General features: G+C 35.8%; 3 protein-coding genes and 1 long non-coding RNA gene across 4 annotated transcripts; 3 read left to right on the top strand and 1 right to left on the bottom strand.

The window, feature by feature from the left end:
- Positions 1 to 39,841: 39,841 nt before the first annotated feature.
- Positions 39,842 to 42,772, top strand: LOC142230895 (uncharacterized). The gene has a single exon (XM_075301514.1). The coding sequence runs from the start codon at positions 39,842 to 39,844 to the stop codon at positions 42,770 to 42,772; it is 2,931 nt and encodes a 976-aa protein (XP_075157629.1).
- A 247-nt stretch (positions 42,773 to 43,019) lies between these two features.
- Positions 43,020 to 45,383, top strand: LOC142230894 (uncharacterized). The gene is made up of 3 exons (XM_075301513.1): positions 43,020 to 44,381; positions 44,631 to 45,153; positions 45,325 to 45,383. Exons 1-3 carry the CDS (start codon positions 43,020 to 43,022, stop codon positions 45,381 to 45,383), a joined length of 1,944 nt encoding a protein of 647 aa, XP_075157628.1.
- Positions 45,384 to 55,411: 10,028 nt separating this feature from the next.
- On the top strand, positions 55,412 to 57,630 carry LOC142229343 (uncharacterized). Its single transcript, XR_012720384.1, has 3 exons — positions 55,412 to 56,156; positions 56,222 to 56,647; positions 56,712 to 57,630. It is a non-coding gene; the product is annotated as an uncharacterized LOC142229343 (long non-coding RNA).
- An 11,883-nt stretch (positions 57,631 to 69,513) lies between these two features.
- Positions 69,514 to 70,512, bottom strand: LOC142230892 (uncharacterized). The gene has a single exon (XM_075301512.1). The coding sequence runs from the start codon at positions 70,510 to 70,512 to the stop codon at positions 69,514 to 69,516; it is 999 nt and encodes a 332-aa protein (XP_075157627.1).
- Between the last annotated feature and the right edge of the window lie 1,577 nt (positions 70,513 to 72,089).

Below are 72,089 nucleotides of genomic sequence, written 5' to 3'. Positions count from 1 at the left end.
AAGCCATATTTATGAAGAATTCCTAGAAATTTGTTCAATCTCGATAATCCCTCTGATACAGTCCTCCTCGGAATAATGACGTCATCGAGATATACTAGAATTGCCTCTCGGTTCATCTCGTTGGCAATCTTGTTCATGACCATTTGGAAACATGCGGGGGCATTTACGAGTCCAAAAGGCATACGGTTATATTCGTAGTGACCCTCTGTGGTCACAAACCTGTATATTGTTTCGATTGTTCGTCAATCTCTATTTGATGGTAACCCATCCGAAGGTCTAAGGTGGTAAAATAGACGTTTCCAGCCAGTTGGGCAAATTGTTCTTCCACTATCGGCAACGGGTACGGAGTCTTTACTGTAATCTGGTTCAGTTTTCTAAAATCAACGCATAAACGGTGTTCCCCATTTGCTTTTTCCACCAGCACGACGGGAGAAGCGTACGGGGATGTCGAAGGACGTATGATTTCGTTGTTGAGAAGGTCCTGAATGATATCCGCAATTAACGGATGTTTTGCAAATGGAACTCTATACGGTCTTAAATTAATGTGCTCGTCGGTAGTCAATTTAATACTCATCTTCGCCAAAGTACATCTACCCAATTCGGAAGCGTTCATTGCAAAACATCTGCGATTTTCGCCCACGATTTGCTTAAGTTCTCCCATCTCGTTGCGCCCAAGGGAATTATCGACATTCCAACTAGTACAGTCCTCTATCCAACAATCGTCACCCTCAAACACCAGACGATTTCCCGTTCGGCATAACACATCTCGACCCAACAAAATCTTCTCAGGAATATGGTTTACGTCTACCATATACAATTTTGTCAAAAATCTCAGTGGTCACACGTTTGGAGCAAAGGTATTTGCCGCCAGCAAAACCGGAAAGCAATACCGAACATTTTTCAGAGACGCCCAATGTCTCGCCAAATTCCTCCTCGATCAAACTATTGTGACGGCTACTCTATTACAGTTATGATGGGGGATGACTGAAACTTGAAGCAGTTTTTTTTGGTGATTTTGGATACATGTTTGGTTTTTTTTTTTGAGATATAGCAAAATGTATCTAATTGGAATTTTTTGTTTGCAATGCCTAAGGATTATTTTGTTTTAGCAAGATTTCTTTCATGAGTGATCTGCCAACGGTTATCATTTGGAATAATTCAGTGCGGTATTGGGAGACGAGACTACGGCGGACTTACATATTAGGTGACGAAGTGGAATTTATAGGCGGAACAAATGTTGATAGTTGCCATGTTCATTTGTATTGGAAAGGGTATTTGAATTCCCCAGTCATAACGTATGTCGAGAAACACGCCATCTATGGGTAATCAGAGGCAATTTGCGATTCAACCAACATTTGGACAAAAAAGGAGTAGATAGACCATGGTTGTTGAGGATACGGAGGCAGGATAGGGTTTGACCTTTCTCAAAGTCGTGAGATGAGGGCAACAACATGGTGGTGTATGAACCCCATGGTTAACTGCTATTGATCATTATTGATGTTGAAGTCGAAGTGATAAGATAGCTGTTTCACAGTTGTGTTGTAAACTTTGTTCTTTGTACTATATTTTAATTTGGTAACTAATCACGGTAACTATTACAAAGTTTGAAACCGCGTTATAAATGTTAATGTTAAACTTCAATTTCACTACGTTTTAATGTTTAGGTTGCCTATTCTTGATAGTACCAGAAACTGTGTTTCATATTGATACTGGTTTTTTGTGTTTTTTTGTTAATTTGAACCTCGGGTAAGAAGATAGAAGCATGATTTCTATCACATTATGAAACAATGAAATAATTCCTGGTTTTATTTTGTGGTATTTCGACAATAACCCGTTTAGGATCTTGTGTTGGCAACAAAGCGGCGTTTTGATAGAAGAATACTCAGGAGCATCTAGCAGTTACAATTAGATAGGCAGATCCACCTGTTGGCCACTGGCATCAATCACCCAAACGCTCAGGCAGCAAAGTATCCCGAGGAATTCAGGTTTGAACATAATAGCAAATGTTGAGTGAGTACATAAAATTAAGGAACATGTTGCAGAGAGTATAAGGTAACATAGTAGGCACAGTGGCAGAATAATCATCTGAATATAAAAAAACCTTCTTAAAGGTAGTAAAAATGTTAAAGAATCAAGAAGATTGAAGAAAGTAATATATATAATTTTCATGAAAAGACACGTGTCAGCCTGTTACGCAATCGTGAAATGCGTATGACTTCAATTTTTTTCTAGTATGAAATCTTCTGAGACTTCAAAAAGTAATCTCTCTAACAAATATTAAATAATAATGCAAGTCAAGACTAGCATAAAACTCACACTACAAGTAGAAGAAATATTAAAGAATCAATTTATGTAAAAGAAGAGAAATCAAAACAAAAGTATTTTTTTATTCAACTTTAAGTCGTTAAACAACAATTAAATAAAAATGTATGTAAAAAAACAACAAAACAAAATTAATAAGATGAACAAAAAATGTCATTATTAAAAAAAATTAAATGAAAAGGAAATTTTGATGTTATGTTGAAGTGAAAGAAAAAAAAACGATTCTCAAACAAAATGAATTAATGGTTTTGTAAAAAGGGAATAATAACCACATCCAAATCGTAAAAAAAATATTCAAGGTACCGGATCTGTAAAAAAAGGAAAGAGCAAATATTGAAATTTATGACATAACAAAGATTGGATTTTGTTATTATTTTCTTTGTAGTTTAAATTATTATTTATATTTATATGATATTATGCTACCTTTATTTATTACTAGAAATTTACTTACAAATTCATTTTTCAATATAGAATTTAAATCAATATATGTTGAAGTTTGAAAGAATATTTGATTCTATCATGTGTTGAGTTTTTGTCTGAGGGTCGAGGATGTAGCTGATGTGAAAGGAAATTTTGTGTAGCATATTTTTGGGAGTTTCTTTAAGAAGTTGCAAAAAGGGGCTAAAAAGGAAACTCAAGGATGATCAATCTAAGGATCATATTAAGGGGGGGTAGCCCATCGGACCACTTACACCTGGTTCGAGAAACAATCGAAATACATACATACATACTCTTGTTGGAACATTGGTTTAGTCAGCTGAAGGATGTCCGTCCGTCCGTTTCCTTTATATATTCAAATTCAAAAATGTAACTGTCCATTGTTATGTTCCAAATCAAATCATTTAAAAATCGTATAACACCAGGCACTTCAAATTCAAATGTATGGATTATAGCGGAAAGAACCCCCAGTTTCCGGCGAGCTATAGCCGCAACAAAAAGCCGAGAGTGCCACCGCTAATTCCACAAAACTAGTCCATCACACTATATTGACTACCGCAATCAACAAATGCTACGACATCCTTACCTTAGATTTAGACTTGTTTTAATACGTCACCATTCCGTTTACCATCTCCAATTTTGTTGACAATTGGTTCCGATTTATCCATTGACTTTTGTGGACAGTCTCCACTTTGGTGTGATGTTCGTTGACAGTAAGTGCATCGTGGTTGACATTGAGGTTCTGGGCACTTGATTGAATAATGGCCGATTTTATGACAATTGAAACATTTCACGTCGCGCGAATTTCGTTTATCGTCAGTCCTCGGTTGAACTGGTTGGTGGTTCGATGTACTAGGTACGTTAAATCTTTTACCAAAATTATCACCCGTTCGTTCATTACGTATGGTATTGTATTCACAGTACTTATTTATGTCGTGTAATAATTCATTACAATATTTGTAATCGCGCGATATTGTCTTCCGTAGATCCGAGTCATTTATGCCGTTTATGATATGATGTACAATATCCTCCTCAGCGAGACCAGCTTTCTCACCCATAGCAAGCATTTTATAATAATAATTCTGGGGAGTTTCGCTCAACTGTCGACGCGTATTTGTCATCTTGATATGCACATTGGCCCTATTCGCACTACATGGGAAATCTCGTAAGAATTTGTCCTTAAACTCCTGCCACGATACGAAAATCTTTTGGGAATCAATCCACAAACGCGCGGGACCTAATAGCTTCTGTTGCAAAACGAATAATAATGTATTATCACTCCAATTATAAGCGTTCTTCAACATTTCGATTCTTTTAATAAATTGTTGCGAATTCAAAGAATCATTTGATAATGGATTAAATTCGGGCAATATCGACACAATATCCCGAACACTTTCGGTACAACGAATACCAATAGCAGCCACATTCCCGTCCGCGTTTGCCTCTTGATTCGCAGAATTACTACCATACACGTTAACATGAGTTGAATTAATTGAAATATTTTCGTTTTGTTGTATCGTGTTTTCATCCGAATTAACCAAATCACATTTCCCATCGGTATTCATCCTATCCGTGTCACGGTGGCTAGCGGTTACCACGGTCATAATTTGTTCCATCATGGCCTTTAACGAGTCCAATTGGGACTGAAAGGATTCGGGATCGTTTATCGAATATTTTTCCACATCATCAACCATGATTTCGTCCGTACCGGTAAAGTCCATTAAACGAGCCACGAGTTCGACTTTCACTCCGAGTGTTGACAAACCTTTCTCACGTAAGAGTTGCTTAAGCGTTTCAACATTCAATGTCCTTATCTTCACAATCATTAAAATCTCGTATTACCGTGCCGTTTTTTCTTCAGCATTTGCCTATTTTTTTTTCCTTCTTTTTTTTACGATGGTCATTAACCCTTCGTTGCATGATTTAATTTGAGCAAGGATAAAAATTTTTTGGTATGTTAGAATTGTTGTATATGAAGTTATGATACCGTAAACCAATTTTCGTTCGCTTCTGATCACTGGAGCAAAAGTTACGTAACATTGCATATATGCAATTTCATGCAGATATTCAATTTCTTTAGTCCACGTTGTTATCTCTATATATTACAGGTAGAGGAGAAAAGCGGGGGCATTTACGAGTCCAAAAGGCATACGGTTATATTCGTAGTGACCCTCTGTGGTCACAAACCTGTATATTGTTTCGATTGTTCGTCAATCTCTATTTGATGGTAACCCATCCGAAGGTCTAAGGTGGTAAAATAGACGTTTCCAGCCAGTTGGGCAAATTGTTCTTCCACTATCGGCAACGGGTACGGAGTCTTTACTGTAATCTGGTTCAGTTTTCTAAAATCAACGCATAAACGGTGTTCCCCATTTGCTTTTTCCACCAGCACGACGTGAGAAGCGTACGGGGATGTCGAAGGACGTATGATTTCGTTGTTGAGAAGGTCCTGAATGATATCCGCAATTAACGGATGTTTTGCAAATGGAACTCTATACGGTCTTAAATTAATGTGCTCGTCGGTAGTCAATTTAATACTCATCTTCGCCAAAGTACATCTACCCAATTCGGAAGCGTTCATTGGAAAACATCTGCGATTTTCGCCCACGATTTGCTTAAGTTCTCCCATCTCGTTGCGCCCAAGGGAATTATCGACATTCCAACTAGTACAGTCCTCTATCCAACAATCGTCACCCTCAAACACCAGACGATTTCCCGTTCGGCATAACACATCTCGACCCAACAAAATCTTCTCAGGAATATGGTTTACGTCTACCATATACAATTTTGTCAAAAATCTCAGTGGTCACACGTTTGGAGCAAAGGTATTTGCCGCCAGCAAAACCGGAAAGCAATACCGAACATTTTTCAGAGACGCCCAATGTCTCGCCAAATTCCTCCTCGATCAAACTATTGTGACGGCTACTCTATTACAGTTATGATGGGGGATGACTGAAACTTGAAGCAGTTTTTTTTGATGATTTTGGATACATGTTTCGTTTTTTTTTTTGAGATATAGCAAAATGTATCTAATTGGAATTTTTTGTTTGCAATGCCTAAGGATTATTTTGTTTTAGCAAGATTTCTTTCATGAGTGATCTGCCAACGGTTATCATTTGGAATAATTCAGTGCGGTATTGGGAGACGAGACTACGGCGGACTTACATATTAGGTGACGAAGTGGAATTTATAGGCGGAACAAATGTTGATAGTTGCCATGTTCATTTGTATTGGAAAGGGTATTTGAATTCCCCAGTCATAACGTATGTCGAGAAACACGCCATCTATGGGTAATCAGAGGCAATTTGCGATTCAACCAACATTTGGACAAAAAAGGAGTAGATAGACCATGGTTGTTGAGGATACGGAGGCAGGATAGGGTTTGACCTTTCTCAAAGTCGTGAGATGAGGGCAACAACATGGTGGTGTATGAACCCCATGGTTAACTGCTATTGATCATTATTGATGTTGAAGTCGAAGTGATAAGATAGCTGTTTCACAGTTGTGTTGTAAACTTTGTTCTTTGTACTATATTTTAATTTGGTAACTAATCACGGTAACTATTACAAAGTTTGAAACCGCGTTATAAATGTTAATGTTAAACTTCAATTTCACTACGTTTTAATGTTTAGGTTGCCTATTCTTGATAGTACCAGAAACTGTGTTTCATATTGATACTGGTTTTTTGTGTTTTTTTGTTAATTTGAACCTCGGGTAAGAAGATAGAAGCATGATTTCTATCACATTATGAAACAATGAAATAATTCCTGGTTTTATTTTGTGGTATTTCGACAATAACCCGTTTAGGATCTTGTGTTGGCAACAAAGCGGCGTTTTGATAGAAGAATACTCAGGAGCATCTAGCAGTTACAATTAGATAGGCAGATCCACCTGTTGGCCACTGGCATCAATCACCCAAACGCTCAGGCAGCAAAGTATCCCGAGGAATTCAGGTTTGAACATAATAGCAAATGTTGAGTGAGTACATAAAATTAAGGAACATGTTGCAGAGAGTATAAGGTAACATAGTAGGCACAGTGGCAGAATAATCATCTGAATATAAAAAAACCTTCTTAAAGTTAGTAAAAATGTTAAAGAATCAAGAAGATTGAAGAAAGTAATATATATAATTTTCATGAAAAGACACGTGTCAGCCTGTTACGCAATCGTGAAATGCGTATGACTTCAATTTTTTTCTAGTATGAAATCTTCTGAGACTTCAAAAAGTAATCTCTCTAACAAATATTAAATAATAATGCAAGTCAAGACTAGCATAAAACTCACACTACAAGTAGAAGAAATATTAAAGAATCAATTTATGTAAAAGAAGAGAAATCAAAACAAAAGTATTTTTTTATTCAACTTTAAGTCGTTAAACAACAATTAAATAAAAATGTATGTAAAAAAACAACAAAACAAAATTAATAAGATGAACAAAAAATGTCATTATTAAAAAAAATTAAATGAAAAGGAAATTTTGATGTTATGTTGAAGTGAAAGAAAAAAAAAACGATTCTCAAACAAAATGAATTAATGGTTTTGTAAAAAGGGAATAATAACCACATCCAAATCGTAAAAAAAATATTCAAGGTACCGGATCTGTAAAAAAAGGAAAGAGCAAATATTGAAATTTATGACATAACAAAGATTGGATTTTGTTATTATTTTCTTTGTAGTTTAAATTATTATTTATATTTATATGATATTATGCTACCTTTATTTATTACTAGAAATTTACTTACAAATTCATTTTTCAATATAGAATTTAAATCAATATATGTTGAAGTTTGAAAGAATATTTGATTCTATCATGTGTTGAGTTTTTGTCTGAGGGTCGAGGATGTAGCTGATGTGAAAGGAAATTTTGTGTAGCATATTTTTGGGAGTTTCTTTAAGAAGTTGCAAAAAGGGGCTAAAAAGGAAACTCAAGGATGATCAATCTAAGGATCATATTAAGGGGGGGTAGCCCATCGGACCACTTACACCTGGTTCGAGAAACAATCGAAATACATACATACATACTCTTGTTGGAACATTGGTTTAGTCAGCTGAAGGATGTCCGTCCGTCCGTTTCCTTTATATATTCAAATTCAAAAATGTAACTGTCCATTGTTATGTTCCAAATCAAATCATTTAAAAATCGTATAACACCAGGCACTTCAAATTCAAATGTATGGATTATAGCGGAAAGAACCCCCAGTTTCCGGCGAGCTATAGCCGCAACAAAAAGCCGAGAGTGCCACCGCTAATTCCACAAAACTAGTCCATCACACTATATTGACTACCGCAATCAACAAATGCTACGACATCCTTACCTTAGATTTAGACTTGTTTTAATACGTCACCATTCCGTTTACCATCTCCAATTTTGTTGACAATTGGTTCCGATTTATCCATTGACTTTTGTGGACAGTCTCCACTTTGGTGTGATGTTCGTTGACAGTAAGTGCATCGTGGTTGACATTGAGGTTCTGGGCACTTGATTGAATAATGGCCGATTTTATGACAATTGAAACATTTCACGTCGCGCGAATTTCGTTTATCGTCAGTCCTCGGTTGAACTGGTTGGTGGTTCGATGTACTAGGTACGTTAAATCTTTTACCAAAATTATCACCCGTTCGTTCATTACGTATGGTATTGTATTCACAGTACTTATTTATGTCGTGTAATAATTCATTACAATATTTGTAATCGCGCGATATTGTCTTCCGTAGATCCGAGTCATTTATGCCGTTTATGATATGATGTACAATATCCTCCTCAGCGAGACCAGCTTTCTCACCCATAGCAAGCATTTTATAATAATAATTCTGGGGAGTTTCGCTCAACTGTCGACGCGTATTTGTCATCTTGATATGCACATTGGCCCTATTCGCACTACATGGGAAATCTCGTAAGAATTTGTCCTTAAACTCCTGCCACGATACGAAAATCTTTTGGGAATCAATCCACAAACGCGCGGGACCTAATAGCTTCTGTTGCAAAACGAATAATAATGTATTATCACTCCAATTATAAGCGTTCTTCAACATTTCGATTCTTTTAATAAATTGTTGCGAATTCAAAGAATCATTTGATAATGGATTAAATTCGGGCAATATCGACACAATATCCCGAACACTTTCGGTACAACGAATACCAATAGCAGCCACATTCCCGTCCGCGTTTGCCTCTTGATTCGCAGAATTACTACCATACACGTTAACATGAGTTGAATTAATTGAAATATTTTCGTTTTGTTGTATCGTGTTTTCATCCGAATTAACCAAATCACATTTCCCATCGGTATTCATCCTATCCGTGTCACGGTGGCTAGCGGTTACCACGGTCATAATTTGTTCCATCATGGCCTTTAACGAGTCCAATTGGGACTGAAAGGATTCGGGATCGTTTATCGAATATTTTTCCACATCATCAACCATGATTTCGTCCGTACCGGTAAAGTCCATTAAACGAGCCACGAGTTCGACTTTCACTCCGAGTGTTGACAAACCTTTCTCACGTAAGAGTTGCTTAAGCGTTTCAACATTCAATGTCCTTATCTTCACAATCATTAAAATCTCGTATTACCGTGCCGTTTTTTCTTCAGCATTTGCCTATTTTTTTTTCCTTCTTTTTTTTACGATGGTCATTAACCCTTCGTTGCATGATTTAATTTGAGCAAGGATAAAAATTTTTTGGTATGTTAGAATTGTTGTATATGAAGTTATGATACCGTAAACCAATTTTCGTTCGCTTCTGATCACTGGAGCAAAAGTTACGTAACATTGCATATATGCAATTTCATGCAGATATTCAATTTCTTTAGTCCACGTTGTTATCTCTATATATTACAGGTAGAGGAGAAAAGCGGGGGCATTTACGAGTCCAAAAGGCATACGGTTATATTCGTAGTGACCCTCTGTGGTCACAAACCTGTATATTGTTTCGATTGTTCGTCAATCTCTATTTGATGGTAACCCATCCGAAGGTCTAAGGTGGTAAAATAGACGTTTCCAGCCAGTTGGGCAAATTGTTCTTCCACTATCGGCAACGGGTACGGAGTCTTTACTGTAATCTGGTTCAGTTTTCTAAAATCAACGCATAAACGGTGTTCCCCATTTGCTTTTTCCACCAGCACGACGGGAGATGCGTACGGGGATGTCGAAGGACGTATGATTTCGTTGTTGAGAAGGTCCTGAATGATATCCGCAATTAACGGATGTTTTGCAAATGGAACTCTATACGGTCTTAAATTAATGTGCTCGTCGGTAGTCAATTTAATACTCATCTTCGCCAAAGTACATCTACCCAATTCGGAAGCGTTCATTGCAAAACATCTGCGATTTTCGCCCACGATTTGCTTAAGTTCTCCCATCTCGTTACGCCCAAGGGAATTATCGACATTCCAACTAGTACAGTCCTCTATCCAACAATCGTCACCCTCAAACACCAGACGATTTCCCGTTCGGCATAACACATCTCGACCCAACAAAATCTTCTCAGGAATATGGTTTACGTCTACCATATACAATTTTGTCAAAAATCTCAGTGGTCACACGTTTGGAGCAAAGGTATTTGCCGCCAGCAAAACCGGAAAGCAATACCGAACATTTTTCAGAGACGCCCAATGTCTCGCCAAATTCCTCCTCGATCAAACTATTGTGACGGCTACTCTATTACAGTTATGATGGGGGATGACTGAAACTTGAAGCAGTTTTTTTTTGATGATTTTGGATACATGTTTCGTTTTTTTTTTTTTTGAGATATAGCAAAATGTATCTAATTGGAATTTTTTGTTTGCAATGCCTAAGGATTATTTTGTTTTAGCAAGATTTCTTTCATGAGTGATCTGCCAACGGTTATCATTTGGAATAATTCAGTGCGGTATTGGGAGACGAGACTACGGCGGACTTACATATTAGGTGACGAAGTGGAATTTATAGGCGGAACAAATGTTGATAGTTGCCATGTTCATTTGTATTGGAAAGGGTATTTGAATTCCCCAGTCATAACGTATGTCGAGAAACACGCCATCTATGGGTAATCAGAGGCAATTTGCGATTCAACCAACATTTGGACAAAAAAGGAGTAGATAGACCATGGTTGTTGAGGATACGGAGGCAGGATAGGGTTTGACCTTTCTCAAAGTCGTGAGATGAGGGCAACAACATGGTGGTGTATGAACCCCATGGTTAACTGCTATTGATCATTATTGATGTTGAAGTCGAAGTGATAAGATAGCTGTTTCACAGTTGTGTTGTAAACTTTGTTCTTTGTACTATATTTTAATTTGGTAACTAATCACGGTAACTATTACAAAGTTTGAAACCGCGTTATAAATGTTAATGTTAAACTTCAATTTCACTACGTTTTAATGTTTAGGTTGCCTATTCTTGATAGTACCAGAAACTGTGTTTCATATTGATACTGGTTTTTTGTGTTTTTTTGTTAATTTGAACCTCGGGTAAGAAGATAGAAGCATGATTTCTATCACATTATGAAACAATGAAATAATTCCTGGTTTTATTTTGTGGTATTTCGACAATAACCCGTTTAGGATCTTGTGTTGGCAACAAAGCGGCGTTTTGATAGAAGAATACTCAGGAGCATCTAGCAGTTACAATTAGATAGGCAGATCCACCTGTTGGCCACTGGCATCAATCACCCAAACGCTCAGGCAGCAAAGTATCCCGAGGAATTCAGGTTTGAACATAATAGCAAATGTTGAGTGAGTACATAAAATTAAGGAACATGTTGCAGAGAGTATAAGGTAACATAGTAGGCACAGTGGCAGAATAATCATCTGAATATAAAAAAACCTTCTTAAAGGTAGTAAAAATGTTAAAGAATCAAGAAGATTGAAGAAAGTAATATATATAATTTTCATGAAAAGACACGTGTCAGCCTGTTACGCAATCGTGAAATGCGTATGACTTCAATTTTTTTCTAGTATGAAATCTTCTGAGACTTCAAAAAGTAATCTCTCTAACAAATATTAAATAATAATGCAAGTCAAGACTAGCATAAAACTCACACTACAAGTAGAAGAAATATTAAAGAATCAATTTATGTAAAAGAAGAGAAATCAAAACAAAAGCATTTTTTTATTCAACTTTAAGTCGTTAAACAACAATTAAATAAAAATGTATGTAAAAAAACAACAAAACAAAATTAATAAGATGAACAAAAAATGTCATTATTAAAAAAAATTAAATGAAAAGGAAATTTTGATGTTATGTTGAAGTGAAAGAAAAAAAAAACGATTCTCAAACAAAATGAATTAATGGTTTTGTAAAAAGGGAATAATAACCACATCCAAATCGTAAAAAAATATTCAAGGTACCGGATCTGTAAAAAAAGGAAAGAGCAAATATTGAAATTTATGACATAACAAAGATTGGATTTTGTTATTATTTTCTTTGTAGTTTAAATTATTATTTATATTTATATGATATTATGCTACCTTTATTTATTACTAGAAATTTACTTACAAATTCATTTTTCAATATAGAATTTAAATCAATATATGTTGAAGTTTGAAAGAATATTTGATTCTATCATGTGTTGAGTTTTTGTCTGAGGGTCGAGGATGTAGCTGATGTGAAAGGAAATTTTGTGTAGCATATTTTTGGGAGTTTCTTTAAGAAGTTGCAAAAAGGAGCTAAAAAGGAAACTCAAGGATGATCAATCTAAGGATCATATTAAGGGGGGGTAGCCCATCGGACCACTTACACCTGGTTCGAGAAACAATCGAAATACATACATACATACTCTTGTTGGAACATTGGTTTAGTCAGCTGAAGGATGTCCGTCCGTCCGTTTCCTTTATATATTCAAATTCAAAAATGTAACTGTCCATTGTTATGTTCCAAATCAAATCATTTAAAAATCGTATAACACCAGGCACTTCAAACTCAAATGTATGGATTATAGCGGAAAGAACCCCCAGTTTCCGGCGAGCTATAGCCGCAACAAAAAGCCGAGAGTGCCACCGCTAATTCCACAAAACTAGTCCATCACACTATATTGACTACCGCAATCAACAAATGCTACGACATCCTTACCTTAGATTTAGACTTGTTTTAATACGTCACCATTCCGTTTACCATCTCCAATTTTGTTGACAATTGGTTCCGATTTATCCATTGACTTTTGTGGACAGTCTCCACTTTGGTGTGATGTTCGTTGACAGTAAGTGCATCGTTGTTGACATTGAGGTTCTGGGCACTTGATTGAATAATGGCCGATTTTATGACAATTGAAACATTTCACGTCGCGCGAATTTCGTTTATCGTCAGTCCTCGGTTGAACTGGTTGGTGGTTCGATGTACTAGGTACGTTAAATCTTTTACCAAAATTATCACCCGTTCGTTCATTACGTATGGTATTGTATTCACAGTACTTATTTATGTCGTGTAATAATTCATTACAATATTTGTAATCGCGCGATATTGTCTTCCGTAGATCCGAGTCATTTATGCCGTTTATGATATGATGTACAATATCCTCCTCAGCGAGACCAGCTTTCTCACCCATAGCAAGCATTTTATAATAATAATTCTGGGGAGTTTCGCTCAACTGTCGACGCGTATTTGTCATCTTGATATGCACATTGGCCCTATTCGCACTACATGGGAAATCTCGTAAGAATTTGTCCTTAAACTCCTGCCACGATACGAAAATCTTTTGGGAATCAATCCACAAACGCGCGGGACCTAATAGCTTCTGTTGCAAAACGAATAATAATGTATTATCACTCCAATTATAAGCGTTCTTCAACATTTCGATTCTTTTAATAAATTGTTGCGAATTCAAAGAATCATTTGATAATGGATTAAATTCGGGCAATATCGACACAATATCCCGAACACTTTCGGTACAACGAATACCAATAGCAGCCACATTCCCGTCCGCGTTTGCCTCTTGATTCGCAGAATTACTACCATACACGTTAACATGAGTTGAATTAATTGAAATATTTTCGTTTTGTTGTATCGTGTTTTCATCCGAATTAACCAAATCACATTTCCCATCGGTATTCATCCTATCCGTGTCACGGTGGCTAGCGGTTACCACGGTCATAATTTGTTCCATCATGGCCTTTAACGAGTCCAATTGGGACTGAAAGGATTCGGGATCGTTTATCGAATATTTTTCCACATCATCAACCATGATTTCGTCCGTACCGGTAAAGTCCATTAAACGAGCCACGAGTTCGACTTTCACTCCGAGTGTTGACAAACCTTTCTCACGTAAGAGTTGCTTAAGCGTTTCAACATTCAATGTCCTTATCTTCACAATCATTAAAATCTCGTATTACCGTGCCGTTTTTTCTTCAGCATTTGCCTATTTTTTTTTTCCTTCTTTTTTTTACGATGGTCATTAACCCTTCGTTGCATGATTTAATTTGAGCAAGGATAAAAATTTTTTGGTATGTTAGAATTGTTGTATATGAAGTTATGATACCGTAAACCAATTTTCGTTCGCTTCTGATCACTGGAGCAAAAGTTACGTAACATTGCATATATGCAATTTCATGCAGATATTCAATTTCTTTAGTCCACGTTGTTATCTCTATATATTACAGGTAGAGGAGAAAAGTGAACAGATAACAAATTTTTTAAGTGAAAAATTTTATTGCTGGATGGGGAAAATGGAACATTTTTACTAAACAAAAATTGTTTTCTCGCCAAACATAAAATGTTTACCAAAATCAGATACCATGGTTGCGTCAAACATGTTACATGTTCCCCATCGAAAACTACCATTTTACTTCTGAAACATGTTTGAGGTGATCATATTCCTTCTCGGGGTGCAATATTACAAGTCAAACTCTTGGTATTCTAAATAATTTCTGTCTTTTTTGATGCACAGAGTTCCCCAGTTTTGCATTTAACACAAAGGGAAGTGAACTTGGAGAACGCAATCCCATAGATGCGAGACCGTTTGCAGGGCTTCGCTAAACTATTCCACGTGGAACAGTGCAATGGTCGTAGGGGCGACGAAACTTCTAGGGGGTGACCAAAACAGGAAAAAGGCTGGAGAAATAAAGAAAAGAAGAACAGAAACGTCATAGCAATCATTACCGGATACCTAGAGTTGGAGACACATCTGTGCCGAGTAAGAACAGCGGATGCTTGTGTATGCAGTCGTATTTTGACGAAAAAGAGACTCTGGAAATCTGTTTATGTCAAATGCTACGCTTTTACAAGATAAAGAAACCGCCATATCGTATATGTATCGGTATGATGGAACAAAGAAGTTGGAGCGTACCACAAGCTGAAAACTGGTTTTGGTATATGCCAGCTTATATGATACACGGAAACCTGGACTCTCGTTTTTACTTAGGTATAATGGCGAACCAGAACTCATTTTCACTTAGACTTTTCAGTTAATTATGATACCACAATATTGACCTTCTGTTTATCACTGAGTGCAGTTCGATTCAATATTAAGCTCTATAGCCGAGTTCGAACGATATTTCACCATGAGGAAGCTTTTAAACAACTAAAATTGTCACCAACATATTGACAGGGGATAGACCACCGCAAAAAAAATGAACCCATTTAACCAATATATCACGATGATATACGTGTAACAATTACAACCCAGCAGCTTGTATGTTATACGATTCTCCAACGATTTAGGCCAAGGATCAACTCGAATCTTCTTCTACGACCTCGATTTATATCAAAATCGGTGTTTAAATCTCCGTCATCATCAAAATACTCGGCTTTATATTCATATTCGTCGCTAAGTGTCCTAGTAGTAATAAAAATTGATTGAATGCATGATATTGCACATATGCAATTATATGGCATATATGCAATGACAGTTCATATCGGCTCAAACGCATGAAATTGCAGATATGATATCATTCATTGTAGAGCTCTTGTAAATATAATTTGTATTATAAAACTATACGCTACGTAGTTTAGAATAGAGCAAAATTTTCATTTTATATTTACATTTAAAAAAATTTTAAGATAGTTTCATAATATTAAAACAAATAAATTAAATTTTTTGAGGTACTCAAAATGCTTATTTTAATTTCGCTTTATTTAAATGAAATTGTTACGATACTCCACAAAATATTTATCAAATATAATCTACGGCTTCCAAAATGTGAATAACAAAAAAAATTATGGTAAACTATGTAAAATAATAGGAGCTAGACAGGCAAGAAACTAACATTACATATATGCAATGTCATGCAACGAAGGGTTAAAACGATAACATGTAATCGTTTTGTTTCTATCTTTTCCTAAATCGTAACCGTCGTTTCACAATGTATCGTTCTTTTTTTATTTTTTTTTCTCTTTTATATATCGATCGTCATTGAAACGATAACACGTAATCGTTTTTTTTTTTTTTTTAATCGTAACCGTCGTTTCACAATGTATCGCACAACTACTATAACACCTTCCCACAGCGAGTAGGAAAACACGAGAACAAAAACGTTTGAATATCGATGCTGCAACGACAACACATCAATACCATTCGACAGCACTCTCACACAAGCAAAGTCTGTATCGTCGACGTATAAACACAAATGGCACAAAACGTTGGGTCTCATAAAACGAATGAGCGTGCGTATATGCAAAAACACAAAACGTAGTGTTATTAGACGACGTCTCTTACAAAATGAACGAATAGTCACCAATAAACATACACATCACCGTCGTCCCGTTTCTTTCTTTTCTGCTTATCCGAAAGAAAGCACGAATTCACTTTTACCAATAGCCGTAGGCACCAAAACTAATTAATATGATAATCCCACTTCTGAACTGTCCCGGATGGTCGCTTTCTTTTACATGATTTCAAAAAGAACGGTTTTAATTTTAAAACAGAAAAACACAAATTAGATGTATTTAATTCATTCACATTTAGAAAATAATAATAGGAACAATAGAATGTCAGGAATGATTGACTGTCCCTCAAAACAGCTCGTCATGGAATGTCATCTCAACAGAGTTTCCACCTAATTGTATTAAAACAGGGTTAACATTAGGTCAGAGTTGACACTTCGAAGACCATATAGGGATACGTTCAATATGATGATATCAGAAATACCGAATATACATATAAACGCTGTGCAGGATGTCGAACACACAGTGGAGCGGATCAAACGCTTTCAACATCTCACTAAAAGCTGCATGCCCTAGAGGAGAGCCAAGGGGGGAAAATCGATGGTGGTCTACGGAGGAAATCCTGCAGGAAGCACTTTAACGAAGCAAAGTCCACAAGAGCTCCGGAGGATAGGGACACTAACAAAATTAATCTGAGAGGATATAAACGAGAACTGAGAAGGGCTCACCACAACTCTTGGAATGATTACTGTAGCAGTATTGAGAATACGTCCGAGGCTTCCAGACTACGGAAGGTACTAGCATCCACTAACTCCGCTCCATGTTTCATTAAAACATCGGAGGGCAATTGGACAACGTCGTTTGAGGTACTTCCTATCGAGGAAATTGTATCGGAATCTAGAATAAAATAGGCTTCAAATAGTTTTGGACCATTCAAATCCGCCGGACCTGATGGAATTACTCCGGCGGAGTTACGAGCTGTGACTGACAGAATTATCCCTTGTTTGACGGTGATATATAAAGGATGTATAAACTTAGAATATATTCCAGAAAAGTGGTGGGAAACAAAAGTCGTTTAGGATTTCCAACCAATCAGCTCATCCTCATTCCTACTTAAGGCTCTGGAGAGGATGATAGATATTTATTTTAGAACTAGCGTCGATTCAAGATTGCTCTCAAACGACAGCAGGCATACTCGAAGGGCAGGTCTACTGAGACCGCATGAACTAGTTAGCATTATTGAAAGTTCACTATCTGTCAATGAATACACAATCGTGGCATTTATAGACATCGATGGGGCATTCAATAACGTCCATCCGAGCTCGATATTAAATGGACTGGCAGATCTGAATGTTGGTCCAGGTATACTTAGGCTGTTAGACGAACTTTTAATGAAGAGACGTATTTCAGCCACACTAGGACAAGCAAACATTCAAAGATATGTGAACAGAAGCACTCCCCAAGGAGGAGTTCTATCACCTCTTCTTTGGAATGTTGCTATAAACAACCTTCTGGTTTCCCTAGAAAAAGAAAAGACAAAAGTGGTGGCATACGCAGACGATGTAGCTCTAGCAGTCAGGGGAAATTCCCATCCACAATCAGAGATATTACAGAGAGCCTCCGGATGACTGAGAAATGGCGAAAGAGAATGGTCTTGGAGTAAATCCTGCAAAGTCAGAACTAGTCATATACTGCAAAGATCGCAAAACTCCCACGGTCAAGCCCATATCCTCATGGGGTACTGAAATTCCCTTTGTTGAGTGTGCAAAATACCTTGGCGTTATTTTGGACAGGAAGCTGAACTTTAAGCTTAATATTGAAGGGTAAGAAAAGCCACGGTAGCTTTGTACTCGTGCAAAAAGCAACAGGAAAGATTGGGGACTAAAAACGAAAATTATGCATTGGCTATACACGGAAGTGGTTAGACCTATCATGCTACATGGTGTTGTAGTCTGGTGGCCGGCACTTCAGTAAGACAGGAACAGATTCCCTCAATGTCATGCAGCATCTATTGCCTTTAGACATTTTGGCCAAACAATCACGGCTGTGCTGTTACGCTAGCTATCGCTGTGGTCGGGAAAAAAGGTACGACCAACGGCATATACCAAATTTTATAAAAATCGGTTAATAATTGCGACCAGAATTCTGCAAACAACAAATACATGGAAAGACGGCCACCAAGGGCTAGATCGACTCAGGATGTGATTTTGAGTCGATCGGTATATATTTCATGGGACCTAAACCCAATATTTCTGATAGACACATTTTTTGGCAGATCAAAGTTATTATACGATGACCACTATGTGATTTAGGCAATATTATTATGTAAAGGGTAATACGGTCAAAATTTGGTCAAGGGAAAACGCGTGTAAATCGGTGAAATCGTTTATTTAAAAAATTAAATTAAATTTCTTTTTCAAGTTCAATTAGTATAAAATTCAGGAAAAATATTCAGTTAGGCTTTCGCTTTTCCAAATCCGAATTGCCGGGCCTCACGCGTGACACCTGCCATCAGATTTTGTACAGCCACCTTGTCCACCTTCTTCGCGTTCCCCAAACACTTTAATTACATTTGGTTAATTTGGCAACTTTTAGCGATTTTTCCAGCTTTGCGTGCGAGTAGCTCGGATTTTCGCGGTGCGCGAGCAAAATTTTGATACGCTGCTCTTCTTGCTTGGACGGCATTTTGACAACTGAAGAGTGAATTCCAAAATCAAAATAGGAGCAACATTCTACACACACACACCTTCAAAATGAGGGGTGTTCAGGTTTTTTAAATGCAAAATTGAAAGAAATACGTCAAGTTTATATTGACCAAATTTTTACCGTATCACCCTTTAAGAACTACATGTAAGTCTAAATACGATTGGATAATACATAAAAATTTTAACTTGAGGGGCATTGATCAATAAATAAGGCTATTATGACCAAAATTTCGAAAATCGGGTGATACATATATATGGGAGCTATATTTAAATCTGAAACGATTTCCAAAATTTTTTGCACAGTAAGTACTAAAGAAGATTACAGTACGCCAACTTTGTGAAAGATCGGCTGATAAATAAGGGGTTTATGGCAAAATTTGGGAATATCGGGCGATACACAGATATGGGAGCTACCGGTTTCGATGATTTTTTGCACATATAGTTAGTACTATAGAAAATTAGATTTGGCCAACTTTGAGTAAGATCGGTTGATAAATAAGGGACTTGTGGCAAAATTTGGGAAAATCGGGCGATACATATATATGGGAGCTATATCTAAATGTCATTCAATAGCGTTCGTCCTTGTGCCAATAAAACGGCATATATTAAATTTCATCAAAATGGCTTAATAATTGCGACCGGAATCCTACGAACAACAAATACATGGACAGATAGACGGACACCAAGGGCTAGATCGACTCAGGAGGTGATTCTGAGTCGATCGGAATATATTTTATGGGGTCTAAAATCAATATTTCTGGTAGGCACATTTTTTGGCAGATCAAAGTTATTATACCCTGACCACTATGTGGTTTAATGCTTAGTACTAAGTTCGTTTCTTCGAAGAACGAATATCTTCATCTATCTGTGTAAATAGGGTCTCCAACTCAGGGATGTCAACTTATTTATGCGAATAATATGCCTGCCTATTTGTTCGTGCGAAAAATCCAGGGTTGTATAAATATTTGTTGGAAAATCCTCAAAACAAAGCAATTTGATTTTCTATATGGTCCACACGTTTCTCCATGCCTTCAGAAATTTGTTGTAGTTTTTCGTTGAGAATTCTAGAATTTTCGTCGAATTTTTCTACCAATTTTCTTGAACTTGCTTCCATTTGTAGGGCATTTTCTTTCAGCAATTTTCTAGAATTTTCTTCCATTTTTCTAGAACTTGCTTACATTTGTAGGGCATTTTCTTTCAGCAATTTTCTAGAATTTTCTTCCATTTTTCTAGAATTCTCATCCATGATTTTTATAGAGTTTTCCTCCATCATTTTGCTCAGAACATTGAGCATTGATGTGTAATCCACAACACTCGATGCCACAGACGGAGTTTCTACACTGATGGTATTGACGAGTATTGATTCATCAATGTCTTCCTTATAATCAAACTCGTGCGTCGCAATGTCCATTTTACGCCGTTCAAACTCTTCCAGTAGACGCTTTTGAAGCTGGCCCTTATTGCCTGTTGTCGGCAGCTCCAGTTTGCTCAATTCCACACGAAGCTCATTAAACTTCACTGTAGATTTTTTTTCGTTATTTCACTTCCGACACCAATTGTTACGTTTTTATATTTAGGCTTTTTTAATTACCCGACAATTAAAATTTTTTAATTACCCGACAATTCATTTCATTTAATCTACAATTTATTTACTATGACTTCACTTTAAAATTCGTTCACATTGATGTTATTCGTTTGACGCTTTAATTAAGACTGCCTCGTTAGCAGCATGCGAGCGCTGTTATATATGACGGTCTGGCAATGTGAGAACATTCTGGCAGCACTACAATATTCTGGCAACGCCAGAACATTCTTTGTCAACGCTAGAAGAATCTACGACCATTAAGTTATTCATCTGGTGGATGCCAAACACTTATACACTCACATAGATATATGCTCGCATTACTGCAACAACAATAACAATGACAATAGACAATGAGATGAAATGAGAATGCAAAATAACAAAGCAAAGGGGTTGTTATTCTATGAGAGAGAAAGAACTAACATTTCGATATGAAAATAAACAAACAAAAGAACATAAAAGAAATTTAGGAAAGTACTAGAAAATGAATAGATGATTCCAACAAGTGATAACAAAATTTTATCGTTACAATTTGAAATTTTAAATTAACGGAAACTAATTTAAATAAACTTAAATCTATAATTATCAAATTCGTAACAGTATACAAGAATAAGGTCTGTGAATCAATCACTCCGAGTTTCAGACTTTTGCACAATACCGGTAAAGATATAAATCGAGCATGTGTAATTGCAAAATCGAACTAAACTTATTTCTGGTTCCTTCATTGAGCAATGCAGACACTGCCGTAGCCAATCTAGAGATATCCAAATGCAAATATTGGGTATCTTTGGTCTACATGGGACATGATAGGGAGATGCCTCCATGTGCCATTATGACCTTCGTTGATGAGTCTACATGGGACATGATAGGGAGATGCCTCCATGTGCCGTTATGACCTTGGTTGATGAGTCACTGAAAACAAAGACAAAACTCATTATGGGATATGGCGCAAATACACATCATAGTATTTGGGGAAATAGTGATACTAATGCAAGGGGAGAGTCGCTAATAGAAATTATTTTGCACCAGAAATAGGCAAGAGGTTTTGGACGTCACATTGGCCTCTCCGGAACTGAATGATAAGATAGATAAGATTTTGAGGGGACATAGCTTCCCAGATCATCGTTACATCAGTTTCAAATTGGCTGTTGGTAACTTCAAAGACCATATTTCCGCCAAATGTGAGGAAAGCTGACGGGAATAGATATGGGGATACGTTCAATATGATGATACCAGAAATACCGAATATACATATAAACACTGTGCAGGATGTCGAACACACAGTGGAGCGGATCAAACGCTTTCAACATCTCACTAAAAGCTGCATGCCCTAGAGGAGAGCCAAGGGGGGGAAATCGACCGCCATGGTGGTCTACGGAGTTAAGTAATATAAGGAAATCCTGCAGGAAGCACTTTAACGAAGCAAAGTCCACAAGACCTCAGGAGGATTGGGACACTAACACAATTAATCTGAGAGGATATAAACGAGAACTGAGAAGGGCTCACCACAACTCTTGGAATGATTACTGTAGCAGTATTGAGAATACGTCCGAGGCTTCCAGACTACGGAAGGTACTAGCATCCACTAACTCCGCTCCATGTTTCATTAAAACATCGGAGGGCAATTGGACAACGTCGTTGGAGGTACTTCCTATCGAGGAAATTGTATCGGAATCAAGAATAAAATAGGCTTCAAATAGTTTTGGACCATTCAAATCCGCCGGACCTGATGGAATTACTCCGGCGGGGTTATGAGCTGTCACTGGCAGAATCATCCCTTGTTTGACGGTGATATATAAAGGATGTATAAACTTAGAATATATTCCAGAAAAGTGGTGGGAAACAAAAGTCGTTTAGGATTTCCAACCAATCAGCTCATCCTCATTCCTACTTAAGGCTCTGGAGAGGATGATAGATATTTATTTTAGAACTAGCGTCGATTCAAGATTGCTCTCAAACGACAGCAGGCATACTCGAAGGGCAGGTCTACTGAGACCGCATGAACTAGTTAGCATTATTGAAAGTTCACTATCTGTCAATGAATACACAATCGTGGCATTTATAGACATCGATGGGGCATTCAATAACGTCCATCCGAGCTCGATATTAAATGGACTGGCAGATCTGAATGTTGGTCCAGGTATACTTAGGCTGTTAGACGAACTTTTAATGAAGAGACGTATTTCAGCCACACTAGGACAAGCAAACATTCAAAGATATGTGAACAGAAGCACTCCCCAAGGAGGAGTTCTATCACCTCTTCTTTGGAATGTTGCTATAAACAACCTTCTGGTTTCCCTAGAAAAAGAAAAGACAAAAGTGGTGGCATACGCAGACGATGTAGCTCTAGCAGTCAGGGGAAATTCCCATCCACAATCAGAGATATTACAGAGAGCCTCCGGATGACTGAGAAATGGCGAAAGAGAATGGTCTTGGAGTAAATCCTGCAAAGTCAGAACTAGTCATATACTGCAAAGATCGCAAAACTCCCACGGTCAAGCCCATATCCTCATGGGGTACTGAAATTCCCTTTGTTGAGTGTGCAAAATACCTTGGCGTTATTTTGGACAGGAAGCTGAACTTTAAGCTTAATATTGAAGGGTAAGAAAAGCCACGGTAGCTTTGTACTCGTGCAAAAAGCAACAGGAAAGATTGGGGACTAAAAACGAAAATTATGCATTGGCTATACACGGAAGTGGTTAGACCTATCATGCTACATGGTGTTGTAGTCTGGTGGCCGGCACTTCAGTAAGACAGGAACAGATTCCCTCAATGTCATGCAGCATCTATTGCCTTTAGACATTTTGGCCAAACAATCACGGCTGTGCTGTTACGCTAGCTATCGCTGTGGTCGGGAAAAAAGGTACGACCAACGGCATATACCAAATTTTATAAAAATCGGTTAATAATTGCGACCAGAATTCTGCAAACAACAAATACATGGAAAGACGGCCACCAAGGGCTAGATCGACTCAGGATGTGATTTTGAGTCGATCGGTATATATTTCATGGGACCTAAACCCAATATTTCTGATAGACACATTTTTTGGCAGATCAAAGTTATTATACGATGACCACTATGTGATTTAGGCAATATTATTATGTAAAGGGTAATACGGTCAAAATTTGGTCAAGGGAAAACGCGTGTAAATCGGTGAAATCGTTTATTTAAAAAATTAAATTAAATTTCTTTTTCAAGTTCAATTAGTATAAAATTCAGGAAAAATATTCAGTTAGGCTTTCGCTTTTCCAAATCCGAATTGCCGGGCCTCACGCGTGACACCTGCCATCAGATTTTGTACAGCCACCTTGTCCACCTTCTTCGCGTTCCCCAAACACTTTAATTACATTTGGTTAATTTGGCAACTTTTAGCGATTTTTCCAGCTTTGCGTGCGAGTAGCTCGGATTTTCGCGGTGCGCGAGCAAAATTTTGATACGCTGCTCTTCTTGCTTGGACGGCATTTTGACAACTGAAGAGTGAATTCCAAAATCAAAATAGGAGCAACATTCTACACACACACACCTTCAAAATGAGGGGTGTTCAGGTTTTTTAAATGCAAAATTGAAAGAAATACGTCAAGTTTATATTGACCAAATTTTTACCGTATCACCCTTTAAGAACTACATGTAAGTCTAAATACGATTGGATAATACATAAAAATTTTAACTTGAGGGGCATTGATCAATAAATAAGGCTATTATGACCAAAATTTCGAAAATCGGGTGATACATATATATGGGAGCTATATTTAAATCTGAAACGATTTCCAAAATTTTTTGCACAGTAAGTACTAAAGAAGATTACAGTACGCCAACTTTGTGAAAGATCGGCTGATAAATAAGGGGTTTATGGCAAAATTTGGGAATATCGGGCGATACACAGATATGGGAGCTACCGGTTTCGATGATTTTTTGCACATATAGTTAGTACTATAGAAAATTAGATTTGGCCAACTTTGAGTAAGATCGGTTGATAAATAAGGGACTTGTGGCAAAATTTGGGAAAATCGGGCGATACATATATATGGGAGCTATATCTAAATGTCATTCAATAGCGTTCGTCCTTGTGCCAATAAAACGGCATATATTAAATTTCATCAAAATGGCTTAATAATTGCGACCGGAATCCTACGAACAACAAATACATGGACAGATAGACGGACACCAAGGGCTAGATCGACTCAGGAGGTGATTCTGAGTCGATCGGAATATATTTTATGGGGTCTAAAATCAATATTTCTGGTAGGCACATTTTTTGGCAGATCAAAGTTATTATACCCTGACCACTATGTGGTTTAATGCTTAGTACTAAGTTCGTTTCTTCGAAGAACGAATATCTTCATCTATCTGTGTAAATAGGGTCTCCAACTCAGGGATGTCAACTTATTTATGCGAATAATATGCCTGCCTATTTGTTCGTGCGAAAAATCCAGGGTTGTATAAATATTTGTTGGAAAATCCTCAAAACAAAGCAATTTGATTTTCTATATGGTCCACACGTTTCTCCATGCCTTCAGAAATTTGTTGTAGTTTTTCGTTGAGAATTCTAGAATTTTCGTCGAATTTTTCTACCAATTTTCTTGAACTTGCTTCCATTTGTAGGGCATTTTCTTTCAGCAATTTTCTAGAATTTTCTTCCATTTTTCTAGAACTTGCTTACATTTGTAGGGCATTTTCTTTCAGCAATTTTCTAGAATTTTCTTCCATTTTTCTAGAATTCTCATCCATGATTTTTATAGAGTTTTCCTCCATCATTTTGCTCAGAACATTGAGCATTGATGTGTAATCCACAACACTCGATGCCACAGACGGAGTTTCTACACTGATGGTATTGACGAGTATTGATTCATCAATGTCTTCCTTATAATCAAACTCGTGCGTCGCAATGTCCATATTACGCCGTTCAAACTCTTCCAGTAGACGCTTTTGAAGCTGGCCCTTATTGCCTGTTGTCGGCAGCTCCAGTTTGCTCAATTCCACACGAAGCTCATTAAACTTCATTGTAGATTTTTTTTCGTTATTTCACTTCCGACACCAATTGTTACGTTTTTATATTTAGGCTTTTTTAATTACCCGACAATTAAAATTTTTTAATTACCCGACAATTCATTTCATTTAATCTACAATTTATTTACTATGACTTCACTTTAAAATTCGTTCACATTGATGTTATTCGTTTGACGCTTTAATTAAGACTGCCTCGTTAGCAGCATGCGAGCGCTGTTATATATGACGGTCTGGCAATGTGAGAACATTCTGGCAGCACTACAATATTCTGGCAACGCCAGAACATTCTTTGTCAACGCTAGAAGAATCTACGACCATTAAGTTATTCATCTGGTGGATGCCAAACACTTATACACTCACATAGATATATGCTCGCATTACTGCAACAACAATAACAATGACAATAGACAATGAGATGAAATGAGAATGCAAAATAACAAAGCAAAGGGGTTGTTATTCTATGAGAGAGAAAGAACTAACATTTCGATATGAAAATAAACAAACAAAAGAACATAAAAGAAATTTAGGAAAGTACTAGAAAATGAATAGATGATTCCAACAAGTGATAACAAAATTTTATCGTTACAATTTGAAATTTTAAATTAACGGAAACTAATTTAAATAAACTTAAATCTATAATTATCAAATTCGTAACAGTATACAAGAATAAGGTCTGTGAATCAATCACTCCGAGTTTCAGACTTTTGCACAATACCGGTAAAGATATAAATCGAGCATGTGTAATTGCAAAATCGAACTAAACTTATTTCTGGTTCCTTCATTGAGCAATGCAGACACTGCCGTAGCCAATCTAGAGATATCCAAATGCAAATATTGGGTATCTTTGGTCTACATGGGACATGATAGGGAGATGCCTCCATGTGCCATTATGACCTTCGTTGATGAGTCTACATGGGACATGATAGGGAGATGCCTCCATGTGCCGTTATGACCTTGGTTGATGAGTCACTGAAAACAAAGACAAAACTCATTATGGGATATGGCGCAAATACACATCATAGTATTTGGGGAAATAGTGATACTAATGCAAGGGGAGAGTCGCTAATAGAAATTATTTTGCACCAGAAATAGGCAAGAGGTTTTGGACGTCACATTGGCCTCTCCGGAACTGAATGATAAGATAGATAAGATTTTGAGGGGACATAGCTTCCCAGATCATCGTTACATCAGTTTCAAATTGGCTGTTGGTAACTTCAAAGACCATATTTCCGCCAAATGTGAGGAAAGCTGACGGGAATAGATATGGGGATACGTTCAATATGATGATACCAGAAATACCGAATATACATATAAACACTGTGCAGGATGTCGAACACACAGTGGAGCGGATCAAACGCTTTCAACATCTCACTAAAAGCTGCATGCCCTAGAGGAGAGCCAAGGGGGGGAAATCGACCGCCATGGTGGTCTACGGAGTTAAGTAATATAAGGAAATCCTGCAGGAAGCACTTTAACGAAGCAAAGTCCACAAGACCTCAGGAGGATTGGGACACTAACACAATTAATCTGAGAGGATATAAACGAGAACTGAGAAGGGCTCACCACAACTCTTGGAATGATTACTGTAGCAGTATTGAGAATACGTCCGAGGCTTCCAGACTACGGAAGGTACTAGCATCCACTAACTCCGCTCCATGTTTCATTAAAACATCGGAGGGCAATTGGACAACGTCGTTGGAGGTACTTCCTATCGAGGAAATTGTATCGGAATCAAGAATAAAATAGGCTTCAAATAGTTTTGGACCATTCAAATCCGCCGGACCTGATGGAATTACTCCGGCGGGGTTATGAGCTGTCACTGGCAGAATCATCCCTTGTTTGACGGTGATATATAAAGGATGTATAAACTTAGAATATATTCCAGAAAAGTGGTGGGAAACAAAAGTCGTTTACACCTAAAGCGGGAAAAGCCTCTCGCTCGAGTGCGAAGGTTTTCCGACCAATCAGCTTATCCTCATTCCTACTTAAGACTCTTGAGAGGATGATAGATGTTTATTTTAGAACTAGCGTCAATTCAAGATTGCTCTCAAACGACAGCAGGCATACTCGAAGGGCAGGTCTACTGAGACCGCATGAACTAGTTAGCATTATTGAAAGTTCACTATCTGTCAATGAATACACAATCGTGGCATTTATAGACATCGAAGGGGCATTCAATAACGTCCATCCGAGCTCGATATTAAATGGACTGGCAAATCTGAATGTTGGTCCAGCTATACTTAGGCTGTTAGACGAACTTTTAATGAAGAGACGTATTTCAGCCACACTAGGACATTCCTCTTCTTTGGAATGTTGCTATAAACAACCTTCTGGTTTCCCTAGAAAAAGAAAAGACAAAAGTGGTGGCATACGCAGACGATGTAGCTCTAGCAGTCAGGGGAAAATTCCCATCCACAATCAGAGATATTACAGAGAGCCTCCGGATGACTGAGAAATGGCGAAAGAGAATGGTCTTGGAGTAAATCCTGCAAAGTCAGAACTAGTCATATACTGCAAAGATCGCAAAACTCCCACGGTTAAGCCCATATCCTCATGGGGTACTGAAATTCCCTTTGGTGAGTGTGCAAAATACCTTGGCGTTATTTTGGACAGGAAGCTAAACTTTAATCTTAAAGGTGGGTACTATGTTCGGTTTTCGAGTTGAAAATCACTTTATTTTCGTAATTACTTTTCCTGAAATAATCAAAATTATAAATTACAACCAAAATATTCCTGTAAAGTCTTGCCGAAATCTAGGGGAACAAGAAACTGCATCAATTGAATTAATTTATCTGCTTCATCTTGAACTGTTTTAATAAAGTAACCGCGAAAATTTCAACTCGGAAAGCGAACATAGTACTTACCTTAATATAGAAGGGCAAGAAAAGCCACGGTAGCTTTGTACTCGTGCAGAAAGCAATGGGAAAGAGTGGGGACTAAAAACGAAAATTATGCATTGACCTATCATGCTACATGGTGTTGTAGTCTGGTGGCCGGCACTTCAGTAAAGGTAAGTACTATGTTTATTGGCAAGAAAAAAGTCCCTAAATCATTCTTTCGCGTTGAAAAATGAGAGTGTTGGCAATAGATTTCGAAGGAAGAAAACAGCCATTTTGGAAATATTTCGCGTTTATTTCTCCGAAATTTAATTGACAACATCGCCAAACGTCATAAAATTATTACATATGTATACGCAGCAGCTGATTAGATTGTTTACACACACGCATTCATGATAATTGTTTTGAAAAGTTTTTTCTACCAGTTTTTAAATTGTTTTGCAACCAAACCTCACACAGCACTGGACACTAATAATTGTTAAGAATAAAACCCCAGCCGCTCTACTCCTGGTGTCTTACCACATTCGGCAACAGCTTTAACGACATGTGGTACATTGTCGTCTTCTAACAAACATATAATTCCGGTGTTATGCTAAGTTTTACATCATGCGCAGCAATGGACTCATTCATCAACAAACTTAATTCGTTGGTGTCCACAATATATACACAATCGCATTGCAATACCAGCGGACAAGAGTGTACTTATGCCCATGCTGTTGCCGCCTCACTAGCAATTTCAAATCCAGTGGTCACCACCACGGTTCCCACAAAGGATAATAACGCCATTTCATTTGCCAATGTTGTTATCTCGGGGTGAACAACATCATGGGGTGACCAGTTAAAACACGTACACCATACAATAGCTATAGTCAAAGTGAAACTTTTTGTTCAATCAACATAAGCCTATAACTCACGTTCAAGGGTAGTTCCTAAGCAAAAGTCACTGTTCCCGACTTATATTTCGCAAGATAATTCGTCACAAAGGGATGTTAGTGTTCTATACCAGGAACTCTTCGTTGACTGAAATTAATACATTGAGATGCAAAGTGGCTGGTTTACTGAAGAATGTTCCTTGTTATACTCTCCCAATGTATAATTTTATAACTATTTCAGTCACGTTATAAAATTCAACCAGTGTTTTGAATCGATAAAGTGCTAGATATATGCATAATTAATTTTTTCATTTTATTTTTGGAACATAGCAATTTATTCTTGTGATTCTATTCGTAGCTACCATAGTACTGCAACATCAATCGCACTGCCTTCTTTATAATTACGATGCACGGCCAGCATTTGTGTTTATTATCCCTATACCCAGTAAAAAGAAACGATTGTAAAATGAAATTCGCTAAATTGAACTTTATTTTGTTAACACTTCTATAAATTTCATTATTATTATTTCTATTTATTTCTATTCTATCATGTAGTAGGGAGCCGCTAGATGGTGGCTTTATTACGAAAAACCACTCCCAAGTTTATTTTGTCAATCGATCTTATTGCATTTTTAAATAACAATGCGAACCTCATTTGTATTGTAATTTCACACAAATCATTTGAATAAATAAATTATTTCTTAATTCACATTGCAAATGGCGCCATGTTTTGAAACTAACTAATCTCAACATATGGAAGGATTTAACACGATCTAATTAGGGACTGTGCGCTTTACGTCAGTTTTTCAACTCGAAAAGTACCACAAATGAAAAAATATTTCGGTAGTTTTTCGCATTTTTGGTTTTGTATGGGATTTCGCTGCGGAAACCGAACATAGTACCTACCTTAGACAGGAACAGATTCTCTCAATGTCATGCAGCATCTATTGCCTTTAGACATTTTGGCCAAACAGTCACGACTGTGCTGTTGCGCGAGCTTTCGCTGTGGTCGGGAAAAAAGGTACGACCAACGGCATATACCAAATTTTATAAAAATCGGTTAATAATTGCGACCGGAATTCTGCAAACAACAAATACATGGAAAGACGCTCACCAAGGGCTAGATCGACTCAGGATGTGATTTTGAGTCGATCGGTATATATTTCATGGGACCTAAACCCAATATTTCTGATAGACACATTTTTTGGCAGATCAAAGTTAATATACGATGACCACTAGTGATTTAGGGTCTAAAAAGATGAAATCGCTAAATTAATATGGGTAATAAATCCAAATTCGTGAAAATCGGGTAATATTATTATGTAAGAACTACATGTAAGTCTAAATACGATTGGATAATACATAAAAATTTTAAACTTGAGGGGCATTGATCAATAAATAAGGCTATCATGACCAAAATTTCGAAAATCGGGTGATACATATATATGGGAGCTATATTTAAATCTGAAACGATTTCCATAATTTTTTGCACAGTAAGTACTATAGAAGATTAAAGTACGCCAACTTTGTGAAAGATCGGCTGATAAATAAGGGGTTTATGGCAAAATTTGGGATTATCGGGCGATACACAGATATGGGAGCTACCGGTTTCGATGATTTTTTGCACATATAGTTAGTACTATAGAAAATTAGATTTGGCCAACTTTGAGTAAGATCGGTTGATAAATAAGGGACTTGTGGCAAAATTTGGGAAAATCGGGCGATACATATATATGGGAGCTATATCTAAATGTCATTCAATAGCGTTCGTCCTTGTGCCAATAAAACGGCATATATTAAATTTCACCAAAATGGCTTAATAATTGCGACCGGAATCCTACGAACAACAAATACATGGACAGATAGACAGACACCAAGGGCTAGATCGACTCAGGAGGTGATTGTGAGTCGATCGGAATATATTTTATGGGGTCTAAAATCAATATTTCTGGTAGGCACATTTTTTGGCATCAATGTTATTATACCCTGACCACTATGTGGTTTAATGCTTAGTATTAAGTTCGTTTCTTCGAAGAACGAATATCTTCATCTATCTGTGTAAATAGGGTCTCCAACTCAGGGATGTTAACTTATTTATGAGAAATAATATGCCTGCCTATTTTTTCGTGCGAAAAATCAAGGGTTGTATAAATATTAGTTGGAAAATCCTCAAAACAAAGATTTCGCATTTATTTCGTGCTAACGTTTTTAAATGGGGTATAACAGTTTTTCTTGCGAAAACGTGATCTTAGTACTAGGCTTAACGTTTTTATATGGAGTATAACAGTTTTTCGTGCGAAAACGTGATCTTAGTACTAGGCTTAATATGCGCCGTCCAGATTATAAGTTTATCCGAATGACAGTGTTATTGTCGCACATATCCCGAATATTAGCTACACTATAAGATATGTTCGAAGACATAATCAATATTGCTGCTTGTTTATGGGATCGATAACACATTTATCGATATTTTACCTAAAGCCGACAATTCTTAGTGTTCGGCCACATTGTAAGATTTTTTAACATTTCCGTCCGGAAAAACTTATAATCTGGACGGCGCATAAGATTCTCATCAAATACAAACAAAACAAATTTGCACAAATAAAATTGTAATATGAAGGGACCTGAACCGACATAACAATGGGCGGCGCACACGCCGTTGGGTTGTGACATGTTGCCTCCAATGTCTCAACTAGTGTTGGGAATTTTGATTACTTTTGACTACTCGTATAGAGAAGTAAATACTTTTGAATTGAGTACTCGTTACTACTCGTTACTTTAATAAAAAATTTCAAAACACGACATTTTATGTATTTTAATAATATTTTCTTCTTTCCAAAGAGTTAAGAAGAAGGATCCATCTTATAATATATATTTAGTGCTTTTTGCATTTCGGGAGTTGTCATCACTGATAAACGGCGTAAAAACTTAGAAAGGCGTCAATTTTTTTGACCGGCTTTTGCTAAATTGCAAAAATTTATTTGATAGTATCATAGTATCCCAACAAACACAAACGTTTGAAAAATGCTAAATTTTAACAATTTTTCAAACATTTTTTCAAAGGATTAGGGTAAAATTCAAGTTGAGAAATTGTTGAGAAAATCGCGTAAAATTCGATACAATAGCAATAATTTCTCAAGTGTTATCCTCAAATTGAAATGCATCGCTACTCAACAATTTCTCAAACAATTTTCGATGCGAGTCAAATTAAAATTTAACATTGTTGCAAATACTTTTCAACCAAAATTTGTATAAATGATATCGTCACTTCTAATTGAAAGTCACAGCCAAAATTCTATGAATTTTGTATAATTTATTCATTTTCGTCAAAATAAAATATATAATAATACACTACACTACACAATACACTACAATACTAATTGAAAAATAAATATCTTATTAAACATGTCAACAAATAAGAACAAAACAACAAAACTTTAAATATCTTAAACATTATTTGTAAAAACTTTTGCATAGATAATTCGATTTCCTTCCTGTTTGTGTCATTAAACTGCACTGAAATTAATTAATATACGGGCAATTTGAAATTATGAACGTGATGGACCGCGCATACACCCAGAAAACAAATTCGTTGCCTCAACCGAATTATTTGCCAACCGAAAGCAGGTGGTTCCATCAACTAGCAATGATATCTGTCTGCACAACTAACATTTGGCAATTGTAACTACATGGTAGTATGTTGGATCAACTTTGCATTGGTTGTCGCAATTTCATATTTCTTTACTATTACCCTAACCAAATTCCAATATCAAATGAAAGGGCAGATTATATTGAGATTTTATTACTTTATTACAAGATTTACAATCATAATAAACTACGAAAATAAATACAAAAGGTGCTAACAACAAAGGCTTTTGATCTACATATATGTGAGATAGATTTACATTACATTTACAATTTTTTATAGATAATGTTTGTATACTAATGACAGATGGTTATTAGGTTGCAATTATGTGGCCAAACTACAGAACCTAATTCAATATATACTTGCCAGAAATTTCTTCCTTAAGCCTCTAGATATAAATACAGATCGACTTAGACTCGTCCTGTATTCTTAATACAATAAAACAAAGCTCGCTTGCCGTAAAAAGTATTTGTCTTTGTTGGTATATGAAGCCTGCAATTTTTATGGAAACTTTTGTAATTTTCCTTTTTTATAAATCGGTGCGATACTTACCTGAAGGCAACTTCTTTTCTATAGGCCGGTATGCACCTCTAGCGAAAAATTTCATTCCCATAAGAAATGCATTGCTATTTATGCTAACGAAATTTTCGGTAGCGTTCAATTTCGTAAGGTGGTACGCACCTCTAATGAAAATAGCAGGGTTGTCAAAAGCATATTTTGGCAGCAAACATTTAATTTATTACAATCATTGTGTGCGTAAATGTTTTAAAAGGTCTGTAAATAATAAACAATTTATTTGAGGAATATTTGGAACATATAAATATTAACAATTTTTAAAAGCGATTAGCTGGTTTAAAATTTGTGTACACAGCCCTGTTTTTTTTTGTTGTAGACTTAAATAAATATTTGCTACCGAAAATTTCGCTAGAGGTGCATACCGGCCTTATGGGATAAACTTTATTCAATGTATTGCGGACTATTATCAAGCAAATGCTGTTCCCCGTTTTGCTAATTTTGTAGCGTCATACAATTTACCATGTCGATGTTGATATAAATATTTATTTGTTGCAACAACTACCTTACGCCCGTCCTATAATTGAACTAAGATTCTATTAGTATACTCAACTTTTGGTTGTACCAGCCATTTGTTGATCCCCATGATGTAGGTCTCACTATGCTGGTGGTTAGCTCAACAATTTTATGCAGCATAAAACCAAATTTATCGGCATTGGTTACTGTAACCAATTGAATGGTTATGGGAATTTCGTTTTGATCCTGTGAAATTGTTTATGGTCGTGTTGGATGTATAATGGGGAAAATAATCAAAACTTTGTTCTTGTAACAAAAAATAAGTTACTGGCATCATTTTCATTGTAATTATCGAATTGCAACCAACCATTTCTCTGGGTGTAGATTTCCAGCAGAAGGAATTCACATAATATCCATTTTAAGCTGATAATAGGATGTAAATTAAACTGACGATGTGATGCACATTTTCATACAGAAGTTAATGATATGGAATAATATCAAGTTTTTAACAATTTTAATTGGTTGCACTTTGAAATCTTTCTGGAAACTTTTTCTAATAAGCCATTCATTTTTCATCGGCCAGTTTCATAATGTTTGCAAGAATGTAGCATTCAAAGATTTTAGTTTTCTGCAAAAATATTTAAATTTAGTGACTTCCTTAAAATTTAATTTCATTTTTTATTTCCACTTACCTATTATTATAAACTATTTGGAGCAAATTCAGTTATTTGTCTAAAATTTTCCATTTTGTTTATTTCTTCCACTTGACCACGAACTTCGTTGCACATAGAAATATTAAAAACCACATGGTTTTTGCGTTGCATTTTTAAGGTAGTGTTTTGTCAAAGTTTTCTCATATTATCTTCAACACCTTTTAAATGATTTCGTCAACATTTTGGCAAATTGAATGTAATTCGCAACCAATTTGAAGATGTATGGCAGATGAGCTGTTTCAAGTCAAGTTGAATTTATATTGAAAATTACATTTACCCTCAAACTGAAAAGTTGTTGCATTTGAAAAACGGTCATCCTGTGTTTATTGGGATTTGTCATAGGTAACCTAACTAATAGATGGCCCGTCGCTCTCTCACCAGAAAATGTTGAAGAAGCCCAAATGAATTTTCTGACATTTCGCTTTGTGTTTTTCGTAAAGAGAAAATTTGCTCAAAATTAAATTTTGTATTTTCGCGGTTTTAGTCGCTGTTGTTCAAATATGAACTTTTGAATATTTAATTTTATTATAAATCACCTAGTGTATCAAAAATGTTCAAATTGTGGATAAAATAGGAAAATTGTAAAAAGAATCTACCCCTCCAACATTTTTTGAATTTTGTGATGATCGCTTGGAGAGTGTAAATAAATAAATTTTGGTCTTCCTCTTCAATATTATTTTGGTTGATATTCAAAGTGGAATGATAGCAAATTCACTTCCTTTTAGACCAACGGTGTTGCCACTGCATAATAGCAATTTGTACATTTTCTACGTACAAGATAAGTTGATATTTTGCTCTTGAGTTCACATTTACGATATGTAGGGAACTGAAAATTTTATCGGGAAGTGGAATTCAATAATAGTCACATATAATAGGTTAGTTGAACTGTCATTTATATTGTGACCAACATGAGTTGATCCAACATACTACCATGTAGTTACAATTGCCAAATGTTAGTTGTGCTGACAGATATCATTGCTAGTTGATGGAACCACCTGCTTTCGGTTGGCAAATAATTCGGTTGAGGCAACGAATTTGTTTTCTGGGTGTATGCGCGGTCCATCACGTTCATAATTTCAAATTGCCCGTATATTAATTAATTTCAGTGCAGTTTTATGGCACAAACAGGAAGGAAATCGAATTATCTATGCAAAAGCTTTTACAAATAATGTTTAAGAATTTAAAGTTTTGTTGTTTTGTTCTTATTTGTTGACTGTCATTTATGTTGTGACCAACATGTGTGATACGTTTCGACCTATAGGATGACGACCATTTGATGTATGTGTGAACGGCGTATATATATATATATATATATATATATATATATATATATATATATATATATATATATATATATATATATATATATATATATATATATCTATATATATATATATTATATATATATATATATATATATATATATATATATAAATATATATATATATATATATATATATATATATATATATATATATATATATATATATATATATATATATATATATATATATATATATATATATATATATATATATATATATATATATATATATATATATATATATATATATATATATATATATATATTATATATATATATATATATATATATATATATATATGTCTAAACTTGCCAGTTTAGACTTATACCATTCAGTTCAAAGTTAAATTTTACGATACTGTTTTGAATAATTACCAATTTCGTGAATTACTAGGTTTAAGTATCTATTGTGAATTATCAATATTTAAGAAAATATTTTCTTGGCAAGTACTCTAAGATGAATTCAAACACTTGCATCATATCTCTGGAACGGTGAGCATAACACACTCTGAAATAAAGCAACTGAAACTCAACCAACTCTTTCCCTTTTCTTATTTCTTGTTCATAATATCTCTTGTGAGAGATATTTTGTACTGCACAGTGTTCCACCACTGAATTTCTCCTCTTTGTTGAAGATCCCTCGCACCAACGGAGTAAACACCAGTCCCCAATATACAGTCCATTATTTGTTCGGACATCGGCACAAAGTACCCGTCTCTGACATATCAAAGCTTTCGTCCCGATTCCCCTTCTTGCACACTCCAACATGGTCCATTCGAGAAGAGAATCTTCGAGGCAGCGGAGATCAGCATCAATTGGAGAGATTTCGAGGTAAATGATAACTTACATTGAACCAATCGTATTAGTCCAAAGAAACCATTGTCAATGATGGATGCTCGTAAGCAACAAACGTTCGGAAAAAAAACGTGTGCCATTAAAAGCGTCTAAATAATCAATTAAAGTAAAATTAAGTTTAAATTTGCGTTCGGAAACATTTTGAGTAAAGGAAAAGTAAAATATTGGTTGTTACAGAAATTAAAATCGGAACATAAACGCTGAAACGGGAGAAATTAGTTTTTAAATTGTTAAAGACACATTGTGAACGAAAGCATTAAAAGCTGTATGGAAAATTGTGCATCAAAAGTAAATTTTTTGTGAATCCTCAAATGTTCATAATTACGTAAAAGTGCATGGCTCAATTTGTTGGAAAAAATTGATGTCATGCCACGTGTGAACACGGTTATTATGAATGGGCCTAAGTCGCATTTTTACAATGTTAAACAAATTTTCCTAAGAATCCATTTTTACGGCTGCTATATCATTCAAAGTTTCTAACGCCATTTTAGCGCTATGTTCAAAACCCGTAAAGGAATTTATCATTAAGTCCTAACAATATAAAAATTTGCAGCTCATTCGTCCGTCTGGTTATAAAATTATAGAAAAAAAAAGTTCTATATCGCAATCCAAAATTGAAAAATTTGTGGGAAATCTTGATTATTAAAACAAAATTGGAAATAAAAGTAAAATAAATGGTGGATCGCAATTTACAGTTATATTTTATGCATGGCGTGTAAGACAAATTTCATTTTTCCTTTTCTTATTTCAAGTTATATTATAAAAACAAAGTATGCAAGTTCTCTTTTATCCAAAATTTAAACAACAGTTACAAAAATTGTTGTAACAAAAGTGAAACAGAAAAGTCTCCAAATTCTCAGCAGAGTTTTGGCCCCTCCTACTTATGAAGATGAAAGCTTTCATTTCTTCATTCCATTTTTGTTTCACTGTCCTCTATGCATAATTCTTCCATCTCACCAGCTATATGCAAAATAAAAAGTGAAAGTGCCTCAAGGAAAGTATATTTTTGAAGAATCAAGATATCTTCGGTAAAAAATTGCAGAATTCTATATTGATTTAAAGTGAAAGGAATCTACGACTGTATACAAATAAATTAATTTCCATTGTAAAAACTTTACAGTGAATCAAGAAATCCAGTTAGATCCTATAAACAAATAAAAAAAATAATCGGTTTCGGGCAACTAAATTAATATACGGTTTCGGACCAAAATAATAAAATTTCATATTTCTCCAATCTACAAGCATAAGGTATTCCATTATTTATTATTTTATTTGTTAACGACTTATTATACTAACACTTACCCTAATGTCACTCATATAATGATACTCTGATGATCAAATGATTTAATACAAATTAAGTGAATTTGACCAATCACGGCAGCACAAGCGCTCTTATGAAGTTTATCACGCTCTCACGTACTCTTGATATTCTCAATGATTACCACGCAAAGTGTTTCATCTCTACACACAAGATGTATACGTTAACGAAGTGGTTCAGAATAATTTAAACTTATTTGGGAACAGATTTAATTCCATTTACCTTATCTGGCATTGGGAAGTGAAATATATTGCATTGTATTGGATTTAGTTGCCATACTTACACTACAAATTCATTTTATAATACATATTTATTAATTTAATAACTAATACACTAATATCAATTTGAAAATTGTTCATCTATTTATTATGTTGGGAAATTTGAAAATTTTATGCTTGAATGATTTAGTGTTTCATGAAAAAGTGTTTTACCAGTTTTGAACCAAAACGTACCTAATTTGCAATTGTACCCAAGTTGTTGAAGAGTTTTGGTTTATATTACTAATTATATTACTAATGCTTGCTGTAACGCCTAATAATATATCGAATTGTTGTATTATATAGTAAATGTCAATTGGAATTAATACATGCTGAGATTTACAATTAATCTCAAATGCTTTAAACGTTTTTCCGAAAGGTTTACAATTAACCTATTCCCACATGTATTTTTCATTACATATAGCTCGTTAATTGGAGAAATTGCTCTTTATTTTGAAATACAGTTTCTTTTCGCAAGGATTTACAATTAATCCAGCAGGTTTACAATTAACCTATTGCTATGTGTTCCCTATAACATACAGCACTTAACGTGGAAGAATCACTCGTTATTTTGAAAATATGATCGCTAGAAATTTCCTGTTGATCTTTGGATTGACCCTTTTTGACAAATTGTCCAATCTTCGCTCTGTTTAAATTGTCAACACATAGCGACTGCAACCAACCAGAATTTTACACTCGAAGAAAGTGAACAATATTTGAATCGAAGGTTGACTCTGTGTGTTACAGACATTTTATTTGTTCCAATTGAATTTCACAAACTTTGGAAATTGTGTTTACAACAAGTTCATAGAATACTTGATTAAAATTTCATTCCCAAATGTCCGAGGATAGTTTTTTCATTTTTCAAATTTTTCGCGTTACTTTGGGATTTTTGCTAATTGTTTAATATTTGGCCATTGTATGAAAAATTGTTGATTACTTTGGAAATTTCTTTTTTGAATAGAGATTTTATCATTGTTGAAATTCAACGGATTTATTTGAAAGTGGTTTAATATTTGAAATTTTACTCATTGTATTGAAATTTGATCATTGGGATATTCCCTGTTCATTACGAATTAAGCGGTAACGATAAGAATAATTTGGTATTGGTATGAACTAGGAGACGCTTTATAATTTGACCCACTATAATTTTTCACTTTAAAGGGGTTCGTTGAACTACTGGATGTTATTCGAAGACGGCCTTAAACACTTTATAGTCTTGTGCTTCATATTCAAAACTTTTCGATTGTTAATAATCGACAGCCGGTTTGAGTTACGCTAACAGAGAAATCGTCTCAATATTTTTGAAATCCTCAGAAATCCAATATTGTAAATAAGATATAATTTTTCACATCATTGCACTATGGACCCACCGCATACTAAGGAATCTATGTCTAGTAATTACGACACCAGAGTCCACCAAACGTTGGACGAAACAGCTGGTGGTTCTGCGACTAAAGATTCCCCAATTTACGAACGATTTCTTTTTTCTTACAATCATTTAATCGGGTTTTGTGAGACCTTTGATACAATTGATTTAGAAAATCAGACAGACTCCTCTCTTGAAGTCAGATTAGATGACTTAGATCGGAGATGGAGTAAGCTCCAACTTGTTTACGAAGAGTTGTCATTGTCTCCCGATTCTTCCATTTCAAAGCAATCTAAGGGAAACGCTAGAATTAATTTCGATAATTGTGCCGAGGCATATTATGGAACGAGGTCGAAAATTATTGATATTTTAAGAATTTCTGGAGCTCTCAATTCTCAGAATGTCACTTTACGACGCAGAACAACTCCTAGGGACTCATACGAGAACGATCGTCATTTCTCTGACAACTCAAGTGTATGTATAAAAGTTCCTCCATGTGACACGGAGGTGTTTAGTGGTAGCTACGAACAATGGCCATCCTTTCGTGATATATTCACGGCTGTTTACGTAAAGCACCCTAAACTTACTGCTGCCCAAAAACTCTACCACTTAAGAAATAAGACTAAGGACAGCGCCGGCGCAATTGTGAAGAGATACTCACTTTGCGATGAGAATTTTGAACATGCTTGGAATTCCCTAAAGGCCCGATTTGAGAACAAACGGGTTCTGGTGGACAACCAATTAAAGATTTTGTTTAATATTCAGGCAGCGAAGACAGAGGACAGTGAATCACTCCAGAAAATTCATTCAACAGTGAACGACTGCCTCTGTACATTAAAAAGTTTAGATATAGCGGTCGATGACTGGGATCCAATTTTAATATTTTTGGTTTCAACTAAACTTCCAGAAGAGACCATATCCCAATGGGAACAGTCATTGAGGTCTCATCGTGACCTTCCCAGTTGGTCTCAAATGGATAAATTCCTAATAAACAGGTTTGAAGTGGTCGAACGGATAAATAGTTTCAAATCCGCTAGAGAAGGCCACAGCCTCACCATACGGAATTCTCCCACGACTTCTAATAGAATACAGTCATATTCCTCTCAAGAGAAACTCGATGCGTCTTGTCAAGTGTGTACTAAGCGGCACAACATTCGTGTCTGTCCCGACTTTCGCAAATTCTCGCCTCAGGAAAGAATTGATTTCGTCTACAAAAATAAAATGTGTAATAATTGTCTGTCCGACTCTCACCAGAAAGCCAAATGTAAGAGTAAACACACATGTCTAACATGCAAAAAACATCATCATACATTGTTACATTTGGATCGAATATCACAACCAACTTCTGGTAATCAAGCCCATAGGCCTGCGACATCCACTGATGGAAATAATGACGCTGGTAGTCAAAACATATTCAGATCAAACACTGAGGTTCCTACAACGTCGCAAGAGGCCTGCTCACAAATTCAAGCCAATTTTTCGTTGAATAACGAAACAATACTACTTCGCACAGCTCTGGTACAAATCGAATACGAGGGCGAGCTCTTCACAATTCGAGCACTAATTGACCCGGGATGTCAGAGAACATTTCTCTCAGAGAGAATTCGGAATCGACTTAAGGTACCATATCGCAAAGCTTTATTTGAAATCAGCGGAGTTGGTGAAACAACACAAAAGGCTGATAAAGAGTGCGAATTGGTACTGTATTCACCGAAACACGATTTTCGGTTTGCCATATCTGCTATTGTTCTCCCCAAACTCACTAAGAGATTACCATCTGTCTCATTTAATGTCAAGTATTCTCGTGAGCTCAAGGGACTTGACCTTGCAGATCCTTATTTTAACAAGTCTTCCAATATCGACTTAATACTTGGTAATGACTCGGAAAGATTTGTGAATATTGAAGGTATCAAGAAAAACATTTGTGGACAAGCTACAGCATACAACACAATTTTTGGATGGGTGCTCAGCGGTCCCATGGTAGCTAAGGAAGTGCAGACTTTCACAACAAACGTTGCCACTTTTGAAGACGATGAAGTTAGTAATATGCTTCGAAAGTTTTGGGAAATAGAGGAAATTCCCTCAATCCCACTGTGCTCCAAAGAGGACAAGTATTGTCAAGATTTCTATAAGGCCACCACATCTCGAGACACTGATGGTCGATACATAGTTCGACTCCCATTTAAGGAAGAATTTCCTAACTCACTGTTTCTTGGCTCATCTCGATTTCTCGCTCTTGCCCAATATTCAAGGTTAGAAACAACCTTAGTCACAAATCCCGAACTTCAAGAGCAATATCATGCGGTTTTAAACGAATATATCTCCTTGGACCACATGGAAGAAACTTCCTCCCAAGAAATATCAGAACAAGGTAAATATTTCTCATTTTATCTCCCACATCACGCGGTGGTACGCCCTGAACACAAGTCTACAAAAGTAATGGTTGTATTTAACGCCTCACGTAAATCCAAGTCTGGGTTTTCTTTAAATGATATACTCTATACTGGTCCCACACTTCAAAACGATTTGATATCGACAATTCTTAACTGGAGGAGATATGAGTACGTTTATAGTGGAGATATACAAAAAATGTACCGCCAGATAAAGGTACATCCCTTAGATAGACCCTTTCAAAGGATTTTGTTCCAAAACCATCCAACCGGTCCAACCAAAGATTTTCAATTGAACACAGTTACCTTCGGTATAAATTGCGCACCATTCTTAGCTATCAGAACTTTACAACAGTTGGCTTCTGACTCGGAGGTGCATTTCCCAACGGTAGCTAAGATTTTACGTAAGGAAACTTACGTCGACGATATTTTGTCTGGTGGATATAGTATCGAGGAAGCTGTTGAATCCCAAAAAAAAACTTATTGCGGTACTAAAGTCCGCTGGGTTCCCATTAAAGAAAATCACGGCAAATAAACCAGAACTATTGAATCATCTTCCCACTGAGGATTTATATGATTCCGATCTTTTACGTCTCTCTGAGAAAAGTTGCACAAAAACTCTAGGTATAAAATGGAATGCTATTCAAGATAGCTTTTCATATTCTTGTGCTCCATTTCAACAGAATTGCAACCCAACAAAGCGGAAAGTGCTTTCTACAGTAGCCCAATTATTTGACCCTGCTGGGTGGATAACCCCAATTATAATTCGCTCAAAGATTCTTATGCAGCAACTTTGGCTGGAGGGCGTTGATTGGGACGAGGATATTAGCCCTGGCTCTAATTCCATGTGGAAAACCTTATGTACGGAATTGCCTGCCATTCACGATATTACAATACCGCGGTGGATTCGATATAGCCCGGGGGATATAATAGATATTCATGGATTTTGTGATGCGTCGAAGTCGGCGTATTGTGCATGCATTTACATTCGAGTAGAAAACAAATACTCTAATACTTTTTGCAATTTACTCACAGCCAAGAGTAAAGTTGCTCCTTTGAAGACAGTAACTTTGCCCAAACTAGAGCTCAATGGCGCTTTATTATTAGCCAAACTGGTAAATTACGTGTCACAAATTTTTGATAATGGTATAAACTCTATAACACTTTGGACAGATGCTTCTATTGTGCTCGGATGGCTTTCTAAACCACCGATGACTTGGGAGACATATGTGGCCAATAGGACATTGCAGATTCACGATTTGGTTACAAACGGAAAGTGGCGATATGTTCCCACACAAGACAACCCGGCTGATCTTGGAACTCGCGGTTGTTCACCACAAGATCTCATTTCCAATACATTGTGGTGGAATGGACCGAAATGGCTAACAATGTCGGAATGTAATTGGCCTAAGAAAACCAACTTTGAGGTTCCCATAAGAAACAATTCGATTCAAATTTGTTATGCGTTGTCCTCTGAGGATGATATTTTATCAAGATTTTCTTCCTATACGAAAGCCTTAAGAGTCATTTCTTATGTTTTTAGGTTTTTCCATTTATCTTGCCCAAGATTCAAAAGTACTGTCAGATATTCATGCATTGAATTAACACTTAACGAGTTACAGTTTGTGAAAACTCGATTAATTGTGCTCTCTCAAAGGAAATTTTATCCCGAGGATTACGAAGCGGTGATGAAGTCTGAACCATTATCCCGTAGAAGCAGTTTATCTACATTAAACCCGTTTCTGGATTCCGAGAAAGTTCTACGTGTGAATGGAAGATTATCGGATTCATCTCTTCCCTATAGGGAAAGATATCCCATAATACTTCCCGGTAACTCTAAATTATGTCGGTTGTATTTGTTGCATTTGCACATCTTTTTGGCTCACGCGGAGACCACTCAAATGTGTAGATTCTCACAAACTGAATTCTATATCTCTAGATTGAGGCCCAGGGTTAAGGGTATTATTCATCGATGTAAGGTTTGCATTATACATAAGCACAAGCCCCAGTCTCAAATAATAGCACCTTTACCCCCCGAGCGTTGTACACTTTCCCCGCCGTTTCACATAACTGGGGTAGATTTTGCTGGTCCGTTTGATCTTAAGAGCTCAATCTTGCGTAATTCTCCCAATATTAAAGGATATGTATGTGTCTTTGTATGTTTCGCTACGAAAGCCATACACTTAGAAGCATGCTCGGACTTATCTTCCGCTGCGTTCGAAGCTACGTTTTCTCGCTTTGTTTCCAGGCGGGGACTCCCCCAACGGGTGGTTTCAGACAATGGTAGAAACTTTTTATGTGCAAGTAGAAACCTTTTGAGAGAATTTACCTGATTTTTAAAGCTATGTTCAAGCGATATATCTCAAAGATACTCAATCCATGGGTTTGAGTAGAAATTCATACCACCTCATGCTCCTCACATGGGCGGCCTGTGGGAGGCCGCAGTTAAAAGTTTTAAAACTCATTTTAAAAAGCTCGCTGGTTCACACAAATTTACTTTTGAGCAATTTTCTACAATATTGGCACGTATAGAAGGAGTTTTAAACTCACGACCCATCTCTGCAATATCAGAAGATCCTACGGATTTAACAGCGCTTACTCCTGGACATTTTTTAAGAGGCGCCCCTTTAATGGCGCTACCCGAGTCGCTCTCACCCAACTTGTCTCTCGTAAATCGATGGTTAAAACTCAAAGCTCTCCATCATCAGTTTTCTGTAAGATGGAAACAAGATTATTTGAAGGCTCTACAAAAACGTTATAAATGGAGAAATGCATTCCCAAATCTTAAACCTGGAGATTTAGTAGTAATTATAGACGATTTACTCCCACCCAATGAGTGGAGATTGGGAAGAATTGAGAGAACATATGAGGGCTCGGATAATAATGTACGTGTGGCGGATATAAAGACTGCTACAGGTAACATCAAAAGGCCCATAGCGAAACTTTGTTATCTCCCTTACTCAGATTCCACAGAAGAAAACCTAGCTGCTTAACAATTCATACCAGTATCGGATTTTATAGTCTCATTTTCTTGATCTAGCCTTTTCTCGTAATTTTTAATATATTTTAATCTATTTCTATATCCAGAGCTTCAGCAAGGCCAGGCATATACAAATGCAAAATGTGCAATCGATTCCATGCACTAAAAGTATGCCCTAAATTTCTATGGATGACCCCCCGAGAACGAAAAGATCTGGTTTTAAGAGAAGTCTACTGTATCAACTGTCTGGCACGTAGTCACCGATTCAGAGACTGCCGATCGCCAAATATGTGCCGAAAATGCGAAAGGCCGCATCACACGTTACTTCATGCAAGCTACATCCAGGCAGAAACCAAAAGGGGAAATGTACGTAAATCTAGCAGCAACTTACAACGAAACCACAAACTGCGTAGAAGGAGCGAAACCAACAACAATCGGCAACGCGGTATTCACCAGACGAATACAACCGATAGAGCTTCACCAAACCAAACGACTCCCAATCAGCAGCTACTATCCGAAGCCATTCGAGCCCTAGCTTCGGTTCTATGTTCGAATACCGATTAACCTCCTCTGGCCCGGCGGCATGTCTAAACTTGCCAGTTTAGACTTATACCATTCAGTTCAAAGTTAAATTTTACGACACTGTTTTGAATAATTACCAATTTCGTGAATTACTAGGTTTAAGTATCTATTGTGAATTATCAATATTTAAGAAAATATTTTCTTGGCAAGTACTCTAAGATGAATTCAAACACTTGCATCATATCTCTGGAACGGTGAGCATAACACACTCTGAAATAAAGCAACTGAAACTCAACCAACTCTTTCCCTTTTCTTATTTCTTGTTCATAATATCTCTTGTGAGAGATATTTTGTACTGCACAGTGTTCCACCACTGAATTTCTCCTCTTTGTTGAAGATCCCTCGCACCAACGGAGTAAACACCAGTCCCCAATATACAGTCCATTATTTGTTCGGACATCGGCACAAAGTACCCGTCTCTGACATATCAAAGCTTTCGTCCCGATTCCCCTTCTTGCACACTCCAACAATATATATTTAAAAGTTACTATATTTTGGAATAGTAACTGTTTAATGTCGAACGACATTAAAACAGATTATTTTTCATACATTTCTCATTTTTTATCATTTTTTGTAACTTTTATTCCACTTTTAAATTTCACCATTTTTTCTTAAAATTGTTTCCATCTTTATTAAAATATCAAAATGTTACAACTACGACCCACCCCAATATACTCTGCAAATTATATGCATATCGATTCATTATTTATTCTGTCTATTCTTATTACAACAACAGTTAACAACAACAACAATACAAGCCATACCCATCATCGATGGCAATCGACATCATTGTTGTTTAGTGGGAATTTACTCCCCCACTAAACATTTGGTCAGCTTCGAACCGAATAAGTGTGTTTTTAATGAAAACATAATTTTAATTAAAACGTTCAAAAATAATTTGAGATCAAAATTCAATAAATGTGAACAGTAACCTATGGATGAAGAAAGTGATTAAATTTATTAAAAATCGTTTGTGCACAAGTTATTACAAAAAAACATTTCGAAATTTAATCTTTCATTCATCTCAAAATGCAAATCAACATAAGTGACCTTTGTAATTTTCAACTTTCAAAATAAAATAAAAATTTATTATCAATTAATTTGTGCAAATTGTTGGACATTTTTCGTTTCGCTAAAACGAAAGGTGACCTAATGCACATTGTGATAATCAAGCAAAAATACATTTTACAATATTTCAAAAGAGAAATAAAAAAAAGTATTATGTGCTTGTGACTTTTCATAACATTTTGGAAAATATTAAAAACATTTTGTGCATGAAAATTCAAAACGAAAGCATCAATTCAAAATTTTTGGAAAAAATTGACTTAATAAATTAATAAATTAATAAAAATTTTCCGATTTCATTTTTTATGTGATGTGAGTGACATTTTATAAAAGTGAAAATCAAAAATCAAAATTTTATCAAATCACTGCATCAAGTGACATCTCACAAAAAGAAGGTTGCTTTTCAAAAAGTGAAATATTTTCCAAACAAAAGGGTATATTATATTCAAGGCCAAAATCGGCAAAAACAAATTCAGTGTAAATCCTTGGACATTTTTACAAAACCAATTGTGCAACAACAATATGATGTACAAAATTACTGAAACATCAAAATCATCGTGCAACAACGATTAGTGACGTCATCAATGTTTACCGTCATCATCGACATCAAAGCAGCCCCAACGAAATCTATATCACGCAAGTAAAAAAACAAAGCAAGCAGTAAGTACACAACCAATAGTACACAAAACATCTAGAGAAATTTATGTGATGTGAATACAAGTGACATTCTCTCCTTGCTACATCAAACTTGGCTCTCTTATTTCTGGTGTATCTTCAATGAGAGTTGCCAGATTTTACATATTTTGACTACTTGCGGGGACATTTTTTCGACCTCATAAAATTCCAATTTCGAATTATTCTGAACAATACAAATAAAAATGGATGTCGTACAAAAATTTCATAATTTATGTGATGATTTAAGTGATCTTGTAGAAACCGACGACAGCAGTCGAATCGATTACCACATCGCGACCTTAGAATTTCTTCTAAATCATTCAGAAGACTTATGGTTTCAAATACAAGATGCGTACGACAAATGTCAGGACCTAATTCAGCAGAATGCAAATCCAGTAAACCCAAAACAACTCAGGGTAACATATTGGAAGACTTTCAATCAATACAAAACATTTTCGAAAAATATAAAAGGATTTATACAATCAAAGCCGTTCCAGACTTCACAAAATTTCAACTCCAAAATTTCCTACGTACCTCAAAACGAATTTCTTTTACCAAGACCACATCCAAACCAAATTCAAAGCACTGAAGATTGACGCATAGTACAAACAACATACATAAAATCATCAGACCTCTTGGACAACAACTCAATCCAATTCCCTGCCAACATTTTTTTAATTTGGGGGCGCTTCTGAGAGTCCCCACTACGTCGAAAACAGTCCTATACGATATCCAAAACTCCTCGGGAAAGCGCCGTCACTATTGACAAAAATATCGCATGAGTGCAATTATTAGGTGCCCTTTTGGATACGTTTAGAAGGACGCCAATAAGAGCCCCTTCAAACAATCAGAGAAAGTGCATTTTAAGATAGTTGTAAAAGAATCATTGTGGTCAAGTAAAACACGATTGTTTAGATGTTTATTAATTTTATTAAACATTTATAAATTCTCATAAATATAACATTTATACGATTATCACATCACATTTAACATATTTTTATGCATTAATAAAAGATTGATGTTGAGTTACAAGTTGCAAGTTACATGTTGTAGCGTCTATCAGCCAGTGCTTTTATTCCCAATGGAGGCAGCGTCTGGAAAATATTTGAAAAACTAGCACTTTATTCCATTTGGAAAGTCAAAAATTGTTCACCAATATACCTTTCACAATTTTAAGCGAAATAACTATGTTTTCAGCACTTCATTATCGTTTTTATTTAAATAAATTATAAGAAGCTAGTTGTGCTTGGTGTTTCACAAAATATAAAATGGCTCTTGTAACAATAGTGATGGCAAAATACTTTCATGCGAATAGTGAGGGCAAAATACTATCACAGTTGGCGATTGTTGCAGTGTCACTTACGAGTCTGTGGTAGCGATGAGGATGAAATGCAACTTGGAAATGCTGGCAGGGTTGGTTCCTGGACCTCTTTATCGTCTTAGGGTAACCCAGGCCATATTTTCCAATACAATTATACAGTCCACATTTCAACCTAATTCATACGAAAATAAAATACAGTCCACACTACAACCAAAACAAAATATACAGTCCACAAATATCACCGTCCTACCACGACCTGTGACTTTGCCTATAAAAAATTTCTCACAGCAGAAACTCGCAGTTCCGACTTCAACTGTCAACAAAGTAAAATCCAATCGACATCGTGATCAAGAAGACATCACATCGTCAACTTTATGCGATGACAGCCGACATTCGTCCATACATCATCCGCAAATTAGCCTAGTTCAGGATTCTAGTCACCAAAAACCAGAATCAAACCTGACCGACCGACGACCTACTCAAATCTTCATAAGACATTATTCAGGATGTGAACTCAGACCTCCATCAAGCCGAGCAGAAGTTCATTCATCAATCACAAACCTTGTTACAGATAAAATTACAAACCTTACTTGTAATTTAATTCATTCAAAACATGAACTCAGCCCTCCAAGCCGAGCAGAAGTTCATTCTACAGCATATCTAGATCAAGGCATTGCAAAACCTATTTGTAATTTTATTCGTTCCAACAATGAGCTCAGTCCTCCACCAAGCCGAGCAGAAGTTCATTCCTCAACTTACGACCTATTACAATACAAAATTACAAACCTGACTTGTAATTTTATTCATTTCAACTATGAACTTATACCTCCATCAAGTCGACCAGAAGTTCACTCATCACCATTGAGCCTAATGCAAGCTGCAATTCGATCATCGACCTTTCTTTCTTCATCATACACATTTTCATCTTTAAACGAGTTCTTCGACCTTTACAACAGAATCGAAAACTTACCTTAAAACCATTTGCGCTTCTTTCGCCACAAAAAGCAACTCAAGACTTGATTGTGGGAGAACTGATGGAGCAATCGAACTTTTTGATAGTTGGCACGTCTTCACCGTCTCTTTTGACACAAAATACAGCCATGACCATGATTGTGGGGAGATTGACAGCACGTTCAGCTAAAGTGATATCTAATGCGTATCAGTTAGATATCAGCTCCGCCAATCTTTTGGGGTCGGAGGCGACTTCAAAACACCTTTTGAGGTCAAATCAATACAACAACCACTACGGAATTAAATTAATTGTCCCATCGCATCGAATTTTGAGTAAACTTTCATCTTCAAAGTATTCTGACTTATTGCCATTCACCAAACAGGGAAAGATGTTCAACACCTTTGCTGACATTGACCTAAACAATTCATATCTGGATCTTCAATTAGCCAGAACAATCCCTCAAGCGGATACATACGACTTCTTAAGGAACTACTTACCTCTCATCAGCTTCAGAATATGTATTTCAAATCGCCCATCGACTTCAATTCAAAAATTTATTTGCACTAGAATTTTTATGATCTACAAAAAATCAGCCCCCAGCGCCAAAGTCAAAGTTTGCAACATCAAACCTCAAGACTTCATAATCAGGATCGAAACAGCAAAATATAAACAACTTTTGAAAATCGACCTAGCGATACTTGAACGCAAATCCGATTCACCTACATACAAATCTGAATTTTGTCATAAAGGCCATCTACATTTGTGGTGGAAGGATCCTCCCTGGAATATCAAAAAACATTCTTCTTTCCATCAAGATCTAAATTTGCAAGAACAACTTAAAGTACAAATGATTTGCACGACCTTTGCAAAAAGAGATACGCAGCACAGTCATTTTTGCTCTCTCGCCAATCAGTTTTGACTTTTCGTATCTTTCGCCGTCAGACCTCTCTACATGCAGTTTCAACGACGAATTACTTGGAGAGACATCGACTTCTTTTAGATACATACCAACATCGTACCAGAAAATTTGCAACATATAAAAAATTTACCACCAACATCAAGCATCAACTCATAGTCAAACCTAAGTGTGTGTTTACAGTTCGTTACATCACCATGACATCACCTGAAATCCATCACGGAGAGGCCGGCATGTTTAATGTCGAACGACAGTAAACCAGATTATTTTTTATTCAATTCTCTTTTTTTTATCATTTTTATAACTTTTATTTCATTTGTTAAATTTCACCATTTTTTCTTAAAATTGTTTTCATCTTTATTAAAATATCAAAATGTTAAAACTACGACCCACCCCAATATACTCTGCAAATTATATGCATATCGATTCATTATTTATTCTGTCTATTCTTATTAGAACAACAGTTAACAATAACAACAATACAAGCCATACTCATCATCGATGACAATCGACATCATTGTTGTTGTTAATAGGGCTGTTTTATTTTAGCACTGGATACCCTAAGCCGTGAAGGACTAAAAGAAAACAGAGTACTCGCTTATCCAGAACATCTCCAAAAATATGCAACACTGTCATCAGCTGTTTAAAAACAATCACAGAAAAGAAGTTAAATCTTGCATTTTTAATATATGAACTGTTCCAATTTGTAATAAATATTTACTGCTGCGATTATTTATGACACTGTACCACTTTGAATTTCATGTTTTTTGATAAATTAGTCACAATAAGTTGCTATTGTGAATCACTTTATCAAAATACGATCCGGCAACATCGGCGCGACTTGCACTGATGAGTTGTTCTGGATAGAACACCAGTGCAACGATGTTCTGGATACAAATGTTGCATCCAGTGCTAAAAGAAAACAGCCCTAACGTTGTCTTCTCCTTTGCTTTGACCCTTTAAGTCATTAAACCCTTGCGTCGGACGCGTTCATCAAACATCGAAAAGATATATATATATATATATATATATATATATATATATATATATATATATATATATATATATATATATATATATATATATATATATATATATATATATATATATATATATATATATATATATATATATATATATATATATATATATATATATATATATATATATATATATATATATATATATATATGTATAACTCTTCCCTCACGTCGTGGTCTTAACTCCATGCCAGATCGAGTAGAAATAACAGGCTCATCTGAGCCTTGATTGGAATCAGTGTTGAGTGTAATGGGTCCTTGCACATTGATTTTGTCTTCATTTGTTTCGTGTTCTACTTCTCCATTACGAATTTGATCTAAATGACGTGTTATTTCTCTATTGTTTATCAATTAATGCTGTTTAAATGCCTTTCGACCTATGCGTTATAGATTGAAAGGGCTTTGAGTTTCTGTTGTTTTGGGTTTCTGCCCACACGTAGATGGACTAGAAATCGCAGTAATTTTGTTCACACACGTCGTTGGGCGCGCGTGGCCTAACCCTTATCGCAAATCAAAGAGTCGGAGTTACAATTTTACAAATTCATTTATTGAGGTCTTCGTGACCTATTCTTTAGAGTTGCAAATCATAACTAAACTTAAAATATATTAAACAAAGCCGTTAGGGAACAAACGGTAAAACTTAACGAAAATAGGATGATAAGTCATAAGAGCAAATGATAAATAGCAAAAGGAGATGAAATCATTACTCTCTGAAAACATTAATAAAAACAAAAGAAAGTAAAAAATAATAAACAAAGAGTTAATATTAAGAGAATATATGATTTCTTGGAGCGAATCCGTTGGTACTCTTCGTGAGTACATATTAACATGGGACTGACTGACGTCTTCCATTTGAAGCTTGTTGAACTCGCTTCAACATACTCCCGCCTCGGCCTGAAGAACGAATGGGAGTTCGGGTTTTGGTGAGATGTACACTTGATGAGTTGTTCGATGTGACCACTCGCTCCGATTCCATGTTCCTTTTTGTTGTTTCTTCTTCTCATCGCCTGTAAATAAAGAATAAAAAGAAGTACATACAAATGTGTGAATGATACGGGGTGGGTGATCGGAACGCGGGGTGGAGGATACCAATGTAACTCTGTTCGATTTTGTGGACTGTAAGTTCGTACTGAAATAACGTTACTTTTTGACGATTGGGTTTCGTAGTTGTTAGTGGTATACTTGTTCAATGTAGTTTTATTTCGTTTACTCCTGTGGATATGCTTTTTATATTTCCATCGATGGGCGATATAATTACAATTCGTCTTCAATGATTTCTTAAACGTTTGTGGTTGAATCGTATTTAGAGAAACGTATTTCGTTGTTTTTGCGGGGAATGTAGTAAATTCTTTTTTAGTTTTTGTGAATGTATCAGGTTGATATTGATCAAAATTTATTTGTTGCAAAAACTCAATATTTTCTTTGTGGATGGGAAGTCGGGCTTCTAATTGTGATAAATATGAACCATTTATTGTTCGTTGATTATACTCTTCGTTTGAGTACATGGTGGTTAAATCGGTAGGACTTTCTGGTATATGTGAAATTTCTTGTGGAAGTTCCAGCGAACTTGTATTTTGTGATGGTGACGCTCTGTTTGCAGATGTTTTAATATGTTTTGGACTCGCAGGCCCTGAAAGATACCACCCGAAGTGGGACTCTCGGGCTTCTAAACAATTTCCTATTTGTGTGATGATACCTGATTTATTAATTGCGGGAAGGTAATTACTTCCAATAATCACGTCTATTGGGCCTGTCTCGTAGAAAAGAGGATCTGCAAGATCCAAATTCGTTACTTCTTTGAGAAGTTCATTGCTAATGGGTCGTGATGAAAGAACACATGCTGGCTTTGGCACTACTATCGCGTGGATATCAATGCAAAAATTAGACTTTGCAGTTTTTAATGATAGTAAACATTTGATTCCACTTTTGCAAATTAGTGTACCTGTTAATCCTGAGATTTTAGTATTATGGGGTTCTATTTGTAGATCGAGTGTCCTTTGTATACGTTGTGAGACGAAGCTGCTCTCCGATCCGGTGTCTAGAAGTGCTCTAGTGGCAATCGATTTCCCCTGATGTTCCACAATTATTCGAGCGGTTGGTAAGATTGTGGTACCCCCATTCTGCGAAAATAGAGCATTGGTTTCATCTAATAAATCTGCAGAATTAAGTAGAGAGTTTTCGTGTGACCCGTTTGATGTATCAGATACTTCGTGTTGCGAGGGGTTACCTTGTGGATGATCTTGACCATATTCTTGTGATTGGTTACGCTTGAATTCGAGGTGAAGCATGGTATGATGCATGCGATTGCATATAGTACACCGTCTTTTACTTCTGCAATCCAATTTTGAATGATTTGGTGAAAGACAATTTAAGCAAACCTTATTGGTCCTCGCATACTCGTTACGTTCTTTCGCTGATAAAGATTTAAAATATTTACAAGACATTAGCCAGTGATTTTGATTGCACTTCTTGCAGCTGGGGCTTGTAATTTGTTGTTGATCGGAGATTTTAAACTTTGAGTTTTGATTCCCCTTATCGTAGGGTTTTCGAAAATCGAGAACAGTTTCTAACTTTTCAATTCTATTTGAAAGGAACGTATCCATTTGATACCACGAAGGCATTTCCTTATGGTTTGATAAGGAGTCTTCCCACGCTCGTAACGTGTCGTCAGGAATTTTGGAGGAAACTATGTGTATTAAGAGCGGATCCCAATTATCGACTGTAATGTCGTATGATTTGAAAATTGCCATGGTGTCGTTTATGGTACTTTGAATCACCCGAATGGATTCTGGTTTTTCGCTTGAAACAGTTTTTATTGAAAAAAGCCTCTTCATTTGTTGATTTACTAAAATACGCTTATTTTCGTAGCGATTTTTTAGTGCCTCCCATGCTAAAGTAAAATTAGCGTCTGTTAACTCGAACTTTTTTACTATATCGTTCGCCTCTCCTCGCGTTTTACCGCGAAGGTGATACAGCTTCTGAGCTGGGGATAAATGTGGATGATTTCCGAAAACAGCAAAGAAAATGTCTCTAAATGCTGGCCATTTAGAGTATCCCCCCTCGAAAGGTGGAGTATCACAAGGTGGCAATTTGAGAGAAGGCGTACTTCGTTGTATTGGCTCTTGATCGACACTATGATCCTTCTGACTTTTGGAAATAATTGCTATCATGATGCTTTCTTTACATTTCTCGTATTTAGCGAAAGCTTCCTCAAATTTTTTGTTATAATCACGATCCTCCTTATCTTCTTCTAACATAAGAGCCTCATAACTCGTTACTAGTTGTGGCCACCTCCGTTCCAACTCTAGATCTTTAATTTCTAGACGTTGAACTGTCAATGTTTCTGCGTTTTGCTCTTCAAGCTGCTTGCAAAACGCCATAATCTGATGGTAATCGAACAGAAACTTTCGACGCGTAGCCATCGTTATTTTTCAAACATGTATACAATTTTGAAAAATGTATAATATTATATAACTGATTGTTCGCGAGGATTTTGGCGAACAATTGGATGTGCGGAATATTGTTAAAAAAACGTATTAATTATTGCGTATTGGATTTGTCGAAATTTTTTGTCGTCAAATTAGAGCGAAATTATTTATAGACAATATATTAGAATATAGTAGAATCTTGGCTGGGAAACTACGATCGAACTATGTGGAAACGGTGTATTTGTGTTCAAAAAATTTTGCGGCGATAATTCATATAATTGTTATTTCGTTTTAATACTCTTGTGTTTGATGTTCCGCAATTAGTTGTTCATGATCAATATTTGAAAAAATTAATAAAATCGACTCACCCTAAAAAATATTCTCCGTTATAGATTTCCTGGGGGCCGTGAAGAAAATCTGGTCATTGATTTCTTATTTTGTTTTAGTTTAATGATCCGTTATTTGTTTTTTTCTACACTAATTTATCTTAGAATTCGTATATCCAATTTCTTATTTTAGATTATCATTATACTTTTTTTTTTTTTATTCCAGTTCTCGCGTACTTAACGCAATTTAATCTTGCCACTTTCCATGACTTTGTTATTGTTCCCCTCCTTTTGATTAATCCCAATAAACACAGGATGAGCGTTTTTCAAATGCAACACCTCTTCAGTTTGAGGGTAAATATAATTTTCAACATAAATTCAACTTGACTTGAAAAAGCTCATCTTCAATACATCTTCAAGTTGTTTGCGAATTACAACCAATTTGGCAAAATGTTGACGAAAACTTTGAAAATGTGTTGAAGATAATCGGAGAAAACGTTGACAAAACACTACCCTGAAATGCAACGAAAAAAACACATGGTTTTCAATACTACTTTGGACAACAAAGTTCGTGGAAGAAATACAAAAATGTGGAAATTTTTTAATAATCTATTGAAATTGCTTATAATAATTGGTAAGTAAAACTAAAACACGAAATGAAAGCTTTAAGGAAGTCACTAAACTCAAATCTCTTTGCAGAAGACTAAAATATTTGGATGCTGATTCTTGGACACATTAAGAGGCTGGCCGATGAACAATGGTAGTGGCTTATCGAAAAGAGAAAGTTTCCATAAATCAAAGTACAATGAATTAAACTTGGTATTTATGGTTTTCCATATCAACTACTGGGTGATAATTCGCATCACGCCTATAGTTTAATTTACATCGCATCATCGGTTTAATTCGATATTTTGTGAATTGAAATTGCTGAAAATTTATTCTAACTCTCTAGTCATCAAGTTCCTTGCTAATTTCCCGAATTTTAATGAGTTTTACAACAATTTTGTGACACCAACGTTCTTGAGGAATTTTGTGGTTTTCAATACATTTTGTGCCACGAAGTACGTGGTCAGTTATTTTTATTGACATAAAACTGAAATTAATCCAAAACGGTAATTATAATTGGTAAGTCAAAATAAAAAGTGAAATGAAAACGTAATGGAAATCACAAAACTCGATTGTTTTGCAGAAAACTAAAATCATTGGATGTTATATTCTTGGAAGATGTTGACCGGTGAAAAAATCATGAAGGAAACAACAAAGAAAAGATTCCAGAAAACTTGCAAAGTGTAACCAATTAAAACAAAGTAATCATCCAAACCACCATCTTATGGATACACAACCACCACCCAGGAACGTAAGGGTTGATATACATAATCTAGAACGCGAGATCCAGCGCTATAAAAGAGAGCCTCTAGATCAAGAAGCGTACCAGGCAGGTTTGAACAGGATTCATGAGGATACTGTAGCTGAAGCGGTGAGAAGCTACAAGGTTAATCCTGTTCTTGGAGTCCGACCACCGCCCATAGCACCGGAGGAAAGAGACCTCCCACGGCAGACTAGGGTAGTTTTGGCCCAATTAAGATCAGGCAAGTGCAGCCGCCTCAATTCCAACTTATCGGTGATTGATAGCAGCGTAGCTGACGTTTGTCCAGTTTGCAACCAAGGGCCACACGACACGCGTCATCTTTTCTCTTGCCCAGCCAAACCAACTCGACTTACCATCAGATCACTCTGGACACACCCCACCTTAGTCGCAGAGTTCCTTGATCTGCCAACAAGCTGATGTACCAAGCGTATAACATGAAATGGATGAGATCACAATAAACTGTTACAACAACAACAACAACAAAACAAAGTGCAACAGTTCCTAAATCAAGAACTTCTGGATGAAAATGTGCATTACATCAATTTACATTCCGTCATCAGTTTGATATTTTGTGAATTCCTCTTGATGGAATCTATTCTAACACGCAGGCCATCAAGTTCCTCGATAGTAATTATTTGAAATTGTCAGCATATTAATTAATAATTAATTAATTAACAGTTATGTGACACCAACATTATGGGGGAAATTATACATGAAAAATGTTTAAGTTATTTAAAGTTGTATTGTTAGTTTTAGTTATTAATACCTTTAATAAGATAATTATGTTTTGATTGGTATTATAACATATTATTATTTTTATATATTGTTAATGTTATTTTTAATATTATTATATTTTTAACGAAAAAATTAATAAAATGTACAAAATCACTAGAAATTTAGTGTTGACTTTCAGTAAGAACTGGGATTGACTTTCATGCAAATTGTGGTTAGAAAATATTCGCAGCAATATTAATTTTTAATTTTTCTCACATTGAAAACTGTTTGAGAAATTATTGTGTAGCAATGCATTTCAATTTGAGGATTACAATTGAGAGATTATTGCTATTGTGTTGAATTTTACTGTTGAGGGTAATGTCTGTTTTTTGTTGAGAACGCGATTTTCTCAACAATTTCTCAACTTGAATATTACACTAATCCTTTGAAAAAATGTTTGAAAAATTATTGCATTTTAGTATTTTTCAAACGTTTGTGTTTATTGGGATGTCTCTTGTCTCACTCGTTGACATTATTGAGGAGATTCTCACATTGCCGCGGGGGAAATGTACCAACATAACGGCAACACTTTTGTAGCGGGACTATTGAAAACTTTTTTAATAAATTTTTGTTTCACTTTATTTCGATAATAATTTTGATAATTTTTCCCAATTATAACATTTTCAATAATTTCGTGTTAATTTGTCGTTTTTTTCACCTTACTGATTTTCCGTTTTTCTTAAAAAAATATTGAAAGTATTTTCCACGACCACTTTTTGTTAGTAATTTTTTTACCGTTTCTTTTCGTATCGTTCTTCTTTCAATAGTATTCTGTCTTTATTTTAAAGTCACAGCACAATTTATGAAATGTTATTACCACCTTTAAATTTTATATTTTTGTTTATATACACTTTCACGATTCGTTTTAATTTATTGTTCAGTTAATTTTGCGAAAAAATTACTTTGGTTCACCCGACGGACAGTTGTTTTTTTCTTTTACTCTCTTTCATTTGATGTACAATATATCAATTTTACTGATCATATGTTGGTCAAAAGTACCCAGTAGGGATTAACTGCCTAGGTGAAAAATAAAGGAATGTTGCCACCGTATGGCCGTTATCGATTCAAATTATTGGTTTTTCCAATCTGGTACATTTAAAGTGTGTATGTTATTGGTATAAACTTGCTTGTAATATAAACGAATTTTGACAGTTTGTCCTCTCGCGGAGACTTTGTTGCTTTTTGCATTTTTATGTTATAAATTTTCTTAGCAAAAGCAATAGCGAGTATGCCGTTTTTGCACTGCGGAATACCTTTTGAAATTCTATACGCACTTTTTCCGTTCTTTTTCACATTGGACACATATAGAAAATTAGTTATTATTTTATTATAACTTTTTGGACATTTCGTTCGCGGAGAATGTTCACGGACTTGTTTCTTTTGTCTTTTTTACCAATGTTTTTTTTTTACACTTTTTTTATATAGTTTTTTGTTTTTGTACTTCGTTGGAAGCACGAACCAAGGATAGCTTTTTTAGATTTTTTAAATGAGTTCGTTTGAAATATAACCCGATTGAGTCAATTTTAATGCGAATTGTTTTTTCCGTACATGAAAGGAAACGATATGATTGTGTCTTATAATAATCTATCCTTTTCACTGCCTTTTGTCGATCTCACCATATATCACTAACACATTCGTACTTACCCAATTTATTCTTTATTACTTTTTTTTTGATATGATGATGTTCAGGTTGCTGATGAAAATCTCCGTGAGGGAGTCGTTTGCTTCTTCTAGCGTTTTTTCCAATTGTGGGAAACCAAAGATTATTGTCCAATGATGGATCTTATCGCGGAGATATGTACTACCGCCGTTCAGTTCGTTTAGCTCTGGTTATTTTCCTTCTCCCAATGTTGAATTAGGAGGCTCGAATGGACCATATGTTTAAATGCCTTTCGACCTATGCGTTATAGATTGAAAGGGCTTTGAGTTTCTGTTGTTTTGGGTTTCTGCCCACATGTAGATGGACTAGAAATCGCAGTAATTTTTTTCACACACGTCGTTGGGCGCGCGTGGCCTAACCCTTATCGCAAATCAAAGAGTCGGAGTTACAATTTTACAAATTCATTTATTGAGGTCTTCGTGACCTATTCTTTAGAGTTGCAAATCATAACTAAACTTAAAATATATTAAACAAAGCCGTTAGGGAACAAACGGTAAAACTTAACGAAAATAGGATGATAAGTCATAAGAGCAAATGATAAATAGCAAAAGGAGATGAAATCATTACTCTCTGAAAACATTAATAAAAACAAAAGAAAGTAAAAAATAATAAACAAAGAGTTAATATTAAGAGAATATATGATTTCTTGGAGTGAATCCGTTGGTACTCTTCGTGAGTACATATTAACATGGGACTGACTGACGTCTTCCATTTGAAGCTTGTTGAACTCGCTTCAACAAATACCAAACGGTAATGGCCACGTACCGCCTTTTTTCTACCAGTGTACGTGTGTTTTATTGAACTAATATGTATTATAACAATAAATACCGGGTTTGTATTAAACCCAATACCGTTTTGGTATTATTTGGTAAGACCACACTGTTTATACATCAATAACTTAATGGTATAAATATTAATACCGCTTAGGTATAATTGTTAATACCATTTTGGTATTTTCATAATACCGTATGGTACTTTCATGCTTTGCGTACCGGCTGTACCATTCGGTATTGATATTGTACCATACCAGGATACACTTATTTTAAGGTAGAATTATAAAGCCAGCTGATTTAATTTTTTTTTATTTTGACAGACACCTTTTGTCGGATGTGCTATATCTATACACACACACATACATATATATAAAAGCAACATCAACTTGTTTCTGCTTCCTTCATTGAGCAATGCAGACACTGTCGTAGCCAGTCTAGAGATATCCACATGCAAATATTGGGTATCTTCGGTCTACATGGGACATGATAGGGAGATGCCACCCTGTGCCGTTAAGACCTTAGTTGAGGAGTCACTAAAAACAAAGACAAAACTCATTATGCGATGCGATGCAAATGCACATCATAGTATTTGGGGAAGTAGTGATACTAATGCAAGGGGAGAGTCGCTAATAGAGTTTATTTTGCGTACTAACCTGGTAGTTTGCAATAAGGGAGATGCACCAACCTTCGTCACCAGGAACAGACAAGAGGTTTTGGACGTAACGTTGACCTCTCCGGAACTGAATGATAAGATATCTGAGTGGCAAGTTTTGAGGGAACATAGCTTCTCAGATCATCGCTACATCAGTTTCAGATTGGCTGTTCGTACTTCAAAGACCATGTTTCCGCCAAATGTTAGGAAAGCTGATTGGAATAGGTATAGGGAATCGTTCAATTCGATGATACCGGAAATGCCGGAGACAAACATGAGCACTGTGCAAGATATCGAACACGCAGTGGAGCGGATTACTAAGGCCTTCAACATTTCACTGAAAGCTGCTTGCCCTAGAGGAAAGCCAAGGGGAAAAAATCGGCCGCCATGGTGGACTACGGAGTTAAGTAATATGAGGAAATCCTGCAGGAAGCTCTTTAACAAAGCAAAGTCCACAAGAGCTCCGGAGGATTGAGACACTTACAAGATGAATCTGAGAGAATATAAACGAGAACTGAGAAGGTCTCAACAAACCTCTTGGGATGATTACTGTAGCAGTATTGAGAATACGTCAGAGGCTTCCAGACTACGGAAGGTACTAGCATCCACTAACACCGCTCCAGGTTTCATTAAAATATCGGAGGGAAATTGGACAACGTCCAGTGAAGAGACGTTGGAGGTACTTTTGGACACACACTTCCCTGGAAATCAGACGGTTGAACCATGTTCCGGCGGTGTAACAGAGGCTCAGCGATCATTTCCTATCGAGGAAATTGTGTCGGAATCTAGAATAAAATGGGCTTTAAATAGCTTTGGACCATTCAAATCCCCCGGACCTGATGGAATTACTCCGGCGGAGTTACAGGCAGTGGCTGAAAGAGTTATCCCCTGGTTGACGGTGATATATAAACGATGTGTAAACTTAGCATATATTCCAGAAAAGTGGAGGGAAACAAAAGTCGTCTTCATACCTAAAGCAGGAAAAGCCTCTCACTCGAGTCCGAAGGATTTCCGACCAATCAGCTTATCCTCATTCCTACTTAAGACCCTGGAGAGGATGATAGACATGTATCTTAGAAATAGCGTGGATTCAAGTTTGCTCTCGAAACGACAGCATGCATACTCGAAGGGCAGGTCTACTGAGACCGCATTGCATGAACTAGTCAGCTTTATTGAAAGCTCACTATCTGTCAAAGAATACACAATCGTGGCGTTTCTAAACATCGAAGGGGCGTTCAATAATATCCATCCGAGCTCGATATTAAATGGACTGACAACTCTGAATGTTGATCCAGGTATACTTAGGCTGTTAGACGAACTTCTAATAAAGAGACGTATTTCAGCCACACTAGGGCAAGCAAACATACAAAGGTATGTGAACAGAGGCACTCCCCAAGGAGGAGTTCTATCACCTCTTCTTTGGAATGTTGCTATAAACAACCTTCTGGTTTCCCTAGAAAAAGAAAGGATAAAAGTGGTGGCATACGCAGATGATGTGGCGCTAGCAGTCAGGGGAAAATTCCCATCCACAATCAGAGATATTATGCAGAGAGCTCTCCGGATGACTGAGAAATGGGCGAAAGATAATGGTCTTGGTGTAAATCCAGCAAAGACAGAACTAGTCATGTACTGCAAAGATCGTAAAACTCCCACGGTTAGGCCCATTTCCTTAGGGGGTACTGAAATTCCCTTTGGTGAGTGTGCAAAATACCTTGGCGTTATTTTGGACAGGAAGCTGAATTTTAGGCTTAATATTGAAGAGAGGGCGAGAAAAGCCACGGTAGCTTTGTACTCGTGCAAAAAGGCAATAGGGAAAAAGTGGGGACTAAAACCAAAAATTGTGCATTGGCTATACACTGCAGTAGTTAGACCTATAATGCTATATGGTGTTGTAGTCTGGTGGCCGGCACTTCAGAAACCGACTTGTTTAGATAAAGTTCAGCGTATGGCGAGCTTATGTATCTCAGGCGCATTTAGTAAGACAGGAACAGACTCCCTTAATGTCATGCTACATCTATTGCCTTTAGACATTTTGGCCAAACAGTCAGCTGCAACAACGGCTGTGCGGTTGCGCGAGCTATCGCTGTGGTCGGAAAAAATGTACGGTCATAGTTCGGTCCTCAAAATAATGCCAGATGTGCCTAACGTAGTGGATTATACCCTGGCAAAACCACTTTTCGACAAAAAGTTTGAAACTCTAATTCCCAACAGTGAGGGGTGTGTACACAGACCCCGGGGAATAAAAGATATATAGATTTCTATACTGATGGCTCCAAATTGAATGGACAAGTGGGGTTCGGAATATATTCTAAAGATCTGGAAATTCGAATAGCGAAAAGATTACCTAATCACTGTAGTGTTTTTCAGGCTGAAATATTAGCAATAAGAGAGGTGGCGAATTGGCTGAGAAGTAATGTTCCAACAAATATTGGCATTAATATATACTCAGACAGTCAACCTGCAATAAAATCCTTGGACTCTGTGTTCCTCAACTCGAAAACGGCCATCGACTGCCGCAAATCTCTCAATGAGATGGCTGAGCAGTACAATATTCACCTAATATGGGTGCCTGGCCATAGGAACATACCGGGGAACTGCGAAGCGGATGAGTTGGCAAGGCTAGGGACTACCTTACATATTCCAGGGGAACTGGAATTTGTTGGTATGCCCCAGCTACCTGCAAGCTCATGCTGCGTGAGAAGGCTGTTAGGATGGCAAATGTTCGATGGGAGAATTGCAAGGGTTGTAACGACACCAAGCAAATATGGCCCCATTTCAACTTAAACCGCACACTAGATATGCTAATGTTCTCGAGACGTCGGATATCACTCCTAATATCTGCTATAACGGGTCCCTGCCTGATAGGCGATTTTGCAAAAACTATTGGCGCGAAGTATAATGACTATTGTATGAGCTGTCATGATGCGGAGGAAAAAGAATCAATTAAACACCTCTTGTGTGAGTGTCCTGCATTTTGTGTAAAGCGCAAGCAACTTTTAGGAGCATATAGCTTCAGATTACTGGCGGATCTGGAAAACGTTAACTTAAGCAGTCTGCTAATGTTTTTGGAACAATCTGGTTGGTTCAACAAAGAAAAATAATCAAGAAGGTTCAGCGGTTAAAACTAGAAGTGCCCATATGTAATAGGTACTTTTAGTTAATGTGGTATCACAATGGACTGAATAGTCTAAGTGAGCCTGAATCTTAATCGGGCTGCCACTTTAACCTAACCTAACCTAACCTAACCTAACATCAAGTAATTTCTTTTGTTTCTTGTTGGTGGTGCCTTTTTAAAATAAATTATTTGCAATTAAAAATTAGTTACAAAGAATTTGAAGAAGTAAAAAGAAAAATGCGTAAGTACTGCCTTTGTCGTAAGACAGATGTTGGATTTTGAGGCCCCTTTTTCAAAGTTCCATCAGATGAACAAATACGATTGAATTGGAGTCAATCGTGCGGCGCTTCATTGAAGGTTTCCCAATATATCTGCAAAGAACATTTTTTAGCTGCTGATATAATAAAATGAGGCAAATTCAGCTATTTGCCGTCAAGAGCTTTGCCTATTCGGTTGAATTCACAACGGCATCCAGATCAAATGTAAATAGTCCTTGCCTTACACTTTGTTCATCCAATTTTAACATTGCTTCATCTAAGGAGTAAACAGCATTATGATTACTATTAAAGGCCAAACGCTTAATGGGCTTTCTATTCAAATGGTCTTTCATGTCCTGAATTTGTTCCTACACCCAAATGAAGACCATCCTTGAATTTCAAGGCTGAAACTGATGGAAATTCCTTGGCACCAGCTAATTTTATGGCCACATCTAAAGTGGACTATTTTCTTTTTGATCTTGGATCCCATGATACAACTGTACTCTCTTTACAGCCATTAGTAAACCATGTTTACTACTAATTTCACAGGCATTAAGGGTTGCAGCTTCAGACTCATATGGTTGTAGAAATTGGCCATGCTCCAAATTCAAATGATAGATTTTCTACAAACAAAAACCATAGACATTAAATTATTGCCCTTTTAATAATTATGGTAAACACAAACCTTTGAGGTTCCCACTATGAATAAATCACATAATGGTTTATGATATTTCAAATCTCGTCGGAATCTGGGAATGTTGTCCATGTGCTGCATGTATTTCCACATAACGATCACATTGTAGAAAACCATTTTGCTATAGTCATCGCTAATCACCTCAAATGCTGTAACTTCAGAATCAAAACACCGTTCAAACTTTATGGACAAATTGTTAACTTCATTTTACTGGTTGTTTACAAAAATTAGGCCTTATTTATTTATTTGTAATACCAGCACATACATATGAATATGACAGATGGTGTACTTCAAAGCACACAGGGTTGCATGAAGAAAGTTGTTTTTGGTACTGGCACCATACGGGGTTGGCTAACTATCAATAGCGTTCGGTGTCGATTTGAGCCCGTATGTTAATAATTTTTCTATGAGTGTATATATGATCGTAATAAGCAGGACTTTAGTTGTTGTAGTTTCTATCAATTTTCCTTTTTTTGTTTCAAGTGTTGAGCATGTATGACTCCAATTAGTTTCCCGGTCAGGTTTTCTATCTCATATTGGCAGTTACCTATTGGCCTTCTTATATGACATTTAAGCCACTGTTTGCACAATTTGGAATTTATGCCCTTAGTAAAATTGCTCTGCACAAAGTTTTTTTTATAGACTTTCTGTCCAGGCTTAAAATTAACAAGTCTCGAACGCTTTTTGTATGTACGTTCGTTCCTTTCATAGGTCTCATGAATTTTAGCCTTAATTCTATTCGTTATTAATTACATCCGGTCTGATTCAAACAAAATTTGAGTTTCGCCATCAGACATGGCTCCTAATTTTCTTAATATGTCATACGCATCTGCGTGTGTTATCATATTGTACCCCGTCAACGCAAAATAAGGTGTAACACCTATAGAAGAATGAATTGTCGTACGCAATGAACACTCTATATCAGGCAAATTTTCATCCCAACGAGATTGGTCTGTTTGCAGGTAGCTTCTAATGCTATTCAAAATTGTCTGATTCACGCTTTCGCTACACACAAAAAATTATCACCAAAATTTTTTCAATTAAACATTTAACTGAATTTGGAAACGGATTCAATTAATATGTTAATTGATTCAATTAATTATTTAATCAAATCCTAATAAAAACCAATTCAAAAAATGATTGATATTTGTTACGTTTCCAATTAAAATATTAATTGATTCAATCAATTTGTTAATCAATTCGGAAATAATTTTCAATTACAAACGTGATTGAAATTTTTTCCGTTTCCAATTACACATGTGATTGATCCAATCACCTTTGTGATTGAAATTGAATAATTTTGAGCAATGGAAAGAGCGAAAAGAGAACAAGAGAATGGGTATTTATAAAAAAATGTATGATGGAGAGATCAGTCTGTGGAAGTAACTCGTAACGAACGGTTGGGTTTTTGTTTTTCGCGTAAATTGAAAAACATGATTGGCGACATTCTGTCTGCTGCATTCAAAATGTGTGCATAAATATTTTGAACGCAACAACAAATCATAGCAAAGGGTTGAAATAAATAAAGTGTGCAACAATAAATGGTCACGTGGTAAACGTTTGAAAAAATATATGACAGAACGCATTAGAAATTACCTGTGTTTGTGTTTTGTGGTATTGTAAAAATGGAAAACAATCTACATTTATTGAAGGTAAGACATTGTGAAATGTGAATACTGTTTTCTATTGAAGCCTGTTTACATTAAACAAAGTAAAATAATATATTTTTTATTCATTTATTTTAGTGAGCAATTTTATTTCGTGAAATTGGTCAATCAATCAACTGCATCATTTTATCAAATATATAAGAATATAAGAATATGTTTGCAATCAAAAGGTGGGTACCATATTGATCTTTTAAAATTATAATTTTTTTCACTCCTAGTTTTCTTTAAACCAAGAGCGGTGTGGGTTTGTTGGTATGGGTCTTGAAGTTGCGAAGTAGCGTTGGCATTAGACTGAATTTTTGTTTTACCTGCCTTTTTCAGTTTGAACCCAAGTAGATAGCAGTATATCTGATATATAAACTAATGAGCTGAATTATGTAACGGTAAAAAAGTTCTTTCTTTTGAATTTAAAAATATGAAAAATATCCGAAAATAATAAAAATATGTAGTTTCCATTTATATTTTTTCTATTTCCAGAATTTGCAAAGTATCATAAACATAATACCAAATATTTCATTGTTTTGCCATTATTTTTGTCTTTGATTGGTTCAAGTTTTAATAGACGATTTCAGTGTGTGGAAATTTTGGAAAGGAATTGTACTAAAATTAAATTACCGAGCTCCTTAATACGCCTTTTTATGCTAGAAGACTACAACTGCAAAAGAAGATTATAAATCTGCAACCTGGAACTAAGAATTTAACTTGATATTCTATGCAGGTAAGTTTTAGCAAAATTAACTTTTAATTGAACAAAATTAAATTCGAATTATTCTGTTTACTTTCAGAAAAACTAATTTACTTACAGGTTGCTGATTTATTGGAAATCTAGGCGCATTTACGTATTAGAAGGAACATGCTGACATGGTTATTATGATAAGGAAGATAATGATTTATATAATCTATTTTTTTCACCCTATAGTTGTTATTGATAGTAATTGTATGTGTAAGTTATGTTAGAACAAAACACAAATGACAAGAACCAAATTTATTTGTCTATTGCATAATTCAAAAAATAATAAAATATTAAATATGTTTTATAAGAAACACATATTTTCTTTTATTTAAAATAAAACTAAATACGATTTTGGGGGCGCAATATATAAATTTTTTGATTGAAATTTATAGCCAATTTCAATTAATTATTTAATTGAATGAATCAAATAGTTGATTAATTTTTGTCGCAAAATTAATTAAAATTTTAATTGATTCAATTAAAACTGTGATTGAATTTTATGATAAAATCAATCACGTTTTTAATTGATTCAATCACACAATTAATTGATTCCGTTACAAAAGTCAATTAAATTTTTAATTGAAAATCGTGTTGGTTTTCAATCAAAATGGGTGATTGATACTATCATTTTCGTGATTGAAGACATTTCAATTAAAAAAATGATTGAATCCGCGATTTTCGTGATTGAAATCAAAAAAATTTTTTTTGTGTGTAGCATTACTTTGTGGTGAATGTATGGGAGTCCTCATATGTCTTACACCAAATACTTTAAGCATGTTTTGAAAAGCCTCTGAAATGAATTGTTATCCATTATCTGAATGGATTATTCCGGGAACACCGAATTTGTGAAAAATTTCTTCTATTAGAAATTTATTAACAAGTTTAACATTTGTCTTTTGCATAGCTCTCAATATTACGAATTTGGTTTTGTGGTCAAGCACTATAAACATAAAAGTTTTTCCAGATCTTGATCGTGGATATGGGCCAAGGAAATCAATCAATCTGAAAGGGTCTTTGCCCATAGGTCTTCTTAAAGTCTGCTTAGGATGTTTGATTTCCTTACATGTATCACATTTAAGTATTGTCGCACATTATATAATGTCTTCGCTGTTTCACCATGAGTAGTATTTTCCTCATGGGATTTTCTGACTACTTCTTTTGTCAATTTCGTAGGTAACCAAATACGTTGAATTTGAATTTTTCTGTTGAATTTCACGCGCTTGTAGACTATACCCTTTGATACTTTCAAATCAGGTAGTTTATTTCTGTTTTGCTCAATTGTAAATATTCGTCCCCTTGAAATTCATCAGACTTGAAAACAATTATATCATTCCTAGCAAATCATTTGTACTTTAAGTGCCACTTCGTCCATGTCAAGTCGCGACAACATATCAGGTACCACATTCCTCATAACTTTTCTGTGTTCTATAGCAAACTTTGAAGCCTTGGAGTTTTAAACTCCAGCGTGCTAGTCGCCCGTTCAGGTCATGTTGCCGCATGAGCCACTGTAAACTGGAGTGATCCGTTATCACTGTGAACTCCATCAACTCGAAGTATTTCCTGAATCGTTGGGTAGCTAATAAAACTGCGAGACACTCTTTCTCGGTGGTCGAGTAATTGCGTTGGGCCGAATTAAACTTCTTTGAAAAATATTCAATTGGGTGCTCTTCGCCATTATCATCCTTTTGAAGGAGGACGGCACCAACTCCAACTCCAACTATTCTTAACATTTCCATGTGATTATCGAAATTGGGAGAAACGTATATCATCCAGTTATACAAACACTCGGTCTCTCAACTCTGAAGGAATCACTTTGTCCATCAGGCGGCACATCCGTTGAGCTGCATTACACAGTCCAAAGGGCATCACTTTAAACTGGTAATGTGGACGACCCTGTACCGTAAACGCAGTCAACGGACGGCTAGATTCCTCCAGAGGAATTTGCCAAAATGCATCCTTTAAATCAATTGCCGAAATATAATGTGTGTCACCCAATCGCGATAATAACTCATCGATGTTAGGCAGCGGATATGCGTCCTTGCGAGTAACCTTGTTTAACTCTCGTGCGTCCAAGCAAAGTCGATTTTTACCTGCTTCACGAGAGTAACACGATATATATATATATATATATATATATATATATATATATATATATATATATATATATATATATATATATATATATATATATATATATATATATATATATATATATATATATATATATATATATATATATATATATATATATATATATATATATATATATATATATATGTTAGATATATGAATTATATTTAGTAATCTGGCAACTCCATTACATTTGTATTGTAGACATAAGAACAAGTATCACATGCTGCACCATCAATTGCTACTGACAAGGAGTAAAGACCTCTAGCGAAATTGCTCTTAATACTGAAAACAGAATAGTCAAACATATTATTAACAGTTACATCACTATCTGAGTCAGATACATAACTGACAACATTATCTCTCTTGGATGGACAAATCGATGCAATATGACCATATCTCTTACAAGAGTAGCACCTGCTTTCTCTGTATTTACAATTTGTCTCTTCATGGTTCCCCCAACCACAATGTTTGCATCTGCCTTGGTGGTGACTGCGGCCACTGCCGCCGTTGATGTTAGAGTTGTAGCTGCGCTTGTTATAAGAGCCATTGCCACCGGAGAATCCGTTATTTTTCTTCTTTGACATAGAAGCAGCTCTGTGGTTAATATAGTCAACGCTGAAGTCTTCTGTCTTCATTCTTTTGGTTAGTTTTGTTTCAATTATCATGGCTTTCTTAAGCGCCTGGTCTAACTTTAGATTTTCGTCCTCCTCACATAATCTTTCAAATATTTCTTTTGGCAGTCCAATAACAAATGTAGCCAATATCATTATATTCAAATGCTCTCCAAATTTGCAATTTAATGCCATCTTTTTTACACGTGCATACCAGTCGCTCACAGTTTCTCCTTCTTCCATTTGTGCGTTATGAAATTTTTTTCTTTCATTAAATATTATTGTAGGTGGTGTGAAGTGGGTGGAAAGAATTTCGCATAGTTCTTTGAACGTTTTATTAGCGGGAGACACTGTATCGCAAAGGCTGTGTAGCACGGCATACGTTTCTGCTCCAACCGACTTCAAAAGGATTGCCTTTTTTTGATTTTCTTCATTGCAATTTATCTCACAAAAATGAATCTCGAGTTGCTCACACCAAATTTTCCAATTAGTCTTTGGACTAAATTCTGGCACGCCTGGCGTTTGCAATACTGTAACTTGACTCGTCGCCATTTATGCTGTGTATTTACACTTTGACTTCAGATTAGCAAGTGATCATTTTATTTATGTTTCAAGTTTACATTGTTCTTATGTCTATGTGTTACAATACAAATGTAATGGAGTTGCCAGATTACTAAATATAATTCATATATATATATATATATATATATATATATATATATATATATATATATATATATATATATATATATATATATATATGTATATATATATATATATATATATATATATATATATATATATATATATATATATATATATATATATATATATATATATATATATATATATATATATATATATATATATATATATATATATATATATATATATATATATATATATATATATATATATATATATATATATATATATATATATATATATATATCGTGTTACTCTCGTGATGAAGCAGGTAAAAATCGACTTTGCTTGGACGCACGAGAGTTAAACAAGGTTACTCGCAAGGACGCATATCCGCTGCCTAACATCGATGAGTTATTATCGCGATTGGGTGACACACATTATATTTCGGCAATTGATTTAAAGGATGCATTTTGGCAAATTCCTCTGGAGGAATCTAGCCGTCCGTTGACTGCGTTTACGGTACAGGGTCGTCCACATTACCAGTTTAAAGTGATGCCCTTTGGACTGTGTAATGCAGCTCAACGGATGTGCCGCCTGATGGACAAAGTGATTCCTTCAGAGTTGAGAGACCGAGTGTTTGTATAACTGGATGATATACGTTTCTCCCAATTTCGATAATCACATGGAAATGTTAAGAATAGTTGGAGTTGGAGTTGGTGCCGTCCTCCTTCAAAAGGATGATAATGGCGAAGAGCACCCAATTGAATATTTTTCAAAGAAGGTTAATTCGGCCCAACGCAATTACTCGACCACCGAGAAAGAGTGTCTCGCAGTTTTATTAGCTACCCAACGATTCAGGCAATACTTCGAGTTGATGGAGTTCACAGTGATGACGGATCACTCCAGTTTACAGTGGCTCATGCGGCAACATGACCTGAACGGGCGACTAGCACGCTGGAGTTTAAAACTCCAAGGCTTCAAAGTTTGCTATAGAACACAGAAAAGTTATGAGGAATGTGGTACCTGATATATTGTCGCGACTTGACATGGACGAAGTGGCACTTAAAGTACAAATGATTTGCTAGGAATGATATAATTGTTTTCAACTCTGATGAATTTCAAGGGGACGAATATTTACAATTGAGCAAAACAGAAATAAACTACCTGATTTGAAAGTATCAAAAGGTATAGTCTACAAGCGCGTGAAATTCAACAGAAAAATTCAAATTCAACGTATTTGGTTACCTACGAAATTGACAGAAGAAGTAGTCAGAAAATCCCATGAGGAAAATACTACTCATGGTGAAACAGCGAAGACATTATATAATGTGCGACAATACTTAAATGTGATAAATGTAAGGAAATCAAACACAGACTTTAAGAAGACCTATGGGCAAAGACCCTTTCAGATTGATTGATTTCCTTGGCCCATATCCACGATCAAGATCTGGAAAAACTTTTATGTTTATAGTGCTTGACCA

This window comes from Haematobia irritans, chromosome 3, assembly GCF_050003625.1.
Source record: "Haematobia irritans isolate KBUSLIRL chromosome 3, ASM5000362v1, whole genome shotgun sequence".
Taxonomy (NCBI): domain Eukaryota; kingdom Metazoa; phylum Arthropoda; class Insecta; order Diptera; family Muscidae; genus Haematobia; species Haematobia irritans.
The sequence above is the reverse complement of the archived record's forward strand: the minus strand, read 5'-3'. Positions and strand labels throughout refer to the sequence as shown.

Excerpts from the sequence above, each read along its gene's own strand:
- LOC142230895 (XM_075301514.1), top strand. The coding sequence starts at position 39,842 with ATGGACCCACCGCATACTAAGGAATCTATGTCTAGTAATTACGACACC.
- LOC142230894 (XM_075301513.1), top strand. The coding sequence starts at position 43,020 with ATGCAGCAACTTTGGCTGGAGGGCGTTGATTGGGACGAGGATATTAGC. Across the intron at positions 44,382-44,630 it reads CTCCCAATATTAAAGGATAT|AAATTCATACCACCTCATGC; the intron begins GTATGTGTCTTT and ends GGGTTTGAGTAG. Across the intron at positions 45,154-45,324 it reads GGATATAAAGACTGCTACAG|AGCTTCAGCAAGGCCAGGCA; the intron begins GTAACATCAAAA and ends TTCTATATCCAG.
- LOC142230892 (XM_075301512.1), bottom strand. The coding sequence starts at position 70,512 with ATGGCGACGAGTCAAGTTACAGTATTGCAAACGCCAGGCGTGCCAGAA.